The sequence below is a fragment of the Ruditapes philippinarum genome, unplaced genomic scaffold, assembly GCF_026571515.1.
Source record: "Ruditapes philippinarum isolate M1 unplaced genomic scaffold, ASM2657151v2 ctg893_1_1_1_1, whole genome shotgun sequence".
Taxonomy (NCBI): domain Eukaryota; kingdom Metazoa; phylum Mollusca; class Bivalvia; order Venerida; family Veneridae; genus Ruditapes; species Ruditapes philippinarum.
In genome coordinates, this window is record NW_026864801.1 from 262,588 (window position 1) to 334,676 (window position 72,089).

A 72,089-nucleotide genomic window follows, 5' to 3' on the forward strand; every position below is an offset into this window, starting at 1 on the left:
CTTTTGCACTGCACATTTACCCAATGAGATCTATCTAAATGTACCTACAAAGTGTCTTGTTCATATCTTTTATTATAACTTTCAGAGATATGTCCTGGACAATGTTCAAAGTGTAAAAAGATAAAAGGGGAATAACTCCAAAATAAGGGAAAACAGAGTTATGGTTCTTTTGCAATGCACTTCTACCCAATGAGATCTATCTACCCACAAAGTTTCATGTTGATAAAGATTTATGTCCCGGACAAAGTTTGAAGTGAAAAAAATGAACAAAGGGCAATTACTCTAAAATTAGGCAAGGCAGAGTTATGGTTCTTTGGCACTGCACTCTGCCTCAATGCACGCTACCACTGTGTGCAGTTTAAACAAATTATGTCCAAGGGTTTTTAAGATATGCTCCAGACAAAACAGACAGACGGACAAGGTGGCAGCTATATGCACTTCCTTTGCGGAGCAAAAAAAAAAACCCATAAGGTGCCCCTCACGTCTTAATAATGCACAGAGAGGCACCAGAGATCTTCCTCCAATAGTAAAGCTAGAAAGTTACAGTGTTGGTGCAACTTAAAACTGGACCAAAAAGGAAAAAGAAACCTATAACTGTGATTCACTCAAAAAAGATTCTTAGTAACTTTATTGCCTGACATCAAGACTCATCAAATATCAAATTATTGGGATAAAAACAAGACCAAGTATTTCATTAAATTATTTTTTATTATCAAAAAAATCTGAAGAAAATAAAATAAATAACAAAATATATACACTGTGTTAGTCATTATACAGTAACAATGCAATGCAAACGTTATAAATTATTGTTTAATCAACTGCACTTTGTCATGATAAGCAGGTACTTACAGTTTCATATATGATTGAATAATGGGCTACATTGTACATAAAGGCTTTACCACATGACGAGGAGACAGCAATCATAATACTAGTAGCTAATCTTAATCTTCAAAATAATGACCATACATGTATTGGTAGCTAGATTTAATCATGGTTTTGTTGTGGTTACCTTTTTTTTATAAGTGTTACCAAATCGAGTTCTTGGATTTTGAATAATGCACAGAGAAATCAGATTCTCATTTATAAAATCTTGAAAGTCTGTTGGCCCCGAGTGATACAATACAAACGCATTTGTATTTAAAGTACATGTACATCTTAATGATCAACATATTTTCACGCTGATAAAAATATTTTTTCAAAAATATCTTCTGTAGGCCCAAGTAATAGGTTACAATGCATTTTTTTTAAAAGTGCATGTTGATCTATATGACATTTATAATTTCATGCTGACTAACATATTTTGCAAAAAAAATCTTCTGTAAGTTCTGTAGGTTCAAGTGATGAGTACCTCTGTACTTTAAGTACAAGTTGATCTTGTACATGAGTTTTATAATGAATTCTATGGCAAGAAATTGCTAAAAACCAGTACAGAGCCTGGGAACCAGTACAGAGCCAGGGAACCAGTACAGCACCAGACTTATGCCCACATCCACAAGATCTGGTTTTACTTAAAACTGTCAGCTAATATATTACACAGTAATAATGTACTAACGTATCATAACTAATCATATTAACAAGATATCTTTATACTATGTTTGCATCTATTGAAATTATAAATTCAGCTTTTACAGTTAACTGTATTATTACAGACATTTGTCGTTATATCTATCTTAATTTACATTTCTGTTCACAAAATTAGCAAAACATGATTGTTTATAAAGATAAACATGTCATTCTAGTCAGTAAAAAGTTATATACTCTTTTTCTAATTCCTAAATCTAAACTAACTAAATACATGTCTTAGTAAACAACTAAATGAAGTAATGAATACAAAAACTTATGACATGAAATGAAATAAACCCTGTTAGTAAAATATCATTATAAAAAGAAAATCTGATTCACATAAAAACAAATATAAATGGCTGTTAAAGGATGTTCTAACCTTTGTCCATGAAACATAATGGCTTTTAGAATAAATTTTGATACAAGACACTTTATTAAGATATCAAGTTGAAGTACATTATTTTTGGCATATGACAACATATCAAAGCTAGGCCAGCCTTCATATCCATCAAGACTAATGTTGACAGCTGAATTTCAGTAAATGAATTTTTTCATTTTCAAAATCTGTAATATTGACAATTATCTGAATTTTAAACAAAACAATTTACATCAGTGGAGAATGGATAAATTCATAGTTGATACTGTGATGCTCCTTCCTTTTTAAAATTGTATAAAATTTATTATGGGCTATAAAAATGATTCCCTTAAACCATATATTCAAGGATAAAGGTTAGGTCAACCTTTACTTGGTCTGGCATGAATAGGCAAGAAGACCTAACTTGATTTAACACATAGGAAGGTCAGAACTAACTTGGTTCTACGCAAGAAAATGTCAGGAGGGCCTAATTCACCTGGTTCTTCACAAAGAAAAAGGTCTGGAGGTCCTAACTTACTTAGTTCAATACCTGAAAATGGCAGTGATATAACAAACTAACAGTACAAACCAAAAACAATACAATACATGCATGAGGTAAATCAAACAGACACAACATTTGCACCAATACAAGTTTTGATTGTTAAAATAATATCAATGGGTGAAATAATCATTAATGCTTAAAAGGCATGTCTATAAGAAAAAAACTAGTGAAGTATATTTGATCAGACAGTACAAACCCCTCCCCCCCCCACCCAACTCAGATCATTTTTCTCTCTCCAGAAATAGGATATTGAAAATAATTGTCTTGTATTCAAAGTAAAAGAACAAACTTATGAATGATATTTTATAATTACCCATTTTTTTAATCTTAAATTGTATGTGTCAAATGTTTAAGAAAGAAACATTTAAGAAATTTTTTGCAGTCATGAGTATGAAAATCTAATTACATTGCTCTGGTTGTAACAAACACAAAATGCTTGGAATTATGGACATAATCTGCACATAATCTGGGTTTAACCTTGGTATAATCTGAATTCAACCTAAACATAATATGGGTTTAACCTGGGCATTATCTAGATTCAACTTGGACACAATTTAGGTTTTCCCTGCACATAATCTGGGTTTAACCATGAAAACATGGCCATTATTGACATAATTATACAACTTTTTGCTATTTAGCTATCAGTTAACTCATAATCTAAGTAATTATAACAAGTTATTAGAAATGATGTTGATGACATTTTGATTGACAGAACACATTGCACATTACATTGTAAATGCTATGTAAACAAAAAATGCATAAATATTTCAGTAAAAAAATTAAGTTAACTGAAAGTATATAAACATCAAGACAATTTTAAAAATCTCTACAGGGAAGTGTGCATACATGTATATTCATATTGAAAAAATTTTGATATGTTCTTTTCAGTGTTTTTTCCCTTTTTTTTCCAAAAAAATTTTTGAAATTTTAGTTTTGGGGTTCAGAAACAAATTTTGTTTTTTTAAAAAAAAAAAAGGAATAACCCTTAAAAAAATTAACCTAAAGGGAAAAAGCTTTTTTTTTTTGGTTTAAAAAGGGGGCTTTTTTTTAGCTGTTCTTTGGGCCCCTTTCCCTTTCAACCCAAAAGGGGAAAAATCTTTGGGTTTCCCCCCCAAAAACGGGCCCTAGTGGGGTCAAAAACATGATTGCTCATATGACACCAGTACTGGTTGGCTCCAGGAAGCAAACTCGAAAATGATCAATATATGTTGCAAAACCTTGTTTTGCAATCAAGCTAAAATAAATATGTTTAAAGTTAAACCTTTAACCTGCTTGAAATGAAAGTGATCAACCTTTGCCACCAGTATAAAGCCAGGACAGTCTGTACCTCCCATACAGTCTGTCCAGGCTCTATATTGTTGGCTGGCTAATAACTACTTCATCTTGATATCCCCAAATTGGGAATGTACAGTTCCATAAATGGAAGCTGGACAAGTCCATTTAAGAAATTAAAGGTTAAGTAAAAAAAAATATGGTTATCACAACACGCAGGTACTTGTTTTATGATCATTATGTATTACTGAAGGTTTTATAATATGTTCAACTATCAAAAAAAAATCTTCAGCACAAAAAAAATGCTTAATAAACAAAAATTTACAATCCATGAAATAAAAAATAGCACAATTCAATAAAAGAAGAGACAAATCAAGGATTGATTGCAAAACTGTTGTAAGTCCTTATTTATTCCATATAAGTTACTACAGTTTTGCAGTCAACAGTTAAATTGCTGTATGAACAATTCATTGAAACGGTCTCCATTCCGATTGTCATTATACAGTATTTCTAGTTCCTAATTATCGTATATATCAAGCTCAAAATATTCTAAACATCATCGATCTCTTTATAAAACAGTTGTAACTTTTAACAGTAATAACTATTTGACCAAGAAAAACAATTAAATTTCATAAACATATGCGAAAGTTTATATCCAATAAAATTTTTTTTTGTTTTTTTTTGTGTCACCTATACGGAGTAGTGGCGACATATAGGGATCACGTTTCTGTCGTCTGTCTGTCCGTCCGTCACAAAACTTGTCCAGACTACTCCTCATAAACTACTTGTGCAATTTCATCCAAACTTTACAGGAATGATCAGTACCAAGTCTAGTTGTGCATATTGTCAGCATTTTCCGGTTCAATGATTTTTGTAAGAGTTATGGCCCTTTAATAATTTTTATTTTTAAAGTTTGTCCTGACTACTTCTCTTATACCACTAATGCAATTTCAATGAAACTTTACAGGATTGATCTGTAGCTCAAGTCCTTGCGCATATTGCACGGGTTTTCCGGTTAATTGATTTTTGGCTAAGTTATGGCCCTTTGATAAAAAGGTTGTTTTTTTCTGTGTGTTGCCAGATACACAAAAGCTTGTCCGGACTACTCCTCATGAACTACTGGTGCAATTTTATCCAAACTTTACAGGAATGATCAGTAACAAGTCTAGTTGTGCACTGTCTGTCTGTCCGTCTGTCACAAAACTTGTCCCCACTACTCCTCATAAACTACTGGGGCAATTTCATCCTAACTTTACAGGAATTCATGTCGCCACTACTCCGATCACTTCTCCGTCTGTCACAAAACTTGTCCCAACATGAAATTGGCCATCATGAGGCGACACATGTGATCACTGATCGCTCTTGTTTTCATTTAGGGTACTGAATCTGTTAAACTGACACAAAAGCTTGAAGTGACATGCTATATGAAAGAGACTAAAATATTTCCTTACATATTTATCTATCTTCTGATTTTATAAGGTTTAGATTTTATAAGGATATAACATAACCTGCCCGCTTTTAGTCGCTTTATCATAAGTTTACAATCATCACTCTTTCAGTTTAGGTAATTTGGTATAACTTTTATAAAAAATAAACATTTATTGTTCTGACAACCCCAGTAGCATTTAATCTTCTAAAACATAATACCTTTTTGTTTTTACAACAATGAGTAACTGAAAAAATACCAGTGTATAATATAAACTATCACAGAATTTGTTCACTCTATAAATAAAACTACAGTAACAATAATCATGCTATCGTTTGTGTTTTTTAATGGCTGTTTCGGAGTTAGATTTCAGAGATTCTATATGGCTATCTATAATACTCTCAAGCTGTCGCGTACGTTCCTGCTCCTGTACGAGAAATTTCTCCGACGCCGATTCCCCAATAGCTGGCATCTGAAACATAATTAAACATGTTTTAACTGATAATCTACTTGGATCAAAAGCAATTCCCACAAAATTATACGGTTAGGCCAGCCTGCACATCCGTGCAATGTGACCAGGCTTTCTACTGCTGGTAGCTCAATTTTTGTTTACTGGTATCAATATCTCTTTAAATCTTGAATGAAATGCTCCAAGTATGTAAAAACAGAGCAAATTCATTAAAAAAATTCAGTGGGTTACATTTCAACTTCTACACATTCCATTCAAACATAGGTAATGTAAAATGGTGAGTTTCAGCTTATGTGATAAAGAAAATTACAGGTGCTTTTCTGTGCAGTATTTCAGGCTTCCAGAGCAGGCTAAGTAATAACATTTGTACAACCATCAATCTTCCTTAACACTCATTTTTGGCTTCACAGTTATCCCTTTATTAACTAAGATCTTTTAGAATGTTTAAGTCATAGGTCCAAAACAGTGAATCACAATTAACATCTAGAAGATATACTCGGGGTTCAAGTAAATACCTTTTATGTTTAAAGAAATTTGAATATATACTTAAACCCTTCCGTAGATTTAACATTAAGGCGTATGCCAACACACAGGTGAATAGGATAGCCTATTAAATAACTATTAAATATTCTGAAAGGGTGAGCTAAAAATCATTCAAGACAAATTTCTTACTGTTAGATGGATAAAATCATTACCTCATACATAAGTTCATTTTCAGAATCAGCAAGAGACATGTCTTCATTTATATACATAACACCGTCGTCATCTTCTTCTATCACAATGTTATCTCGTCGAAATGAAGCTGTAATGAAAACAAACACTGCATGTCGTTGTTTCAAACAAAGTATTAATCATATCACTTTAAAGTCTTATTTAAAACAACATCCTCGAGAGCTATTTATATCATGTTAGAGACATTCTTTTCTAAAAATAGACGATCGACAACAATTCATCAGTTTTACTAATTTATATATAACTAGCAGACTGGTAGATTTGAGGTATGAAGGTGTTTCCTCATTGTTAATGTATTTTGATGTTGGCAAACTTCACTTTCCAACATAATTCTTTTGATTTAATTATATGAAACGATTTATCTAAAAACAACATATTAATTTTTTAGAAAATCTGAAGGCCACTCTAAAGTATAATGTTTTTACAGCTGTCACACCCGTTAGACTTCAACATAGGCAGAAAAATATGACAATCTAAATTTAAGGTGACGCAATCATCATTTCAACATGCAAAAAGGTTTTTGATAAGGATCTGAGGTTTCAGATCATAGTCAGCAATCTTTAACATTCAGCTATACAGGTTCTGAACCCATAAGTGTCTTGTAATATCAAACTGTTTTAAAAAAAAAAGAAAAAAAAACAATGTTTATTACGTACAGCCAGCTCTTCTTTCATTTTCAAGATCATCTTCTAGGCGTGTCTTCTGTCTCCGTAGCAACTGTAACTGCTCCTCGTAACGATTTATAGTTGAGTCCAGTCTATCCTGTAACATGCTTACCCGTCTATCTGAGTCTTCTTCTATCTCATGTATTCTCCTATAATGTTTATTTAATATTAAAATTACGGAAATCTGACACACAAGTAAATTTAAGAATGTATTAAAAAATTAACTTTATTCAAGCTTATATTCAACAACTAAATAGGGAGAGCATCAGATTAGTAATCAAGGGGTCGTTAGTTTGATCCTATGATTGTACATGTATCATAATATATTCCTAGGGTGATTTTACCATACAAATATTCACAATATTTTCATGTATAAAGCAAAGAAAGTTTTCAATCCATTATAAGAAATGCATCAAATCACTTTATAAACTTACCTTTGTTCTCGGGTCATCTCCTCAGCATGTGATAGTTCAGTTTCGTGTACTGTACGTTGTAACTGCTGGTCGTACTGGTCCTCCATGGTGGAGACATCTTGTTGTAATATGCTGACCTCGTCCTTCAGTGACCTATTCTCCTTCTGTCGAGACAAAATATCACAGTACGGTAATACTGTCATACTAAATAAAATTTTATTAACCTGTACAGTACTGAATTCATGTAATAGTCTTACCCTACTAAATTCATGTATCATAACCCAAGTTAATTTTTTCCCCTTTGGTTGGATTTTATGTCACACCAACAAAGTAAAGGTCATATGGCAACTTTCCAGCTTTATTGAAGGAAGACCTCAGGGGGCCGTTTTATCAACGTGTCGTAGTCTACGACAATTTTTTGTCGGTGCCGTACGTCTGCGACAACGTCGTACGACCGTTTTATGAAACGTGTCGCAGACGTTGTGTTTCTGCGACGTCGCAGCCTTTGTCGTAGACAATAATTCTTGCGAGACACAGTCTAGCCAGTGCGCGTTTTGACGTCACATATGAAATCAAAGTACTTAAAGTACTGATGGAATTTACATGACTATTATCAAACGGATAAATTTACATGATTATTAGAAAATGGATAAATATTTTTTAATGTCATTAAAAGAACAAATTTAGTGAGAAATACAGCATATATTTTCTGCACTCGATTCAACCCTTAAAATACTAAATCACGCTACGGTTCCACCATTAATGCCGGGTCTGTACTGAATGCTAAAGGCACATTATGTCTCAGTCTAATCAAGTTTCTGAACACGGGTTTTATAACCTTTAAAATAACTTTTTCAAAGCATGCAGCCGCTTATGACTTGAAGCGGTGAATGTAAAATTATTAACCAAAAATGTCAACAAAGTAGTATTTGACTTTTATACAAAATACTATATAACTATCACAACTAAATTGCCAAAAATTAACAGACGCAAAAGATGGAAACGACCGATCAGCCACTTTTGGAAATTAAAACAGAAAACTAAAAATCAAAAGCATTTTTAAGAAACGCCAAAAAGTATGTTAATAGTACTTAAATAGTAAATTAAAATTTAAATAGCACCGGGCTTTTCAAGTGTATCGTGTGGCGATCAATCGGAATGTCACGGCTATTATCTATAATAACATCGGAGTTAATACGGATTGAAAGTAGTTACACCACGTAAGGAATACGCACATTTCAACTGATTTTAACGAGATAAGGTGCAGAGTACCCGTGACTATATAAGCTACCCACAGTATATAAAAACTAAAAAAATAATAACCTGAAAGCATTCGAGTATAGCCATTTTAAATAGTATTTCCGAGAAATACGGTACAGACTCGAATATATGAACAAGCGAATAACTAGTCCCTTGTTTTTCTAGTTGTTTGAAACAAAAAATATAATATACATCATTACATGTATAGTATAGATATACCATTGCCAATGCATCGAAATAATAAATTGCTGTTTTGATTTTTTTGTTTATTTCGTTTTTAATTGAAACGGAACACGCTGTTTTGTATTCTGTTCCTATTTGCAATCTTAATGAAATATTTCTATTTAAGTATCATGTATATTTATTTGTTAGTGTTTTTTCAGAATTATATTAATTGTTTAAAGGTATTTATACATATATTTCATGTAGTATTCTAAAAAATCCCCTACTCCCGGCATTGTAAATACAGTTCGGGTACTATATTTTTTCAAGTCTTAAAAAGAATTGAAATACATAACTGGAGAGGTCACGAGACCTCTTCACAGTGTTCAGACCTATTGCTGGCGGCATCCATTTTTGCGTATCTGATTGTAGTGAATGAATCTCATTAGGAGCAGTCTACAAAAATGGTTTTGCGCATGCTCCGTTTCAAAATTCGACTTAACTTTAACGAAAAATAAACATCGAAGTAAACAAATCGGTACGTAGAAAAACGGAAAATTTCATTTACGTCACTTAAAGCTACGTGGATGTGTCATTCCGTTTTAATCTTTTTAATTGTATAAATCAATTACCGTATTGTTTTCTGAATAGCGTTTTACTATTTCATATTCCGATAAATAGTAACAGTGAACATAACAGGTACAATATCATCATTCAATATGACCAAGAGAATCGTGTACCGAAATTTTGCTGCTCCTTAAACTTTTGAATATGTACGACTTAATAACGCAACGGAGATTTTTTTTTGCGCAAATGGCACAAATTTTACTCAAGATTTTCCTCAAATATCAATTGTGGTTGGAGGCATGCAGCTTTATATACTGTTTATTCCAATCAAATGATATAAACATTTTTATGTAAATTATGGGACTTAAAATTGATTAACATACTTTATGCCCGTTTTGGAAAATGTAGAGGAAATGTTTCCGTATACTACGGAATGCCGTTAGGGCCATTGCCTATGGATGTGTTGATCTGAAACGCGATAGTCGATAGTACGATGGTGAAAACGCGAAATCACGAAACTACGATGGTGAAAATGCGAAAGCATGATGATGAAAACGCGAAAGAACGATGATGAAAACGCGACAGTACGATACTACGATGATGAAAGCGCGATAAACTATCGTGTTTTCACCATCGTACTGTCGCGTTTTCACCATCGTATTTTCGTGATTTCGCGTTTTCATCATCGTACTGTCGTGTTTTCATCATCGTACTATCGCGTTTTCACCATCGTACTATCGTGTTTTCACCATCGTACTATCGCGTTTTCATCATCGTACTGTCGTGTTTTCATCATCGTACTATCGCGTTTTCACCATCGTACTGTTGTGATTTCATCATCGTACTATCGCGTTTTCATCATCGTACTATCGCGTTTTCACCATCGTAGTTTCGGGATTTCGTGTTTTCACCATCGTACTATCGACTATCGCGTTTCAGATTAACACATTCATAGGCGATGGCCCTAACGGCATTCCGGAATACTCGACAGTACGATGATGAAAACGCGAAATCACGAAACTACGATGGTGAAAACGCGACAGTACGATGGTGAAAACACGATAGTTTATCGCGCTTTCATCATCGTAGTATCGTACTGTCGCGATTTCATCATCGTACTATCGCGTTTTCATCATCGTGCTTTCGCGTTTTCACCATCGTAGTTTCGTGATTTCGCGTTTTCACCATCGTACTATCGACTATCGCTTTTTAGATCAACACATTCATAGGCGTCGGCCCTAACGGCATTCCGTAGTATACTAACCAAAACATTAACCGAAAATGTGCTTATTGAATTTTACAAGACACTTTTATTTTTGATACTACTTTTAATATAAATATATACATGTGTTTATCATTTATTTTAAATTTTGTTTGATGGCATAACACAAATTATTTTCTTTGTAGAAAAAGTATCGCTTAAAGTATCTCCGGCATATAATCTTTCAAAACATTTTTAAACAAGAGCTGTCGGTAGGACAGCATGCTCGACTATTCTTAGTGCTTGATAGTAAAAAAAATGCCTGATACAGTTACCTCCTCCTGTTTACAGGTTGGGGACATGATGGTGAACAAGTGTGCAAAGTTTCAAAGCCATATGTCAATGGCTTTTGAAAATATTTGAACTATTACAAAAACTTTAACGTAAATTCTAAGTCGAAAAAGGGGCATAATTCTGTCAAAATGCTTGATAGAGTTACCTCCTCCTGTTTACAGGTTGGGGTCATGATGTTGAACAAGTGTGCAAAGTTTCAAAGCCATATGTCAATGGACTTTGAAAATATTTGAACTATTACAAAAACTTTAACGTAAATTCTAAGTCGAAAAAGGGGCATAATTCTGTCAAAATGCTTAATAGAGTTACCTCCTGCTGTCTACAGGGTGGGGTCATGATGTTGAACAAGTGTGCAAAGTTTCAAAGCCATATGTCTATGGACTTTGAAAATATTTGAACTATTACAAAAACTTTAACGTAAATTCTAAGTCGAAAAAAGGGGCATAATTCTGTCAAAATGCTTGATAGAGTTACCTCCTCCTGTCTACAGGTTGGGGTCATGATGGTGAACAAGTGTGCAAAGTTTCAAAGCCATATGTCAATGGACTTTGAAAATATTTGAACTATTACAAAAACTTTAACGTAAATTCTAAGTCGAAAAAGGGGCATAATTCTGTCAAAATACTTGATAGAGTTACCTCCTCCTGTCTACAGGTTGGGGTCATGATGGTGAACAAGTGTGCAAAGTTTCAAAGCCATATGTCAATGGACTTTGAAAATATTTGAACTATTACAAAAACTTTAACGTAAATTCTAAGTCGAAAAAGGGGCATAATTCTGTCAAAATGCTTGATAGAGTTACCTCCTCCTGTCTACAGGTTGGGGTCATGATGGTGAACAAGTGTGCAAAGTTTCAAAGCCATATGTCAATGGACTTTGAAAATATTTGAACTATTACAAAAACTTTAACATAAGTGGTTACGCCGACGCCGACGCCGACGCTCGGGTGACTGCAATAGCTCTACTTATTCTTATCGAATAGTCGAGCTAAAAATGAAGTGTAAAACAAACTTTCATTATGACACTATATAATAATAAAGTCTATTTTGTTAAATAATTGTAATTAATAACCATTCATTGTGTCTTTTATGCAAAAAATATCCCCAAATATTTTCGAATTACACAAATCTCTCACAGCAGCAAAAAGACCTCACGCATGCTTCTTTTTAAAGAAGCAAACTTGTCATGCAGTTTTTGCAGACTTACATTTTTGTTTTGCCTGTATTTCTAAAGAAAGTAGTTGTGAATGTGAAAGTATTAAAATTGTTACTGTAGCAAAATTTTGACTTTCATACAAATTACTAAATCATTAACACCGTTCTTGATTGGCAAAAATTAACAGAAGCAAACGTTAGTTCAGGTTAATGATAATGGAAATAAAAATAATAAAGAAAAATAAAAATAAAAAAATATAAATAAAAAGCTTTACAAAATAAAAGCATTTCTAGGGCTTTATGGGCCTTTATGAAAGGATTTTTGCGCGTTAGAAACAATTGTAGCTGCTTTTTTTAGAAACGCCAAAATTGTGTTTAAAGTACTAGCTATCATGATAAAACCAATGATTTGTACATATGATTTACTTAAATGGCACCCAATGTACTTTTTTGTAGTATGAAGTGTGGCGCACATTTTTACCCATTTTCCGAGGAATTCAGTACACACAAGATTTCAAACTAGTTCTGTTCCTTCTCGTTGTTTGAAATAAATATATATATTTAATCTTATAGATTTACCATTGCTAAAGTATTGAAATAATAAATTGATGTTTTGACATATTTTCGTAAAGTTATATTAAGCGCACTGCTTTTAAGTTGAAACGCCCCACGCTGTTTTTGTTGTAATTTATATGCAATAATTCACTTTTTTGTTGTTGTTTTAGTTATTGCGTTTTTTTTACGGAAAGCGGATTAATTTTTCTCATAGATTAGCCTGGGTTCCAATCTGTCGATTTTTTATGTGCTTCTTGTCGGCAAATTGACATAATTGAGCCGCGTCATGACAAAACCAACATAGTGAGATTGCGACCAGCATGGCTCCTGACCAGCCTGCACCTCCGCGCAGTCTGATCATGATCCATGCTGTTCGCTTACAAACCATATAACAAGTAGAGAAACTGAGAGCGAACAACATGGATCCTGATCAGACTACGCGATTGCGCAGGCTGGTTTGGATCCATGCTGGTCGCAAAACCCATTATGTTGGTTTTGTCATGACGCGGCTCATATATTGATACTATCAAAACAGTATTAAATAGCGCGTAAGTTATGAATAAGCAAAAAATATATCAACGCATGAATCACAGGCTACTCATACATATATATACGTATATATCATGTAGTTGTAGTATACTAAATAACTCCCCTTCCGGAATTGCAATTTACGTAGTTACAGTTCGGATTCTAGATTTTTTTTAAAGATTTAAAATGAATAATTAATACACCATGCAAATTGTGCAGACTGTGCAGACTGAATTATTATATGTACACTGTATATTGCAGTTTATCATAAAATTTGATAATTTAAACATTAGTGCTTTTCATCCACGGTAACTTTTAGTTAATGTCGCCTTGTCTTGTTGATCTTTTTTATATTCTATTGACTATTTTTTTTCTCTTTTTAAAATTGTTTTTCCGGAGTCATGACCACGGTAACTTTCCTGTGTCCTTTATTTTATACCATATGGGTTTCTTCAAAGAAATATCTAAATTTATGTAAAATCTAGTTAAAATATTATGATTTTTCCAATATTAATGTGAAATAAAAAAGAGTTAATTCATGTTTTATTCTATTTTCCGAAGACATCTTTGGAATATTATAAATAGAATAGAGTATGGCCGTAAAGGCATATTTGCTCCAAACGAACGATATTTTAGACATTTTTATAGGGTATAAGATTAGTATATTCTGTCTCTTTCTTATACTAAGAGCGCATGTATAAAGTCCCTTTATAAACGATTGACATTAAAAGAAAACAAATTGAAATATGTTGTTTGTTTTTTTTTTATTCTGAAAAAGTTATTTTATAAAAATTAATGTGCTGAGCATGTATACATGTAAACAGTGATCGCCAGTCTTGACGTTACAGTTACGTCGTACGACAGCCCTAACCCTGTCGTAGAGCTGCGACATTTTTTACGACGTCGTAGGCTACGACAAACGTTAATAAAACGGTCTTAACGTTCTGCGACATGTCTGCGACAAAAAACTAGCCTACGACGTGTCGTAGAGCGTTGATAAAACGGCCCCCAGGTGCCCTTCAATGCATCATTTCAGGCACCTGAATAGAACCACAACATTCCTCAAGCTTACATGGATAGCTTCCTCATATGAATTCAAAGTCTCTGTCAGGATTCAAACCCACAACTGTGAGGGGCAAATGGTTTGAAGTCAACAACCTTTACCACTCGACCACGGATGACTGGTTTTTTCACCAATTATAATACATTTTTTCATCATAACAACAGTCTGTTGAGACAGCAGAGATGTGAAAAATGGCTTGGGTCTATAGTGGTGACATAGGCAATTCAATATTTAAAATTGGTCTTCTAGTTGCAAATGAATTTATCAATGCCTTCTGTGCAGACCAGTTGGCACATTCATGTCATCTGATCCATGGTCTGCACTGTTTGCTTATTAGTCAGCATTTAATTTGAAATTTTCTATAAAAATGATGAATGGGTTTGTATAGACTGAAGAAATGGACGAATCCATTTAAGATTTTTAGTATTGTAAGAGTTAACATACCTCGAGAGCTTTCATTTTACTGTGATACTGGTCTTGTATTTCTCTAAGCTGAGTTTCAGTCTCGGTGTGGTCAAGGTTCACTTGTGTTTGCTGTATAATTGTCTGTCGAAGATGACGATTCTCTAATCTTAGTGCATCTATCTGTGCATTAGCTACCTAAATATACAATAGTTGATATATTGTTAACAGGGCATTAGAGAATAGGCCCTCCTTTCACTTAAATTTAGTGGAAAAAAACATATGATATTTACAAAATGGAATAAATCTTTTTTTTTGAAAATTTCATGATATGAGAGAAAGATGCCTGTAAACACACTAAACTGCCCCATCATTCACTAACGCTGTTTTTCATAATCATTTTAATTCTGCAAAAAAGGAAAGCATTTGAATGCTTTTGACTCAAATAAGGCTAAGCTCCACACAAAAATCAACTTTTTATTCTGGGTTTATTTCTTTATCATCTTCTGACTTTTTTATCTTTTTTTTTCATTTTAAGTGCAAAAGTTGATCTAAGCAGAATTTCGGTTTTCAAGTTTCTATGTTTTTGGACCTCAGTAAAACTGCAGTTGAGCTCCTTTAAGTGAAATGACAAACTTCCAGAATTAACAATAAAGGAAGCTCACAAAGTGTCCCTTTGTGTGATATTCCAGGCAAAAGCAGGCATTTAAGTAGAACCAATGACATTAAATAAGCTAGTTGGACAGTTTATTTACATAAAATAATTTTACAAAACTTCCCTTTAAAACAAACAGTCATGAGGACAATTAAGTGTCTGAATTTAGTTGTTGTTGTTGTGTTTTGCTTTTTTGTTGTTGTTTTTTATGGGTGGGTGGGGGGAATAAAGATCTATTTTAAAACATGGAGAATGTATTGTTATGTCATATACTGATAATACTAGAGTATACAAACCTTAAGTTCAGCATCTCTTTTTTTCACTTCCTCTTCCTCAGTCTTCAGTTTTCTTTCCAGATTACCTGATTTTTCTTTAAGACCCAAGAAGTTATTGGAGTTACCATGTAGCTCTTCTGTAACCTACGAAGATACAAAAATTATTTACAAATTGAAAGAATATCTTGAATATTTGACAATGTTTTTAAAAGGATATAATATTCTGGCAGTAGCAAATGCTGACAGATAGGCCCTAAGTCCCAAATCAGTGACAAGTATGTTTTATCTGATTGAAATGAGCATTTATAATGTCTTAACTCTGGCCTGCACTGATTTATTCAATACTTTTCAATTCCAGTAAAATACTTCTATTTGACAATAGTTGTTTTTGTTTTGTTTTTTTGCTTGATTTTGTTATATTATAAGCCACTTGAAACATTATTTCAGGTACAAGCTGGCACCTGTGTAGAACCACCAACCTTCTGTAAGCTAGCTGAACAGTTTTCTCACATTAAAAGAATTCAAAGTTCCTGGCAGGATTCAAACCTACAGCCTTGAAAAACAAGTGGCTTGAAGTTAACAGCCTTAACCACCCGACCATAGACATCCCTGTACAATAAAGTGATTCATCTGTTAAACTTCACATAAGTACCAGGAATTGAGTAATGCTCAGATAAATAAAGGTATATAAAGTTACCCTGGCAAGTTGATCCTTCATTCCATTCACTTCAGCCTCATGACTTGCACTTAATGAACTTAGCTTTGCCTGTGCCTGAGTCAACTGTGACTTTACTTGAGACAGTTCATCCTCCAACCTCAGGATGTCAGATTTCTGAAATTCAAGAAATACGTAATTACTAATTTAGGATAAACTGTCTTTTTCTTTTAATTTAATCTATTACAATTGATTTTAAACAGTTGGAAGTTAAAATTGAGTAAAACAGTGTGATGAACCTTAAATTTATGTTAAAAAGGTCATAATCTCAAATCAAGTGGTAGCTTGAAAAAGTGTGTGAAATTTAAACTGATTTGCTTCAGTAGTTTTGGAGATACCAACTTGCAGACAAAAAATAAACCTAAGCATGATGCTGATGCCAACTTTAGGGTGAGTACAACAGCTGTCCCTATTGTTTGAATAGTCAAGCTAAAAATGAGAAAATAAAGGCATTAAGTCTGGTATTTTTTAGTTAAGCTGGGTGACTTCCTCACACAACAAGTTAATTATATATGCCATCCCTCATAAACTTGGAACCAAATAAAAGAGACAGCATGTTTTTCAAGGTCAGAAACCATACCAACTAGGCCTTAGACTAGGCCTTAATTTAAAGCCTCTAGTCTAGGTTGTTTCCGTAAGGATAAACAAAATTATGCAAAAAGGGAAGCCAAAATCTCACTTATTTTTTTTTTAATTATTGATGAAAACGGATATCACAAACATAGCATTTTTGAAGACAATTAAATATTAACTTTTTTAACAATTCATATTTGTATGGGTTAATAAGGAAATCATTTTCAGAAATATATTGCATATAATTTGCATTGACAAGAAAAGAATGCATGCATATACCTGCCTTCATGCAAAAAATACTCCATAAATTATCATTAGTTCATCTTCATAAAAGTATGTTTAATTTATATTCACATTTACTTCAATCAATACTAAAACTCACTGCCATCTATATTCACACTTATTTCCATCTATACTATAACTTATTTCTATCTTTATTCACACTAAAGTGACTTATATTTCCATGACTATCTATACTTAAGTTTATTTCTAACTTTATTCACACGTTATTCCATCAATACTAAAACTTATTTCTATCTTTATTCACACTTATTTCCATCAATACTGAAACTGATTGCAATCTATATTCACACTTATTTCCATCTACACACACTAATACATATAAGTTTTCTTTTAACTTCTTACTCTGCAAGAAAAAAGTTATTTTTATAACATAATATTTCTATAAGATCACAAGCATGTTAGGCATGCTCAAAACTGAAAGCTTGTCCTGGTGAAGTCCTGGTAATATTGAAGCCTGCAATACTGGTTGCAATGATTTAACCATTCTGTAATACTAGGGGTTCCAGGGGGGGGGGGGGTGACATGACAAAGAGACCTGGCTTGTAACATTTCATATAGTAACAACACTGTACATGCATGTACTAACTTTCAGAGTTTTACAACTGGAGAAAAGATACAAGATGCTTTCGAATGTAGTAATATATGTCAGGCTAGAGCACGATCATTTCACAATAAAAGCTAGCATAACAGGTATATGTATGCCAAGGAATAATTCACATGGATTATCTGGCATTATATTCCTTATAAATGAATAAAGGATTTACATTTAGCTAACAGACACATGTTTATAAACATAGGTAAAAGCTTTTGAACATGAAGATATTAAGTTGAATAAAGCAACATGTATATCACTAAAATCCATACTTGCAAATTAAAATCGGCACAGAACAAAAATTTTAAATTCTGCAATTTACATTCTGACACATGTCAACAGTCATTACAAATGTTATGCTTATGTTAAGATAATACAAACTTTTTTCCAAGTCATTATATAATATATAGACTCTAAATTGATATAAAAATCTGTTATGAAAATTTTGCTGTCTGGTTGTTTTTACACTGATTTTAACATATTTCTGATCATAACTCGGATCTCATTCATGAGTCGTAAGAGACAAACAACCATTAGACTTAATGTCAAAGATTGTCACTAAAAAATTTCACCTTGCCCAAGCTGATAGCGAACAGCATGGATCCTGATCAGACTGTGCAGATGCGTAGACTGGTCTGGATCCATGCTGGTCGCAAACGCACTATGTTGGTTTTGTCGTGACGCGGCTCATTTAGTGTACTTACATATGAAAAAAAAAGAGAAATATTCATTGTACTTGAGAAAAATTACTATTGTCTAATATGTCGCATAAAATAAATAAGTAAAAAAAATCTTAAAATTGCATCTTTTAAAAAAAATAATCATACAATTATATTATGCCAAAGCCCATAAAAATAAATAGAAACTGTTATTAAAAAATATTATATATAAAAAAAACTGTCACCACAAATTTTTTCCATGTTTATAAATCTATACCTTCAATAAATATAGTTATTTTTGAAGTATAAAATATTTGATATTATCAATTAACACCAGTATAAGCATCAATCCATTCCTATAAATAACATACAATATGCTGCAAGGAGACGTTAACATTACATTTATACCAGCATGTAAAGAATGCTATTAAACTCAATCTCTCCCTCAATGATCATTCAAAACAGCAACAAAAGTGACCCTTACTGAATTCTGAAATTTGAAAATGTCTTCTCATGCACTGTATTTTGAACTGTTCATTGTTTTTGTGGGTTTTTTCTGTTGTTTTTGTTTTGTTTTAGTGGAATTCAGTATAAATGATAATAATAATCAACAGCCAACAGTAAAGAGCCTGATCAGGGTGCCCTGTTGTGAAATGACCTGACCCCTACAATACAGGTGGTAATGCAAAGCCATAATTGTTACTGCTAGTGAACTAAACGTTCAGATTTTGGTTTAAGTCTCAATATGAAAATTCTTTTTCTATTACAAATACTAAGAAGTGCAAATGGGCATTTTTGTTGACAACAAGTAAAGAGGATTCTGTGTCCTGTCTCCCTCTGTCCCAGACCAATGGTGTAGCTGCACTTTGTTTACATTAACTAAAGTTTTAAAGAAACTGTCAAGGGATGTAACTCTAGATATACTAGTTTAAACCTAGTTTAAACCTAAGTGACTGAGCAAAACAATGTTTCTAAATCTAGCTCTCAAATTTTTTTTAATGTTTTATGTATGAACACAAAGGAATACTAATAATCTAAGAAAGACTCAATCTTTTTCAGTATTGATTAGTTCTAGAAACAGAATTGAGAGTGTTATAAGCTTATAGCTTCCTACACAAACTAAAATAATTCTATATAAACTAGATATTTGTCTTCAAAAACCCAAAAAAAGAAAGCTTAATCATCAAGAAAACAAAACTATCAGTAAGAACTAGCTTTTGATCTCCTTCACTGAAGAGAAAGTATTCACTATCGTATGTATTTTGAATTGGCTAGCATCCCTTACATGCGGTTTTATATGAACAAATATTTCATACCATATTTCCTATCTCCACATAGATCGGCTAAAAATCATAGAAAATATGTGCAATCAGTTACTCTCAAATTGCAGTAAGTATTAAATTAAAGATACTTAAAAATGATATCGAGTTTAATGATATTTACTTCGATTATGAAAATCAATTACACATGACTAGACTGGTATATGCATGCATGAAAAACGGTACCAACAAAGTCCTAAAATTCACTTTCAACTTTGACTATACCAATATCATAGATAGTGAAGTTTTGCCAACAAAACAAACTTCTATATAAAGTTGAAAACAAGAATTTGTAACAAAGTTACCAATGTCCCCCACCTCTGGGAAGTTTTATACAAAGCATAAAATTGTGCTATTTCGAAAGATTGAGGTATGGATCTCAGGACTTTTAGTCCAAAATTATGATCAATGCTAGATCTGCAAATGCAACAATAAATTTATTAAAGAAATAAAGTGTAACACGGAATTTAAAAATCTATCATGTTAAGCTTTGACCGCTAAGTGTGACCTTGACCTTGGAGGTAGGGGTACAGGTGTTGTGCATGACATATTGTCTTATTATTGTTACTATTTGTGTCAAGTATTTTCAAAATTCCTTGAAAAGTTATGGACTGGACACAAAATATAACCTAAAACAGACTATGTTAATCTTTGACCTCTAAGTGTGACCTTGACCTTGAAGGTAGGGACACAGGTGTTACGCATGACATATCATCTTATTATAGTGACTATTTGTGCCAAGTATTTTCAAAATCCTTTGATCTATGAAAAAGTTATGGACCGGACACAAAATATACCCTATAACAGACTTTGTTAATCTTTGACCTCTAAGAGTGATGTTGACCTTGGAGGTAGGTGACCGGTTGTTGTGCATGACACATTGTCTAATTATTGTGAACAAATCCCTTCAAAGATAAGAAAGTTATGGACCAGACACGACGTATACCCTAAAATAAATAATGTTGACCTTGAATGAGCAAGTGCTACCTTGACCTTGGAGGTAGGGGTCTGGTTGTTGCGTATGAAACATCACCTTATTATAACAAACATTTGTGCCAAGTTATTTCAAATTCCTTTGATAAATGATAAAGTTATGGACTGGACATGAAAGTGTGACGGACAGACATCCACCAGAAATGGAATAAGGGGCCAATTCTGTTGTTATTTTCCTTTGTTTAATAGAGGGCGTATGGCCCCTTACTCTATTGTTTCGGAATGAACTCTATTGTTCTCTTTTGTTCTGTTTACAGTTAGATGGCCCCCTATCCAGACAGACGGAGCCTATTGCTATATCCCCTTTTTCTTCAAAAAGGCGGGGACAATAAGATAAGTAAAATAAAAAGAAAATTAAAATAATGAACAGTTAAAAAACAACTAAATACTTACAATGCACCTGGTATATTGTCTGGTGGATGCCTCATATGACAGAATTTCCTATGTTAATCACAAAATTTCTATTGTGTTATTATTTTAAAGGACCAAAAGATAATTCTCTGCATGTAAGATGTCAGTGTTATGTAACAACAAAGCAGTAACTATATGCCAATGAACACATTTTTTGTGAAGCATATTGGTACACCTGCTAAATTTGTATATAAATGGATTCGCCCCAGCTTTGAATTTGGAACAGTCCATTCAAAGTTTAAGGGATTGAAGTATAGATATAATACAAAACTTGAGCTGGCAACAGTATAGAGACTGGTCCGTCTACAGTTTGGTTCAGTAGGTAATATTTATCAAGATGTATGGTTACCTTCTGGTCAAGTTTTCTGTTGAGACCATCACAGTCGTCTCTCTTCATGGTCAACTCTTCACTTAACTGGTGATTCTCCTGTGATAACAACTCCTCGTTACGTTTACTTAACCTGTATAATATACATATATATGAGCCGCGCCATGACAAAACCAACATAATGGGTTTGCGACCAGCATGGATCCAGACCAGCCTGCGCATCCGTGCAGTCTGATCAGGATCCATGCTGTTCGCTATCAGTTTCTCTACTTGTAGTAGGGTTGGTAAGCGAACAGCATGGATCCTGATCAGACTGCGTGGATGCGCAGGCTGGTCTGGATCCATGCTGGTCGCAAACCCATTATGTTGGTTTTGTCATGACATGGCTCATATAAACATATATATTCAAGAATCAAATTTTCTCATTAACGTTAATAGCAATTATAAAGATTGTTGACAGGTAATATGGCCCTAATTAAACGGTAGTTTGGAAATATAACCCGAACCGCTAGGCAAGCATTAAATTGCAAACAACCATAAATATACCGTCATATAACCTGTCAGGAATATTTATAACAAATTATAATACAGCAATCGTCCTTTTTTTCTTTTCAGAAAAAAAGTGAGATTTGTTCATAAGTTGACAGCAGCCGTTGATATAAAACTATTATATAAACATCACGATTATGCTATAAAAAGTATACTAAATCTATAGAATAAGTTGAATAATATCATACTATGCAAGCATTTAATGGCACACATCAAAAATAAGAGACATTTATTCATTTTTGCAACCTATAGTGTAATGCTACCCTTAGTATACTTTTAGTCTTTGTTTGTATAATACAAATAATGTCTCGCTCAACTTGCAATATAATAACACCTGTGTAAATTTTAAATGACATTATTACACTTCTGCACCATTGCTTTACGTGATAAAGCTCACATAATTATTCCTAATGAAATTTACTTTAAACAATTGATCAAACAGTCTAAAAAAATGATATAATAAATATATATCAATATGTAACTTTATTCTACCTCGCCTGGTCTTCAGTATCAGTCAGGTTTTTTCGTAACATAGAAATCTGTTCATCTTCAGTGCGAGCTTTTGTATCACTTAAACTCCTGAAATACATGTAAATATAATATATTTCTCAGGACTCATGTAGAGGAAAATAAGGCTATTTAATCATTTAATTAATTATGTGCCAGGCTAAAGGACAAGGGAACATTTTTCAATATCAAACAGTGACACACAAGCAAGATTGACTACAACCAAAAAGAACTCAGATTTTACTCCTTTTTTCATACCAAAAATTTACTACTTTATATACATTTGTAATTAATGAAGACCTTTTCAATGTGTGTCTAAGCATTGTGTCAAGCCTAGGCATAATGTATTATATTACATAGGTATTATGAAAACTAATTGCTTAATATTGTTCTTGTAAAATGAAGTGCTATTCATAGCAAACTTAATACAACCTTGACCTTAAAGGTAGGGGACATGGGTCTTAGACATGCCACAACATCTTGATTTGGGAGAAATTTGTGCCAAGACAAGTTATTTTAAAATCCTTCAATGCATGACAAATTTACAGTCCGAACAAGAATGTTAAGACTGGGGATGAACTGACAGACGGTATGATTTCAATGTGCCGTCCTACTGGGGCATAAAAATATGATCATTATAAACTATGACATACCTAATGATGTCATCTTTCTCAGAGATCTGTTTGTTAAGTAAGGCAATATCTTTGGCATGTTGTTTACTGTCCTCCTCGGACATACGTAAGAAATCATCTCTTGCTCGCAGCTCTGCTTGAAACTCGGAATTCAACTCTTCAAGTTTCTGAAACAACAAGTAATTATTGAAGAAATAAAAACAAGCAAGAGCCATGTTAACATGGTCATCCCCCGCCGAATGTGTTTGCTCATTGGAAGAATATATATGTAGTAGAGCAGAATAATTCAATTTTAAGAGGTCTTTTGGTAAAGAAAACTGATGGCTGAAGTGATTACAGATTTGAAACCTATGTGAATACTGATGGCTGAAAATAACAAAGGGCAATAACTGAAAAATAATGCAGGGTAGGTTATCATTCTTGTGTGATGCACTTCTCCTCAATGAGATCTAAATGAGATCTATCTACCTTTGAAGTTTCATGTTGATACCTTTAACACTTTTTGAGATAAACACCGGACAAAAATGTTGGACGGACTGATGGAAGGACAGACCGACCGGGACTATTTCTATATCCCCCACGGCCTTTTCTTGCTGAACCGTGATATAGATTAAAGATTTTTTTTTTTTTTTTAATTTACTCAAAAATTTAGCATAGTCAGTCTCAAATTGTCATTTATGAATAACACTGGATGTGGGGAATATTATGAATTCTTTTTTAGTGGGTCAAATTCTGTTGACCTAATTATAAGATTATATACATGTACATTAAGTAAGAGATACATACCCGGACTTGATTGTTCGCCTTTTTCAGGTCGTTCAGCAGACGTTCATTATCATCCATAGCTTTCTTGTGTGATGTCATAGCTTCATCTAAAGATGCCTTCAACTTATCAACCTTTGAATTCTTTATGAAAAATAAATCTTTATATATAAATATCATGATCAATAAATGTACCTTCGAGTTTCCAAGTAAATTGTGAACTTTTATATTGTTATATTCATGTTATTCAAAACTACTTATCATGCAAATATAAACTATAACCAGTGCAATTGTGCTAATAGGCATACAATATGAAATGCGTAACAGTGCAATATGAAAACAATCTAAGTGCAACAAATTGTCTTAGGTGGTTTGACCCTTTGACTGCCGACTGCAATGAAATTTACCCATGCAACCATGCTGTCTGATCCTGCTCTGTTCATTTCTCAGTCAGTACATGTTTTGAATTTTTCATAAAACTGATGAATGACTTTATTCAGATTGTAAAGTCCATTTAGACATTTAGCTGTCAAAGGGTTTACCCTCTTTCTTTAATGTGACAAACTACGTGTACTTATTTAAACATGATATTAAAATTTGTACCCAAGGTAAAAACTTTTAATATCTAAAATGTCATAATTCATTGAAACAGCAGAAACTTTAATTGCTTAACGACTATAAAAGATTCAGTAGTAATAATAAACCCTTAAGATTCAGCATTATAACCATTTTACCCGTTATTACGTGATTCATCAGTTATGTTAACTCATTACCTGAATATCAATTCAGCAATAATATTATCTATTTACCAGATTCAGCAGTGATACAAGTATTAAAGCTGTACATGATCTTAAGTGATTCAGCAGAAATATAGTATAGATCCCATACTTGATATTGAGTGTTTCAGCAGTAATATTAAAGCTGTATCTAATATTTAGTTATTCATCTGTAACATGAAACCCTTTACCTGATATTGAGTTATTCAGAAGTTATATTGATCCTTTAATATCTGCATTAAGTGAATCAGCAGTAATATTGACCCTTTACCTGCATATTAAGTGATTCAGCAGTAGTATTTAGTTTTGCTTCTAGTTGTGCAATTTGTGAGTTGAGACTAAACTCTGTGCTATCCAAAATTTCCCGCCTCTTATCAAGCTGTGTTTGGTAAGTCTGTGCTTGTTGCTATAGTAACAAAATACAACAAATATGTAATAACAAAAACTAAACAAAACTTCCCAAAAATTGTAGTTACAGTTAACAAGAAGTAGAAATGGTGAGAGATAACCCATGCTAAGTTAGAAAGTTAGCATCTTTATAACAAAACTGATAAAATTCATGCTAAATATTTATGTGATTCATAAATATTTATGAAAAGAGATACAAAGTCTGAAACTTTTCCCTTTAATTATATCAAAATTATTGTTTGACTTCTGAGAAATACCTTACTTAATAAAAAGATATACTTGTAAAATACCTTAATAGTAATTTAAAGCATACACAAATCATTGCTAAATTATCAAAACCTTATTCGAATTAGCAGCATAACATTTTGTTTAGGTACGATATTTATATGTTATGTTAACATTCTATGTAACAACTCTTTCTGAGAGAAAACATAAGATCATGAAAACAGCATCAATTACTTGAAAAACAGCTTTATAGCCATTAAAATATTTACAAATGAATTGTTAATTTTTTACATCAGCAGATTAAAAGGTTTGCAATACAATTACAATTTGTAATAAAAATTTTTCAAAAAAGACAAGCCGAAAAAAAAAATTACTTCCTTGTTTCTACTGAGAGGGCATTTTCTAAAATTTGCATTTTTGAGAGAAGTTGTTACTTGTAAGGTGTAAAATGTTAGATTTTTAGAGGAATTTAAACCTGCTATAAGAAATTTCTAAAAACAAATTGCACACTAAAGGGTAAAATATATAGTTGGATGCTTTAAGTCTCAACATTTATCCACAGAAATAAAGCATTACTTTACAGTTATAACAAAATTTTATAGAAAATTGAAATATTAGCTAAGGGATATTGATAATACATACCAATATAAATTATTATAAAGAGTTATTTAGTTGGATTCCAGGCTGCGTTAACAGTTATATGGTACAAAATACTACAAATAATTGTTATATATTATGTTAATAAATGTTTTAAGATAAGTTAGAAAAATAAAGTTAGGGGTTGATAGCTAGGTGGCTTTACTTTTGCATCCACTGCCTACTATATTTTGTCATCCTGGTAACCCTAATTTGCACAATGAATAAGAAAGAATAGGAACCAGTTACTATTACTACAAGAATCTATAAATTCCTCTTATTCCAAAGACTCTTATCTTGCGTATTTCACCTATGAAGATCCGGTAAGCAATGGCCTAGTGTTTAAGGTGTCTGCCTCTCAACCCAGGAAATGTGGGTTTCAATTTTAGTCAGAGTCAGGACCATGCTCTCTCATGAGACACAAGTACTGGTTAGCTTCAGGAAGGGGACTTAAAAGTGGTTCATTATTCCTAAAACCTAAGCATGGCAATTTGACTATAACATTATTTCTTTAAGTATAGCAGGAATCAAAACAGGGCAAATTCTCTATGACATTATTCCCAAAATCAAAGCAAGCTAGTCTATTACATAATTCCTATAATCAAAGCAGGGCAAGGTGTCTATTGTCTAATACATTTTTTGCAAGCAGGGCAAGATGACATACATTACTATCAATGTAGGACAAATAATGTCTATTACATAATAATACAAATTTATTCAAAGAAAAACTAGGCAAGACAGTTTTGTTTGCTTTTTCATGAGTACAACACTCATATCTTATACATATGAATAGTAAATATATTTCCATTATCAAACAATGAAATTTCAGTCTTTACAGTAAGACTTAGTAAATAGCTAGCTTAAGAAAGCAATAATAGAATCAGGAGTGTGAAATGAGATGTTCAGACACTGATTGGATTTATTTTATTCATTTATCTTTTTTTTTTTTTTTTTTTTTTTTTTTTATCATTGTCATCTTGGAACCCATATAACAAAATATCAAAAATGTCTTGCCTAATTGTTTAAAAACTATACTAAACATATATATAGGAAGGTAGATATATTTGTTTAAATACTAAACATGCAGTAATAAGGGAAATGTAGATATATTGTTAATTAATATGCAATAACCAACCTTCACCCTTTCACATTTTTCCATCAAAGATTGACGCTGTTTTTCCAATTCATTAAACTCACCCTATGTAATACAAACAGCAAAACTATACATGTACATAGCCTAACCCTGTCACCTACTTTAATACTAAAAACAAGAACTGTCAGTTGGACAGTGTGCTCTCCTATTTCCAGTGCATAATAGTAAAACAAGAGCCTGGATAATGTGTTCAAAAAGGACCATTATTTTGTCAAAATTTATCTTCGAGTAGAGTTATAGGCCTTGGTCAGTGATCTCCTATTATGCTCTAAGATAAATGAGTGTGTGCAGTTTCAACTCATTCCCTTCACTAGTTTTGGAGTTACCAACTTGTATGCAAAAGCTAAACTAAAGTAAGATGCCAACCAGGTGAATACAATATGCTCTCCCTATTCTTTGAATAAACAAGCTAATAACTCCCTCTTATCACTCACATTGTTTCTTTGAAGGATAAACCATCCAATGTGACAATTGTTCTACTTTCCAATCTACTTTTCTAATTAAAATGTTACCCTTAAGGACTCCCTCTCATTGTGTCTTTATTTTTCTCACATTGTTTCTCCACAAAAATCAATGTTATGATTTGAAAATAAATATTATATCACACTTAATGCTTTATAATTAAAAAATTCTCAATAGATTTCAATATTAACACACTATGGCATAAAGTATACCTTGTACTTTGGGAAAAAAAGACTTTAATATGTAAATTTAATTTTAGGGGAAAACTTCACGATTTAAAAGAATATTTATAAAGGAAATTAAGATACTCTTTAACATCCCCTGCTATAAAAGAGAGAAAAATCCATTAGTAAAACTAGAACTCAAATATAATATTAACCTACTAATGTTAAATCATAATGCAGTGATGACTGACATTTAGATCAACAAATAACCTAAACTTCAAAACTTTGAGATATCACTAGAACTTCACTTTCAATAAGTTGTTGCTACATGTAACATTTTTAGCACACAAAACAACTGTACTATTCCTACTTTTCATTATCAAATATTTACAGACTACATGTCTTTCACCACAAACACTAGCACAGAAATTAAAGTAGTAAAATATGAAAATTTAATTAAAAAATCTAGTTCTACTAAACCTTTATTTTTTTATAAAAAAACTTACATTGAACGCCAAGGTAAAAATCTTGATTGATTAGAAATTAGAAATTTTTTTAACTCTTGATGGAATACAATCTAGGATAGCGGAGCATATACATATAGAACCAGTAACTAATTCAATAATCAACATTCTTTTATTTGAACCCTTAGTCTGCAGCAGATTTTACCCATGCTGCAAGAGCAGATCAAGATGGGCAGGCACATCTGTGCTGTGTAATAATCATGGTCTGCACTGTTCACTTTTCAGTCATTTGGTTTTCTGTAATTTTTTCCCCTAAAACTGACTGATCTGACCAGACTGACAGATTGCCAAGTCTATTTAAGAATTTTAGAGGTAAGGGTAAAAGCAGGAGCCGCACAATTGTCTATTTTGTCCATTTTGTCCCACAGCCTGAATGGGCAAGTGGAAATTTTCAAAAATTTAAATTATTAATCACAAACACACAAGTTAAGAAATTCTTTAGATAAAAGTAGGCAAGTAAAAAACAGATTTTGATGGCCCCGGTCCTTGAATGATAAAAAGATAATAACTTATTTAAGCTGTCAATATAGAAGGTGGCCCATTTTCAAATCTATTCTTTCTGACCAGACTTTATGCTGCTTGATTTTATCAAATTTAAATTGACATTGGTTAATTGATCATAGCAGTTTTGTCAGTTTAAATTTAAAAGCAGTCAAGTCTTTTGCATGAATTTAGTGGTACAAGGGCTCATACAAATTCATACAGTAAACTTCATACTTTTTATCATCCATGCTAAAGAAATAAACCTAAACTCCAAGGTATGGGAATACACATCATGGATCCTTTGCCTACCAGCACAATATATGTATACATGTATATTAACAACACATTAGTTCACACGTGTAGTACATAAACACTCAGCACAGCCAACATATCACACAGGTGCATATACACATATATAGAACACAGCAATCATGTAAACTTCACACAATTTATCAAAAAATCAAGTTATACAGGAGTGTTTAAAAATAAAACAATTTAAGAGTCTGTGCAAATTTTAAAGGCAAGACGCTAGTTCAAATAAAATCTTCAGAAATAGTAAAAATTATAAATATTCTGAGAGGCTGTAAAATAAATTATTCTTCATGAAGTAAAAATGTGATAATTAAGGGATATCTGGTCATATTCCTTATTGATAAAAAATACCTCCCAAAACCACCTTTATTGGTTGGGTTTTACGTTGCACCTACACAATATAGATTCATATGGCGACTTTCAAGCTTTACTGGTGAAGACCTCGGGTGCCCTTCTGTGCATTATTTCAGGCACAAACGCCCACCCAAAAGCTATTTACATATAACTTGTAATGAAGTGTATAAATAGTGTATCGACAGTACAGAAGTAATAATAAACTTACAGCCTCTCTTCAATATGATATAAAGAAAAATCTCCTATTTTCAAAACAAGCTGTTGAAATTTGGTGATAACAGAAAGAAGGGGTGAAATTAAGTCAACAAAAAGATTTACCATACCTGTACAAATTCACATTTATCTGCTATAGCTTTCCTCTGGGCCTCCAGTGACTCGACCTGTTTCTGAAGAGCTCTTCTGTCAATCTCCCAATCTCGAGACCTTTGTCTGTAATCCTGAAATAATTGACAGCAAGAAACATGTTACAATCAAGAGATTTGCTGGGACTATTTTGAAGTCCGGTTAACAAGTAATATCATGATGATTCATCTATAATATCAAATGGTGACTTTCAAACTTTTTTTCTAAATTAACTCAGCCAATGTTACCTTTGTATAGAAGTTTGTAGCTGCTGAGACAAAATTTCCTGATGCCCAATCCTTGCTTTATTTTAACCCTTAGCCCTGACATTGTCCATTTTTCAATCTCGACAAAACAATTCATCATTTTTTAGAGAAAATTCCAAAATATACACTGACTGAATAGCGAACAAATGAGACCATAACCACATGCCATGGATGTATCTTGGTCTGTACAAGTTGCATGGGTAAATTCAGTCACTGTCTGTAAGCTAAGGCTAAAACAATCAGTGTAAACTTGTTTGGTTGCTATTTAGGTCACATCAACAAGGTGAAAGTCATATAGCAACTAAATTAGAGAGAAAGACCCCATGGTGTCCTCCCTGCCCCCCTTTTGAATCTAGAGAGGTGCTGCTCTTAAAACACATATATAGAGTACATGTACATATATGAAAATAAATAGATATCTAAGGTTTTGTTTTAGTTTTTTTTGTGCTGCTTTTTTATTTCTTTTTTCACACCAACATTGTTCAGGTCATATGGGGGCTTTCCAGCTTTCCTGGTAGAGGAAGACCTAAGGCAAAAGCTGACACCTAAGTAAAACTACTGACATTCCATATTATAGCTGGATTGCTTCCTAACATGTAAAAATCCAAAGTCCCCTACAGGATTTAAACCTACTGTGGTGAGAGGCAAGTGGTTTGAAGTCAACAACCTTCACCACTTGGCCATGGATGCGCCCTAGATATAATCTGAGTTATTTAGATATTTTAAGTAATTAACAAAATACCTCCACTTTCTTAACAAGTCTGTGTACTTCCTTCATTCCATCTTGTATTTCTACCATTGATTTTTCTTTATCTTTCTCCGACTCTTTCTTCTGCTTTGTGTGTCGTTTATGGAGACGTTCATATTCTCGCTGCAAATTTTGTACCTGTTAAAGATGATAAAAACATGATGGTGTATTTTGTATATGATTGATTGAACTATAATAACATTAACAGAAAAACTCTATGTTATTTTGAATCATCCATCGTATATATGCTCAACTTTGAGTTATGAAGATACCTTTCTTTAAAGGCAAAGCAATTAAAATAATACATATTTACAAACACTGGTAATTTCTCAATACAGGACTTTGTTCACTGTCCAATCAAATACAAATATGCTACTTAAAATCTGTTTTTAACCTTTAATCTGCTAAAAAAGGGACACTAAGCCATCCTATGTTAAATCAGGGTCTTTCATATAAAAAGAAAAATTGGAAGACCCTGGTCAAATTTGGCTTTTTTACATCTTTTTTTCCTATAAATTTAAGGAATCATTATACATGAAAATAACAAAATGTAAGCAAAAAGAAGTATCTATGCTTAAACATATCATAATTTCTGGATTTATCACCTCATTTTTAGACAAATATTGTCAATTTGGATGGATTGTGTTTGGGGGTTAGGGGTCAATGACCAAAACACATTTCCAAGACTTTTATATTAATTTACGAGAGAACATATCAAATCCTTACATATGGTAGTTAGTACAATACCTCAGTTTTAAGCACTGATAGCTGTGACTCATACTGGCTAACTAACTCTCGTTGTTTATTCTCGGAACCTTCCAACTGCTGTCTCAACTGACCTATCTATAAATAAAACACATTTTCTGATCTTCTTCATTATATTAAATAACACATCATGACTTTGAACATAAATATAATATGCAACCATTCAAAACAATGAATTGAGTTTTTGTTGTTTTTGCCTTTTTTTTTATAGCTCTGTTCCATGCTATAAACAAACATTTGAAAATTAAAACATTCAGACAAGTTTCCAAATATATTTAGAATACTTGAATGTTTGTTTAAATTCATAGTTAGAATGTGAATATTTTTGTTTCTATTTTATAACCTAAGGTCTACTTCTAAAACGGCGATTAAATTGCTGTAATAACAATGTATGGCTACAATCTGACATAGTGACAGTTGAAAATTATTGGTTAGCAAATCTTTAACACATGGAAAATAATGGTAAGGCCTACCGGGTATTAAAGGAGGCAAGTTTAGTGACAGTTTAGTTTTCTTTAAAAGAAAAGAACGAAACAAAACTTACAAAGATGGTCACTGAACATTGATTTTTTCCATATATTCATAAATGAAAGAGAGTACATGACTTTGTGTAAATTCTCACCTCTTGATGTTTCTGTTCCAGAGTTGACTTTGACATCTGACATTCTTTTTCTCGTATTCCAAGTCTTGATTGAAGACCCTCCTTCTCTCTTTCCCATTCTTTCTTCTTTCCTGCCACAAGTTTATCAATCTGTTTCATAAGTTCTTGTAGCTCCTTCTCACAGTTCACAGTCAGAGCTCCTTTAGGGAACCTTTCAAACACCATAAAAACATGAGAAAAAGGTACATCATAACCTTTCTTGTCTGTCAAATTAACTACAAATGCAATCAAGAATTTACCTATTAATTTAATAACGTCAGCAAGTAAAATTAAAAAAACACTCTTACACAAGCATTTTGTACACAATAAACAAAATCATGTTTTCATTGTGCTAAACGTCCACAAAGTGGTATAATTCTGTCTTGGTCCATAGCAAGGTTATTCTATCCAAGAAAGAGACCAACAAATATTATGATCTGGAACACATGTGTAAAGTATTAAGTACCTTAAATTGTTTATGAGACATAAAAAATGTATGCATGTGTTATATTCCAACAATGACACAAGAATGGACAGAACTGACTCCAATAATCAATTACTCCTTTTTCTTTTTTTCAAATAGTCAATAATAATAAACATTTAAAACAACACATAATATAATGCTATAATAAATGATATCAATTATTCTGCCTACCTGTTTTCCCTTTGGAGCTCTGACCACATTCCTGTTATTGGCAAGTCCATTGTTTTCACTCTTCCATCAGCACCTATCTTGGACAAGACTGGCAAAATTCTCTTGTAGATTTCTCGACATTCTGGAGTATATCAAGATCATTCTAAAATTCTGTCATGTTGTTACATAACAATCAATCCTGTTTAAATCATTAGTAGAGGGACACGTCCTACATTACCTAGCTTGTTATGAATTTACTATTTAAAAAGACTTTTTTTCTGGTGGTAAAAATTGCAGGAAGAAGTGTTATTTAGGCCGATTTGGTAGACTCTAGACTAGTCACTTCAGAGACACCTATGACATACAAATGTACAAGGGAATCCAGGAACCAGTCCCTAGCTCTTATTGCATACATGTGAACATTTTGGATGATCAAGATTTTCTTCAAAAAGAGGGAGATTTTAGAATTTGTAATAACAAAGAAGGAAGTTCTGATATCAAAAATAGGGAGAATTCTTTAATTTGTGAAAATACCTCTTATTTTAAGAAAAATCTTTGAAAATAGGATTGCAGAAATTGGGAGTCTCCTGCTAAAAGTGGGAGAGTTCATTATGTATGTTATTGAAATAACCCCTTGGTTATTTTACATGCCCAGTGTATTAGCACTGGTACATGCGAGGATTACCTGGACTTCTTACCTTAGTAGACCTCTAGTTTAAACCCTTAACAGGAACTGTTGCACTACTTTCTAAACATGCACATGTATACATTTATATAGTCAGTTTCATATTTCACCTGTTACTGAGATATCATAAAAATCCTATGAATGGTGCTTTCTTTAACAAAAAATTGTCTGTCGGAAACAAAACATTTATAACGGAGACACAGATAATTATCTACGTACATAACAAAATGACTTTAAAAAATAGTTTACGATGAAAACAGTCTGCATGAAGGGTGACACTATTCACACCATACCTTGCGATGCATAGGAAACTTTTTAGTCCTCACTATCTGCCAAATAAATTAGGTAACATTATAGTTTAAAAACCCTACCTACAGATTCCATCCATTCCATTTTAAAAACATAAAATGCTTTTATTTTACACTTAAAATTGATAGAAATTGTAAGCAGAAAGCTATGTTAAACATTGACTAAATCTTGTTTACCCTAAAAGTGAGATCTTGCAGGAACTTGTCACTTGAACAATATTTATTTTGTAAATAAATCATCTTTTGTAAAGAAATTGGCAAGCTCAAACAAGTTCCATGTTTGGGAATTTTATACTGCCTCCATTCATCAAAACAACAAACTGGGTTCAGACAGACGTATTTCATGAATTTATTACGTTTTCATATAACAAAACATGCATTTCATGATTGCCCCAAAATAAAATCACAAATTTGTGTAATGTTTACCATTTTGACAGTGTTGCCGCTAACTTGAAATTTACATAGGCTGGTTCTATGTATTGTATCGGCAGTGCGTTACTTTAGACGAGTTTATTCATTTTTTTCAGCTTTAAACCCGTCTGCTGATTATCGTCGTAAACTTCCGGGGTGTGATAAAATGAGAAAATAGATAAATAAACAGATATTATTGTATTTCAAAAGTTGTATTGTCATCAAAAATAGAAAATGTTGTTAATGTTTGATGAAAAACATAAGACACATCTGTCTTTTCTTCTTGACATTGACATTTCAGGCAAGTTTCTTAAAATAAAGTCGATTGTAACTATTTTTCGCGACACTAATTTTCTGTTTGAGAAAATATTTCAGCTCCATCAGCTGTTCCTCTTAAGTTTTGCTAGTCTTTGCTTGATGTATTGGAATTTAAGTTTTGAAAGAAGCCCCTACCGCTATTTTTGGCAAACATAGAAAATCCCGTTATTAGTTTGTTTGTTTTTTTTGTTTGTTTTTTTGGTAAAAATATTATGTTTTGTGATTCAGAATGTTGAGTAGGTTAAGACAGTTACACTAACAAAGTTTGCACTCTTACCCTATGCTACGACCGGATGTAAACAAAACGTTCGCACAGGGCATGCGCGGTGGTTAAATCCCACCCATTTTATTCGATTAAATTCTAGAACAACCACTACTTTCGGTTTCAATTTTGCTGACAAGGAACAGTTTGAATCAACGTAAGCGTTAATTTTAATTGCAATGTCCAAAACTTTGCACTACACGGCGTAATTTTCATTACATATCCGGTATTATCACCGTCATAGTAGTTTTTGTTCCAGTCGGTCAAAATGACGGTACACATTACATGTAAACAAACAGATTAACTTCTTTAGACAATTTAAATAAGGAATGGACACACGGTAAAACTCTGTTGCAACGTAAAGAATATTCATAAACCTGTTTGAGAAAAATTGTCTCCGTGTTCAAATAAATTTCAAAAACGGGAAAAAAAAGCAGTCTTTTACCAATACCCTGCAACAGAATCTTATTATTCTGACGAATTAAATTGACTTTATAACGCTCGTATACAATTATTGATTGATCGATTTTCATTATATTTATTTTGTAATACCTATCATTCAGTATGCAATCAAACAAAACCAAGTTTTCCTACATTCACGGAAACTGTAAGTTAGGACGAGCTTTCAAAACGAACAGGTAGCAATTTCCAACACGCTTACCGAAACTCCAACATGGCGGCTCAACGTGGCTCATTTGCATAATTTATTCATAAACGCAGGAGCATAGAACTTTGTTAGTGAGTTAATTCATGCACTAGTTATTTGTAATCCAGGCTACAACATTTGTGGAGTAGTCTCCCCAATCCCTCATTAGATCTAGCTTCTAATGTATTCTGAAATAAAATTAGAAGGACCCAAAAAGGAATTTATTATTATATCATGTCATCTACAGTATGTGTTTATTAGCATTTAACTTATCAATGCAAATGATATTAAAAACATAATTTTTAGACTTTTGGGATGTATTTTTTTTTATTTATTGTAATGAGTTTTCAATTTACATTATAATGCCATCTATGAGCACTTGCAGCCCTCTGAGTTTCTGTTTGTTAAGATTCTTTCAATCCTTTGTTAACAAAAATAGCCTTATTATAAAATTGAGGCATTTTCTGTCTTTTAATGACAATAATATTTTTTAAATAAATTACATTAAGCCATACTTGATCTAGACTGTACCATTGCACCTATGGCCCTCTGAATTACAAACGGGCACAATTTATAAACAATGCTGGACCCATTGGTCACAATCAACAAGTAAAGAAAGAATGTAAAAAACTGGAAGTTGTTTTGGAGATTCCATTCATTAATCTCTCTGTCGCACAGATTCAAGTTATAAAACGCAGGTCATATGTTATTATTACCTAAGGAAAAAGGGAAACCAAGCCAACATATTGGGTTTTTGTACAAAACAGGCATTATATTAATTGTTGATGGGAGCATAAATAGAATAATCCTTCAGCAGTTTATATAGTGAATATTTTACACATGCCCAAAATATCCTAGGTTTCCGGTGTTTTTTTCATGAAATGTCAATATATTTATCATGTACATGTATGTCAGTGGTCATCTGCTCCGTTGATATTCAACTCGCCAATAAGACAAGAAGGCTTCATTTTTCTACTTGTCCGACTGCATATTCTACTTCAGGTAGTTTGTAAATAAAAGCCAGCCAGTGGAATTATTGATTTCTAGTCAGGAAATGGTGCATTTCTAGTAAATTCTATGGGGAAATTCAATCAACTATTCAAATGAATATACAATACACATTTATGATAATACACAAACATATTTTGCTTCAGTTTGTATACCTGGCCCAAAATTTTTAAGATGGACCTCCTTCTCAAGGCATGGCACAAGCCCACTGGGCCCCCTTTCAAATAAAGCTAGATTGAACACTGAGATAACTGTATTAAAAAGGATAAAAATAATTTTAAGAGTGTTATCACATTCATGTATAATGTCACTTTGCCCTTTATTGGGTTTTAAAATATTGCAAACCCAGCTGATCTAATGCAATTACAACCAGTTAAAGGGAGTCTGGTAGTTGTCTTTTTTTTTTGGCATACAAAATGTATGATATTTCAATATTAATTTTATTTTCAGTGCTGGAAGAGTTTTGTAAAATCAGTTTAGAGTTCATCAAGAAAGGAGCAAATGTTAAAGTTTATCAAAGTGCTGCACGTAAGTAAAAGAGGTTAAATAATTATTGTTTAGAAAATTAGATACATTGTACAGTATGTAAAATTGTAGAGCAATATTTCTACAAAAGAAATAGAAAAATTATAGTTTGAAGTATATAATGATCATTCATTATAAAATAAAATATATGGAAATAAATATGAACTAAGAATTCAAAGTATGCTATAGTTAATGAGTATCCAGTATCTTAAATGTGTGTAATTTTGAGCATGACTTGTAGAAAGATAGCAGGACTGTCCTACCAATCTTTTTGCAGACATAACACTTGTATTACATATTGTTCATCTCTTTAATTGATGGAGGTATACTTCTCGAAATTTCACACATGTATGTCTTTTTCATCTAAGAGATTTTTATTCAATTAAGAAAATTTTTATCAAGTTACAGAATGTTTTCACTTTAATTTGCTGGTAGTAATGTTGACTAAGCAAAACAGTTACTTTAATTACAAATATTGAAATTTTGATTGATGAATTTGAATTTATAAATATGAATCAATGATAAACATAATTATCCAGTACATTCATTAAACCAGGTATATGGCTTATTGTTTCCTGGACATGTATTTCAAATTGTAAGAAAAAAATTGTTTTACATAGTAACTACCCTTTTCTTTTTTATACTAGAAAAGTTGAATGTACCAGCAGATACAGTGCAGCATGGGGTAGAAGGTCTCATGTTCTTGCTCACAGAGAGTTCTAAATTAATGGTAAGTTTGAATAAATATTGTGTTTACTTTCAATGCATATTGGCTATTAACTTTGACTCTAGTGGAACCAAAATGGACTAGTCTTTGCCTCTATACTTTTGGCTGACTTACTTCAAACAGAGACTTATATTACAGAGAGATAAGAAGCTCTTAAAACAGAAAATTTTCCCATCTAGACCAGACCCACATTCCCTTGCACAAGATTCATTGGCCCTTCAAGTTGATCAATTTCCACTATCTTGTTTTACATAAACAAATGTTTAGATTTTCATACATTTCCAAAAATAATTTACATCTTCTTAATCTGTATTGCTGTATGGTTAACATTTCTGCTACTTCTTTTAAGTTATTTCTTTTGATTACTGTAATGAATTTTTGAACACGGTAAATTATCTAATGTCAAACATTGTCTCTGAAAATCTTGTAAAAATGTCAACATGTGGGATAATTAATCTTTGATGCAGATTTTAAGTGTATGACGTAATAGCTGCCTTTCAGCAGGTGAGGGTAAATTATTCAAAGTTTAATAGTTACCTTTCACAATCTCTTTGGAAAAGAAAACTTTAGAATTGTGAAGGACTTAATTTATGATATTAATAAATTACTTTATTTATTTGATTGCAGATAAGCGAGATAGATTTTCAAGACTCAATAATGACCCTCGGTTTCTCAGAACAGATCCAGCAGGCCCTATTACAACTATATTTACAACACAGGAAGGAAGTTCGAGCTATTCTCAATGAAATGTCAATGGACTTGCCACATTACCACAATTTAGAATGGAGATTTGATGTTGAAGTAAGGGGCTTGTTATTGCTTTAAAACTTTTGTGATTTCAATAATTATATCAGATGTTTGTACAAGTAAGCGCATATTGAAGTTAGGACTATGTCATCACAAGAGAGTCATGACTACATTCTTATATATGTAATTTAGTTAGATTTAAACTGTTGCCTGCAATAATTTTTCGGAATTTTAATATTACATGGTCATTAAAGTGTAAAAATCTATATATTTGCTCCAAAAATTGTAGAATGGTAATAAATTACCTTAAAAGTGAATGGCCCATGCACAAAGATATTGCTAAACAGATAAAATCCTACTTAAAACAGTAGAATAATATTTTGTTCGGAACATTTTATTCTGTTAACATACAATATTCATGAGACAGCTTATGGAGAATCGACCATAAGATTATGGGAACAATATTGAAACTTGTTCTACACCCTTTTACATAACACCTTCTATAAGAGCAGGGATTTCTACTGAAGTAAGGGGCTTCATAGTCAAGTGGTAAAGGTCATTGACTTCAATTAACTTGCTCTCACCACTTTGGGTTTGAATCCTGTCATTGACTTTGAATCCTTTGTTTAAGGAAGCTATCCAGTTCAGTTTTACTCAGTTACCCACATGTGCCTGAATTTATGCTATAATTTGTACCTTGAGCCTCCTCCACCAAAAAGTCATCCTATGACCATTACAGAGTTGATGTGACTCCCCATATAATGGGTTCAGTTGTAAGAAGTATATACTTGCAATATGTAATATTTTAAATGATTATGGAAATGTTCTACAGAATTTTTTTATATAAGGATATTTTTTACCTTGATGGTGAGCATGCTGGAAGAACGTTTCTAGATAGGTGTCTACAATACTCAACAATGAGTTACTGTCACTGTAGACAGGGCTTTTTTCACAGGTTTGGAAAGCAGCCCTGCCCTTAATTTTTGGGTTGAAATTATACAGTATATTTGTAAAAAGGGAAGAAAAAACTTGATGTAAATGCAATTTTTGTAAGGGAAAATTGCATGATTTTAAAGAATTTTGCTTTGGGGAAGCCATCTATAAACAGCCCTTGCTATAGAAGATAAAGCTCTGGTACAAGCTGGAAAATTTCTCTATAACATTAGCATTGTCATTTTAATTAAAAATGTAATCCAATAATATCATATTTCAGCTTGCAAGTAGATCCCTACGTCACCAGGTCACTCCAACCATTACGATGAAACTTCATACACAAGACTGCGGTAAGACATCGGCACAAGTTCTACAAACAGATCCCGTAAATCTACTACACCTGACAAAAGTGCTTGAAGAAGCTTTACAAGAAATGAAGTCACCATACTGTAGGAGAATTGTTAGAAATATCAAATAACAAATATTTATTACTTATTTTGTTAATGATCAATGAAATGCTTTGTGATATCTTTTAGTTTGATATAATCTGTATCATTAAGTGAATATAACTCATTATGATTTGTTTTTTGGGTTTTTTTGTTTTTTTGCATAAATTAGCTTATATTTAATAACAAAAAAGGGCACAACTTTGAATTTTAGTATTTGAAATACATTTTGTACCTTGATTTTAAATGTGAATAAATATTTCAGTATTTCACTTTTGTTATAAAACTCTGATAAGAAAGTTTGAAAATGTTCATTTTTCATATTTCAGAAGTAATAGATATAACACATTACACAATTGTAAATCTTACTTATATTACTGTGTACATGTTTTTCATGAGACAATGCATATACAAAATATTTCAAGAATATCGAAATGTTTAAGATTTTAACTAAAGTAAAAAGATTCAAGATTGGAGTAGTAATGTACATTTTATTCGCAAATTTATCACCATATTTCTACTGCATGATTAGAGATGTAAGGACTTTTTTGCATATTTTGACCTTTTTAGCTCGACTTTTCTATGAAAAGGGGAGCTATCCTACTCGCCCCGGCGTCGGCGTCGGCGTCGGCGTCACACCTTGGTTAAGTTTTTCGTACCACCCCACTTTATTTCAGAAGTATTACAAGTATGGCTTTGAAACTTACCATACTTGTTCACCATCATAACCTCCATCTACAGACAAGAGTACATAACTCTGTCAAGGTTTTTGACAGAATTATGGCCCTTTTTTGACTTAGAAAGTGTATTGAGCTTGGTTAAGTTTTTTGTACCACCTCACTTTTTTTCAAAACCATTGGAGGTATTGCTTTGAAACTGACCATACTTGTTTACCATCACGACCTTCATCAACAGACAAGAGGACATAACTCTGTCAAGGTTTTTGACAGAATTATGCCCCTTTTTGACTTAGAAAATACATTGAATATGGGTAAAATCCACTTATTGCCTTAACCCTTTGAGATATTGCTTTGAAACTTTTAATGCTATTTCACATCATTACCCCCATCTGTACGCAAGAGAAGGTAACTCTGTCAGGGATTTGTTTTAAAAATTAAGGCCTTTTATCGACTTAGAATCTTGGTTAAGTTTTTTGTACCAGTCAACTTTTTGACTGAACTGGTTGAGATATTAAATTGAAAGTTGGAATACTTGTTTACCATCATGGTCCCAAACATGGGCAGGAGAAGGTAATTCTGTTAAGGATTTTATTTGAATTATGGCCCTTTTTGACTTAGAAACTCAGTTAAAATTTTCATTCTTGTCCACTTGTTGACCTAACCATTTGAGATATTACTTTGGAAGTTGGAGTTCTTATGTGCCATCATGAGACCTATCTGTAAGCAAGAGAAGATAACTCTGTGAAAATGTTTCTTGATTTGTACTTAGAAATTCCTAGTTAAAGTCTTGTGTGCCCTTAACTGTCAAAGTTTTGTTTTATAGGCAAGCACTAAAAAAGTCGAGCGCGCTGTCCTTCTGACAGCTCTTTTTTGTAATTTATATGGATTGTAAGTTCATTTGCAGTGAGTAAAATACTATGTAATATTTTCATTGTTAACTTGACAATATTTTACTTTTTAATACATTTTAATTTTTTTTATGAAAATTTTGTCCAAATTAGTTCTTACTGAATAGTGAACAGTGCAGACTGGTTTGAACTGACTGCATGTGTTGAATCTGACACAGGCTTAATTAAATGTTGATTATTTAAAAATGTTTACATGTAGAAGTGATGTATATATATACATGTATTTTACAAGACAAACCTTGACCATCAATTCTACTTCTAAGTTTGAAATGTGGAAATGTAAGAGATATGTGACACAGTGTTTGTGAAAAGTTTGCCAGTTGTAATCTTTAATTCATGTGCAATAATGATTTTGAATATTATATTAGATAAATTTGAAAATAAAAGAGAAATATTACAAGATTTTCTTTTTGTTTTAGGATATGTAGGATTACTTGCACGGCTCTGCCTATGACCCATAACTCTAGCATGGTTTTTATTTTGAGTTATTCCCCTTTGTGAACTTTAAGTTTCCACAATTGTCATATTTATTCTCTTGAAAATTCACAAGTAGATTATGTCTGGAATCACAATCGTTATAAATAATAGTACAAGACCAATAACTCAATTGTAGTTAACCATATTCAGCCTATTTCGCACATAAAAAGTCCATGTTTGAAGGTTTTGCATGCAAGATCAAAGTCTACAACCGTTGAAGCTATTTACGTGCATGTCTTTGAATGGTAGGCCAATTTTTAAAATTCATAAAACCAGTATAAATTTTGACCGAATCATTTCCTTTTGTAAAATCAACATTGTCCTTATTTTTCGAGACAGGGTTTCTTTAATGAGTCAAGTTTTTTCAGATTACAGTTATGGCCCTTGATCATGAATTGCTCATATTGATGAAATAACGTCTGGAAACAGGGAGATCTCTCAAAAACAATGAAAACAAAAATATATGAAAACTGTATCAAGTCTGTTCACGAGAGATAATTTAAAAATGCAACATCTCTCACGACCTCAGCGGGTTTCAGTCGTCAACACTGATCCTGATCTTTTTTTTAAAAAAACGGGGCCTGAATAAAAAAAACAATTTGAAAGTGGCTAGCCAAAGTTCTAGCCGTACATGAGTCACGTAGGCTAGCCAGGAGACACTGTATTGTTTAGCCGCACACTAATGCATACTATTATGTTATTTTATGTCTTTTAACAAGTATTTTAACCAAGAACCCGCATTTGTCCTCGTATTTATATTTATTTAAGCACGGGGCTATATTATTATATCGGTCTCTGATGTCATGTTACGCAAATACGCATTCTTTTAATGTTCTTCAAAGACGTATTCCATAAACATGTTGACGTCATTGTTTCAGTGACGTAAAAACGTTTTTGCGTCGACGTTACCAATAACAACTCGTTGCGTCGCCATTTCAATGGTGGTGAACGGAAAAACAGCAAAAACAAACATGGTAACGTTAAACAATATATTTTTTATATTATTTTTAAAGGTAGATCGGTAAATGTTTTATCAATTAGCTCCATGATTGGCATGAAAATTCGTTATTATTTTGTTAACTGGGATCTAGATTCTGGCACGGATTTATATTATATTTGTAATATAAATCCGTGATTCTGGTTATACTGGATCTAAATCGTTTATGAATTTACGTTTTGATCAGTATCGGCAACTTTCTACGTTTACACTCTGTATTTCATATTGAACTTACCAAAAATACTGAAATAAGACCTCAGATTAATTCTCAAACTGATAAAACCATTTTCTCAGTTAATATTTTAGCTCCTGCAGCTCATGGCTTGAAAAAAAAACGCATTCAGCTCTAAAATACAGAGTCCCCGCCTCCACAATGTTTCTTTTTTTTAATGATTTTAACTATTTAAATCAGAAGAGCCAAAAACCAAAATTTTAACGGGAATAGCTCTCGACAGCGGGGTTCAAATACAGTTGCACCTTGTCCAATGCTGTCTCCTGTATGACTCCTCCTTCCCATTCTCTTTCTTCTTCTCCTTGTTCTTCTCCTTCTTCTTCTTCTTCTTCTTCTTCTTCTAACAAAAAACTACAATTCCTTGTTTGAAAAGAAGTTTATACGCTGATCTTCAAAGAAGTTAAAATGCGAGATGTTCTATCTTGACAAAACATGATCTAAAATTTAAACAGTAATATCTTTTTGATTTCTTTTACTTGTCTAAATAGTCATGCTAGATCTAGAAGAGGACAAGAATTAACAACAAGATATATATTACACATTTCATCGTCTTCACCAAGTCGAGCCATTTCCCCATTTTAGGTGTTTGCTCTTAATATACGTATAACAGAGCAACAGATATAACAAAAGGCAAAAGGGTCGAACATCAAGTTCTGATAACAAAAATCTTGAAATTCTGAAGTTCAAAAGTTGATCACGAATTTGTGGTGAAGTTAAAATCGTGAATTTGTCGAGTTGAAATCGTGAATTTGAAGTTAAAATTTTGAATTAATGAAGATATAGAAGTTGAAATGTCACCGTCGGACTTTCGTACCTAAGGGACACTATTGATGCAAAAGTTCTGATGGATAGATGTCCATGAGTTGTCTGTACTGTAGTGACTTGATTATTTAAAAAATGACGTACATCTATGACATAAAAAAATGTGATGACAATTTCTATTTTACGGAATGTAATTTTAATAAACCTATTTCTGCCAGTATTAATTTTGAATGCTAATAAAACTTATCTTTAAGTCTTCAAAGTAGCAATTTTCCCAAATATATACAGTAGTATAAGCACCGTTCCCTTAATCCGTTAATACGTTAAAAAAGCAAAAACAGACGACCAAGAAACAGTACAATGACTAGCGCTTTTTCGGCTGTACGCATGAGAGAGAATTCCTAGGAAACGCTAATTCGAAATTATGAATAATAAAATATCTACATGTAATTCCTGGCATTAAATATGGATTATCAGATTACATTATTCTCCAGGTAAACAGTCATGACTTATTCATAATGCCCAGATCTTTCCGTATATAATCAGCGGAAAATCTACAAAGAAAAAACGAGAGAAATTCCCGTTCCAAAATCGATTCAAATATCAATTTAGTAATCAGAAAATGTTGCATACGAACCTGGCTTGGGAACAATGGGCTTATTTTTCCTCTACACCAAGGTAAATATATATGTATAAATTACGATTTTGTTTTTAACAAGATGTTGTGCTCTCTTGAGATGAAACTTCTTATTGACTGTACAAATTATGTCTCAAAAACACTGAATTATTTCATGAAATTGATTAATTAAAACATCAAATATTTGAAATGTTACATTGCTGAACTGTTTTATCACACACCCGTGCCGATTTTGCGACTCCTTAAAAATGGTATTGCACGGCCGTGCATATATTTTGACGTGACGTCATTTACGCTATACAAACATAGTGTAAAGACGCGCTAAATGTTAGCGTTTCACTATAGGCGTGTCAATGAAAAAATATTCTTTTGCACTTTGTGCAGTCTTTATTTCGGATATGAGATAAATAGAATATTATATACGTGTAGGTTCATTACTGAATTTATTGAACTCGTTAAATAAAATCATATTTTGCTCGCCAGAGGCTCGCATAATATAATTTTATTCAACTCGTTCAATAAATTCAGTATTGAACCTACACTCATTCAATATCCTCTATATATTCATAAAACTATTACAGCATTAGGGTATTGCAATTACAATATATTAAACTTAAAAACATTATTCTTTAATAATAAGAAATTGCATATTTAAGCCATAATAATCGTAAGAATTGCAGTTTTAGACACTGAAAACGTAAGACTTTTAAATTATAACATATGTTATAGTGATAAGACATTACATAAATCAGACATTACATTACATTAATTAGACATTACAATTATTAGACATTACACTTATTAGGTATTTCACTGTTTAGACATTAAACTAAAAACTTTTAACAATTATTAGACATAACACTTATAAGACATTCATAACGCTCACAATTCATTATGCAAATTACGCCTGTATGGGTATCCATATAAAAACAATGCTACAGGAGTACTATGGACGATTTTCAATGAAATTTGAAATAAAGTCGTATCATTTTAACTCATTAATATTTATATAATTACAATATAACTATTGTAAACTCGATCTTGCGTTTTGATATGTATTTCCGGAGCTTAATTATCATTTTTGTAGCTTTTATTGGAAATGAAAGGATATTTTCACTGTAATTATCACTGCATTGACAAATCAACATCTGTGTCATAAATTCAGCCTGTGAAACTATTTAAACAATTGAGGTAATCTGTCGCCGAAGCAAACAAAATCACTATGACTCCATAATGATTTTTGTCACAAAAGCTATCTGTCATTGCTATATCTATTTGGCAGAGTCTACGGAATCCAGTAAGTGCCATTTAATGTCATATGTGAATTTGGAGGTCAACGCACGAGTGTTGAAGCGGCACGGCTTATGAAATAAACAAACAAAAATGGAAAAAAAATGACTGCATACGATTTTTGATAAAAGGATTTCCGTTGTTTTCCTAAAAAAAATGCGTCAGTTGTTTCCCTGCAATTTCGTCAGTTATCTTCCATGAATAGAGTCAGTTGTTTTCATGAAATTGCGTCAGTTGCTTCCCTGCAATGGAGTCAGTCATTTACCTGGAATAGAAGCAGGTTTTTCCCCAAAATACGTCGGTTGATTTCTTAGAATTACGTCAGTTGTTTCCCAGGAATGGAATTTGTTTTGTTTTCCTTGAATTACGTCAGTGGTTTCCCTAGAATTGCGTCAGTTATCTCCCTTGAATAAAGTAAGTTGTTTCCCTGGAATTACAACAGTTGTTGTCTGAAATGGAGTCCGTTTTCTTCCTGAAATTGGTCAGTTGTTTCCTTGGAATTGCGTCAGCTATATCAATTTTTTCCCCAAAATCGCGTCAGTTGTAGCCTTTGAATGGAGTCAGTTGTTTTCCTGGAATTGCGTTAGTTGTTTCCTTGGTATTGCGTCAGTTGTTTCCCTGGAATTACCTCAATTCTTTTCCCAATATTGCGTCACTTGTTGCCCTGGAATGGAGTCAGTAAAAAAAATGTTGTTGCCGTGGAAAAGAGTCATATGTTGCCCTGGAATGGAGTCAGTTGTTTCCGGAAATTGCGTCAATCGTTTTCGTGGACTTGCGTCAGTTGTGTTCCTGGAATTACCCCAATTTTTCCCTGGAAGTTGTTTCCCGGGAATGGAGTCGTTTAATTCTGAATCATGTAGCTTATTGTGTATGCCGCTCGTATGGGTTTCCTACGACATTTGAGCCTTGTCACGACAACACCAACATAATGGGTTTGCGACCAGCATGAATGCAGACCAGCCTGCGCATCCGCGCAGTCTGATCAGGATCCATGCTGTTCGCTATCAGTTTCTCTACTTGTAATAGGGTTTGTAAGCGAACAGCATGGATCCTGATCAGACTGCGCGGATGCGCAGGCTGGTCTGGATCCATGCTGGTCGCAAACGCATTATGTTGGTTTTGTCGTGACAGAGCTCATTTATCAGAGACAATGTCATTTCCTATATTCCTCTCCATATACGCCCCTGATTGACTGTCTCGTTGATTGTGAAGTCAATATGATATAATCAGGAAACATCCGGAATGATAACGGCCATTAGCAAGTGTTACTTGAAACGATTTGTAACGTCGGGTAGAGAACAGAAAATTGATTACTGTATACAAAAGTGGGACAAAAAATTGATAATCGAAGACTCGGATATAACATTAAATGCTTTTGAAGCACACAAAAACAGAAACAAATGGACTTAGCGTAGTATGTTTGTTTTTAATTATTTTCTTCTGATAATCAATTATTAGATTTTAAAACAAATACTAAAAAATGTTTTGTTTGGGTTTAATAGAAATAGTTATTGCATGCACATCAAAAGCTTCCTGAAAAGGAAAATGTTTATTTGTTGTTTTTTTTTTAATTATTCGTCTTGATTTTATATGTAATTTGAATACACACAAAAAAGCTCGTGAACGACGTGCATTACTTTAAACCATTTGGAAAAAATCTAATTAAATGATAAGTATTTATTTAAATTTCCCTTTTCCATTTAGGTATACCGGTATCTGATATTCAAGTACTTAATATTGTCTGTCTTTACTTTGGCAATCACACTTAACGTTAACATGCGTTTTTTTATGATATTTGTATAAATACACTTTGTAAGCGTTCGTATTTGAGAATAAACACTTAAAAAGTTCAATAGTATACCATGAATAACGCCGTCTAACATATAAAATGTAAAGCTTTGTATGCCCATATTATGAGTTCGCCATTCGATATTAAATTCAATAAAAATTCAATCCATTTCTTTATCTAGGTCTGTAGCACACAATAAATTTAAGTCTCGAGATAAAGTTTGGTGTCAAAGAATGCTTTACCGTATTTAGTATAATAAATATGCCAAAAATAAACATCATATTCAAACGTTCAAATCTTAAACCAAAACAAAGCATAATATTTTGATACTGTCAAAGTTTACGATTTTATAAAAATATAAGTGTAACAGATTTAATTTTCGTTGCATTGTTTTTCTTTTTGTAATATTTAAAAAACAGATTTAATTTTCGTTGCATTTTTTTTCTTTTTGTTATATTTAAATGTTTTTTTTCTCTCGCATATTTTTACCATAATGGATTGTAAGGTTGTTTCGGGAATAGATAGATGAAATGAAATTCTTAAAATATGTTATAAATTGTGGAGAGTTAGGACCAGCGCATAAGCAAGAATATGTAGATTCAAGATAATAAAAAAAATCCTTAATTTTAATAAGCATAAATATTATATTTTTTTTATCTGTAAAATGCTTGTAGCCATTAAAACCTCTATTTGACCGTAATATTACACTTTTATGAAATAGTTACAATGGTAAACAAAATGATTAATTTTCATATCATTTTATTCAGGAATAAGACTTTTACTTAGCCTTTTAACATGTCACTATAAATTACGGTAATAATTGTATATACGGTAATATACAACTCAAAAAGTTCTTCACTTATCTGCAGTTGCTGTCATGGCGCCAGTCAACAAACGCCATCATGTCACGTGATATTAAATGGCGAAGCGCCCGGATGACGCAGACGAATTTTAAATTTAGTTTTTGACTTTTTGTTACACTTCAATATACATTTATTTTGCATGTCAGAATTGCCACACAAATCAAACGATAATTTGTACTGTTCGAACTTGAAGTAATTTACAGTGAATGTATAAAGATAACAACGGTGTAGTTGGATTTTGGACTTACGTTGACAGGAAAAACATACTTTTTCCATTGCTTGATTTAACTATTTCTTGGTGAGTAAAATATAGAGGTTGAGTTTTGAAATGAAAGTAATGTAAAAAAAAACACTTTTGGCTAAAGAAAAGACACAGCATTCATAATGTTTTGTAATGTAGGCATTGTAGCAGAGCGCTGAGCAACAAATCAATCAATCAATCAATCAACGAACGAACGAATAGAATAAAATAATAAACTTGCTATGATATCGGTTCTTTGTTTTTGATATTAATATATTAACCTAATCAGTATTTTAAAATGAAAATCCTTTATATATGGGATTTAAAAAACATTCCTTATAGATTTAAAGCACAACTGTTATCTAATCTGGGTTTTTTAAACAAGTTGTCAATGATGTAATATTAATGTTTGATCGATCTATTGTATATGTTTCGTATGATCTTTTATACATGTCATTGTGATCTTAGTATACATGTATGTTCAGGAACAAGCGAGTAGATGAATGACTTTTAGATTAATAACCGTGATTGCAAAATCTTTGGCTAAGTACTTGAAAAATCATAATCAGTTTTAACAAAGAGTCGGATCTATTGCAGACAATGTAAGACTTAAAATATTTATCTTGTTTAGATTTTATGTAGTCCCCCCCGACTCTGTTTAATCATTTAACTTTATGCACACACAATAACTTTCTGTATTTCTCTTAACTTTGATCGAGTTTATATTAGGCGTTATTGCATTAAATTTCTATACTTTCAATTAATTTGTGGTCATATTTCACCATATTGTATGCTCAGCGTTTTGTATTGAATGTAAATAAAAGTTTTAGGGAAATTGATTTGTTGAATTGAACAATTGTATTTGGTATGTATAGATTTATTAACGGAAAGTTTACACCTGCAGGGAAACAACATCATGTATAGGCTTGTAAATTAACCATCATGAGTAATGACAAATTAGAACATTTGGTATATTTGAGAGAACGAAACTGCATTTAAATTTCTGCCCTACTTTGCCTCTGTAAGTTATGGTAATTTAAATCATTTAAATATGCGAGACATAGACCATTCGAATTAACTTTTGCAATTGATATCAACTTTATTTAGACACTGCATGCCGTTACTAATTTTGGTCTAGTTTTAAATTATTCAAAGACCTGCTCATTTGATAATTGTGTCTCTCTGGTCTGGCGCAACAAGGCCTAAAACCTTGTTTGTTTCTGCATATCGTCTTGAAACTTAGATCGACTCACTGACCAGTTAGAACACTTTATATCTATAATTTGGTATCGAATTATTTCACTATAATTTCATATTAATACAGGAGATCGTGTGCATATACATTATGTCTTGTAAATAAGTGACTCGTTTTCAAAATTACAAGTTATAATAGACCATTTAATGGGGGAAAACAGGCGCAATAACTCTCGCCTGCTATGTGTACCTTTCAGAGCTCTCTGTTTTAATGCCAACGATTTTAAAGCTGTGTACTTTTTTGTCCTGAATTCCATTGGACCGAATGGCTAAGATTTATTTTTTAAGATTTTTTTAAAGGTGGTCAGTGTTATGTAGAAGTTGTAATTAGCAGAATCTTAACCAATATTTACCATATTTTCCCATTGATTTTGTGAAATTAACTTTTTTCATTTATTCATTTTTTTAATTATTTTTTTAATTATTTTTCCCCATATTATTAACATAAAGGATTTCATCAAGGAAAATACAATGGTTAAATGAAATGCTAATGAGGAATCGTCAACCTTTCAAGTCTAGCAAAACATTATGGTCATCCTGTCCAACACTTATTAATGAATACCATGTAAGACTATTCATTTTGTGCAATTTGAATAAAACCAGTTTGTCAAATCATTTTAAACAATGTTACTATGATATTGAATTTTACGTTTCTTAGATTTCACGAGAAATCAATTCTAACTTTACCGGAATCGTCTTTATGTTTATAAATAATTTAGAAAGTGAAAATCAAAGTTCTCGAGTTACTAAGTTATTAGGCAAATGTAAATTAGATCGATTTTTGAACTGAAATAACAGTCCATTGAAATATTTCGTTGACATCAAAAATAATAATAAAATCGTATCGATTGACACATGTTAATAACAATAGGTATGATAAATAAATTTGAATAATTCTCGATAAATTTATGACATGTATATCAAACCGTATGAAACTGTTTAAATTGTCCATATATGTTAAATGCCCATTTCAAAAGAAATAAATTCACCAGATTTTTGTCTATCACCACTTTCATATAAGAGTGGGATTAAAAATTGTTTTTAATCTTACGCTATAATACAAATGTAGATCACAATAATAAACAATCAAACAAATATTTTGATATAGATTACATGTTTTTTGACGTTTGTAATAGCTTTTCTTTTTTTTTTACTGATATATTACAAATCATCGCTTATTTAGCAAATATACATGCCTTTCTAACTAGTTTTTACCCCTCCCGAATCAATACTAATGCCTATAAGGTTTAACCACCTTTAATTATTCGTTTTCGGCTCGACTTTTATCCCAGCCCGATAGGGATTTATTAAGTTAATTCAGTGTGGGAATTTAGATCACGGTATTAATGTATAAATCTATCTCTATTTGGTCCTGTATAATATATACATATACCTATCAGAAACGTGTTATCGATCTGGCTTCGAGTATTGTTGGTGTAGTCAAGGTATATTGTTGACTTTTGCCTCGTGCAAACTTTACTTTTCAATAACCTTACTGGTATTTAATGGAAAATAGAGTTGCTGGTCTGACCTAAAATTGATATTTAATCAAATTTGAAATTTAAAATACATGATTTAGGGACGTATTTTAAACTGAGGTAAGACTTTTTCATTCACTTTCTTTGTTATAAATCTTGACTGAATTTGTTTTCTTTTGGATAAAAATAAGTTGAATAATTCGCGTTTGAGTTTTATCTTTTAAGAAATCTTATCCCTTATTGATCAGCGAAAAAAAGTTTTGATTTAAATGTAATGTATCTTTTGAATAAATATTGTTTAAATACTGTTAAATCTCCATATAACGATTTTATGAAACTAACAATAAAAATCAAAATATATTTCATTCCTTTTTTGTTTTTAAATATTAAACATCAGTTTTGTCAGTGTCGTATTATATTGGCTTAATATTATAACATTTGTACATCATCATCAGCAACAACGTCATCGTCATTATCATCATTATTTCATCATCATCATCATCGTCATCGTCATCGTCGTCATCATCATCATCATCATCATCATCATCATCATCATCATCATCATTATTATTATTATTATTATTATTATTATTATTATTATTATTATCATCATCATCATCACCATCATTATAATCATCATTATCATTATCATTATTATTATTATTATTATTATCACTTTCATAATCATCATTATTATTATTATCATCATCATCATCATCATTATTATCATCATCATCATCAACATCTTCTTCATCTTCATCAGCTTCATTTAACTCTACACATAGAATGATAATGGCCAGTATTATATATAGAATGATAATGGCTGGGATGAAAGTGCATTAATAATTAATGTATTACTGATCGAGTGACTTGATAAAATATCTATGCATCTTTTATGTATAAAGTTGCCTTCACCACCAGTGACACGGCCAGACCACCGTGCACATCCTGGCCAGACCACCTTGCACATCCTGAACAGTTTGACCAAACATTATACTGTTATTTAATTAACCCTGACCACACGAAATATCTTAAATAGACTTATCCATCTTTCATTCTGGACCAAACCTTTCTAAATTCTAAGATATCTATTGGCTAAATAGCGAACAGTGCGCGCCAGGAACAGACGTCCCGAACGTGCCAGCTGATCTTGGTCTGTACTGGTCACATGAGTAGAATCTGTTGCCGTGAGCAGACTTCGGGTAAATTTATGATATAATGGCCTGGATTTAAATATCGAAATTAATTATAGTGCCAAAGCAAAGTGAGGCTATTTCACAAATTTGGCAGGGTGAACTATTTAAAATTACAGTGACATTATAATCATCCTAGTTTAGATATTTAAATTTGTGAACTTTATTTACGTTGCACGTGTATTCTCAGCATGTGGTGATGTGTGAACATAAACGCACCGAATTGAAATGTCAATCTCTTTTCACGCACTTACAAGTTCTGCATATTATATATTACATGCACCTTGGCGCGTCTAAAGTCTGTACCTCAATTTATATGACGAATTTCAAGCGGTATAAAAATTGATATCGATTGAAGAATCGATATAATATAAACTGCAAACAATCTTCCGTTTGTAGAGAGATATTGAATATACCCTAAATATTGAAGTAATAATTCATAATTTTAATCCGCTATGGAACGAGTAAACACAAATTGCTGAATTAATTTGAATGTATATAATACAAGTTCATGAATAGATAGCCCCCTTCTATACTTCTATGAAAAATATAAATATATTTGCATGATTATTTATGAATATTTTTTGTAAGTTTATCAACTGAGTTCACCGATCAGTACATATCCTTAAATAAATACAAACTGACTGTTATTGTGATGTATTTATTGTTAAAGGTTGTTGTATTTAAATTTATATTTAGTTTGACGTCATCACTTTTAATCCTTTTAATATTGGTGTTTCAATGTTCAAATTTACTTTTGAGAAAATAAATAAAACCCAAATATAGGTAGAACCTAGTTGTCCGGTACCATTTTTCTATTTTGATAAAAAGAATTTAAAGCCACTCAAAATTTAGCGAATATCAAGTTATAATAATTATTAATGTTTTATAAATAAGTATATCGATGAATTTCCTGTAATTGTCTTTAGAAATGGCGATATCTTGTTATCAGATATCAGTTACCGGACGATAAACCGGCAATGTTCTTGCAATTATCCAGAGGCTGGATGTTATCTATAGCCTTTGCAATATATTGTCGATATTAACATTCTTACTAGAAGCCAGACGATATATCGCCAATAGTACTCTTGTTTTCCAAAGGCTGGACGATAGATCGTCAATGTTCTTGTTTTGGCGATAATATTATAGCGTCACTATTTTTGTTTTGATGCATAGGTTTGACCATATATCGTAAAAATCGTTGTTTCTATCTAGAGGCTTTACGATATATCGGCAATATTCTTGTTGTTATCTAAAGGTTGGGCGATATATCATCGATAAAGTTGTTGCTATCTAGAGGCTGAACGATATATCGTCAATACTGTTGTCATTAGTTGCATGACGATGTATCGTGTATCTATATACCCATTGTTATCTAGACATTGGGCTGAATAAGTTGTTGTTGTATTCATGCCAATATTTTAACTTTAAAAATGAGATGAGTTTAGTTACGGAATACAGTATAAGCTAGCTTGTTAGTTTTGCTTTTTGCTTGTAATAGCTATTACAAGATTACAAGAATAGATTTCATCCCTGCCTTAATGTATAAACTACACATATCAAATATATCTATTTTCAGATAATGAAAACTATGTAAAGACAACCGGTTCCTGAAGACCTTGTGAACGGCAACCACTTACTGTAACAATGAGTGCCAAAAAGAAGAAGAAGGATGATAAGCCGCCGCCGGCGACGGGGCCGGGAAGTAAGATCATTTCCCTTAATGAAGCCCTGAAAAAGCATATCAAACGTATAGAAGGAAATAAAGTGCATCTGAAATTTGGTACGTGCAACATAAAGTCATTGCCGCTAGAAGTGTGGACAAACGAAGAGTTGGCTGAACTTACAATAAAACTTAACTGTGAAAACAATAGAATAAAGCGGCTACCAAAATCAGTTGCAGTGTTAGAGAATTTGGAATATATAAATTGTAGAAATAATGCGCTTGGGACGTTTCCAGGTTCTGTGTCTAGGTTGAAAAAACTGATATATCTAGACATGACAAACAACAATATCAAGAAGCTCCCACCTGCAATACACAAAGCGACGGGCCTAGCCACTTTGTATGCCTCCAACAACAAGATCCGGGCTTTGCCAAAGAATATTGGGAAAGCCCCCTCTCTCATGTACGTCGACCTGTCCCGAAATCAGATTAAAGCATTTAAGAAAGGTGTGTATGAGTTGTCCGCGACAGTTATTTTGTCACACAACAAGATCACAGACATGCCCGCAGCTACGGTAAAAAAGCCAAATATCCAAAGAATGGATCTTTCCTATAATGGTATCAGTCATATACCGGAGTCAATCGAGAAGCTACAACGGTTGACGTGGCTTGATCTTTCCCACAATTCACTAGACGACTTACCACCACAAATAGGCAAAGTTCGTTTCCTTCATTATTTCAACTTGTCTCATAACAACATCAAAACGCTACCGGAAGAGCTATGGCATCTTGGACCAGCACTCAACACGCTTCTTCTCGGACATAACGAGATGGGGGTATTGCCCGATGAAATCCAAAGTCTGAAAAAGTTAAAAGAGCTTGATATTTCCGGAAACCAGTTGCAGTACTTACCAGAGGGATTGAAGGAATGCTGTTGTCTGCAACTGTTGAATTCATCGGAGAACAAACTGAACTCTATGAAGTTTGCAGTGTTTCTCAAATCATTGGAAGTGCTTAATGTCGCAAAAAATGAAATAGATGTTATTCCAGTAGAAATAGCAACCATGAAAAATCTGGTCACACTTGATGTGTCCGATAATAAAATCAAAGTGCTCCCTGATTGTATAGGTAACATACAGACATTAAAAAAATTGCTTGTAGCTAAAAATAAACTGACTGTTCTACCGGATACTATTGGTGTTGGACAAGTTCTTACGCATTTGGATATATCAGACAACAAACTAACGTCACTTCCAACAGATTTAAGGAAATTGAGAAATCTTGAAGAATTCCTTATGGCCAACAACGACATAGCTGGCATGCCAAAGTCTATTGACTTCTTGTATCAAATTCGTCTGCTCGACATCTCAGGAAACGGCTTTACCGAACTCAATGTTCCGAAAACGCTGACAGATTTAAGACTTTCAAACAACCCGCTCACAGTCAACTACACGGACCTTCGCTCCGCCCTCGTTGTCATTGGAGATAAAGATCATCTGCGCAATCTTACGTCACTCGAACTGTGCAATCTAGGCCTCGACGAGATTCCACCCAGCGTTCACAACCTCCGCATGCTCAAACATTTAAACATCTCAAACAACAGCATTAAAACGCTCGGAGACAACATCTGCAAACTGAGAGGATTAGAATCGCTCGTCGCCGACCAGAATTTCTTGACAACGCTCCCAACCAATATAAGCGTTTTACAGAAGCTTAGCACGCTGTCCCTTTGTGACAACAACGTGGAAGCAATGTCCCCAGGCCTCCTGAATTGCATGGCTCTTGAGACACTTAAACTGTCGCATAACAAACTTAAACTGCTTCCGGAAAATTTTGGACGTTTGAACAAACTGATTACAATGGATTTGTCCAACAATGAGATACTGACCTTTCCAGCAGACAGGATTGATGTGTTAGCATCTTTAATGACATTGGACTTGAATCAGAATCACATTGATCAAATGCCTATAGATTTCCCCTATTTGTACAGATTACGAGAACTGCGCGCAGCCGGAAATGACTTAGCAGGACTTCCGGGGGAACTAGATAAATTGAAGTCCTTGGAGGTTCTAGATCTATCGGACAATATAATTGAAGTATTACCTGAGAGTATATGCAAAATTCCAAACTTAAGAGAACTAGATGTTTCAAATAACAAAATTACTCGCGGTTTTCCAAAGGCATGGGAAAATTTGCGCGCTAAAGCATCTGTAAGCATGGCGGAGCAGTCATCCGTGAAGAACCGAGAAGAACGCGATCGGCCAAAGCCTGTGGTGGCTGAAACGCAAGTAAGTCCAAAAGCAGGTAGGAAGGGCAAAGGAGGGAAGAAGGGAAAGGTCAAATCTGCGCCTCCAAACCCAATCACAAGCACGGCATAAACATTTTTCATTGCTACCGAATTAAAAAAGAAAGATTGTTATTTGCATTTATTGTTGAATTATTGTAAGAATTGTGATAGTGTATTTCTCCCAAAATATAGTAAACATTTATATACTAGAAATAACACTTATTGTTATTTGTTTCTATATTATGATTAAGTTTTTATTATTCTGCTGTATAGGTCAGTGTATCATATTTTGCATTTATCCGTCCATACCTTGGTTTAAACTTGAAACCAAAGTTCCGTCCATAATTTATTTAATAATGAAAAAAAAATCTAGCAATGAACATTTGAAACATTTGATACAAATTGAAAACAGAAAGATTGAAAATGATTAGGCTACATTTGACAGCATATACATATTAGAAATATCGAAAAAAGATGTGTTTTGTTTGCAATCCTTTATTCAATGTGATTATTTATCTACCTTGTTGTCTGTGTTTGGATATTGGAATGTTTTAAGACAAATTTTTGTTAGTCTTTAAACGCAGAAAGGTATTTATAAAAATCTAATTGCTGCAACGTATGACTATAGTGTTTTAAAGATGTATTATTCATACTTTACACTAATATCTCTTCATTTAGGTACTTTTTTATTATTTATGTTATTATATTATTGGAAAATGAGTTGTTAGGGTTATATTTGTTGAATAAACATTGATTAGATTATTATAGACATGTTTTGAATTTTATTTTGATAATACTGTCTAATATGCAAATAATTTATGTGGCGAAATTGCCGCGTGACCCGGAACTCCACATGACAACATTGATAGCATATCAGTCTCTTGCTGTTGTTTATATACAGTACTTAATATTAAATTGCTGAATTGCATAGTTTTGCCTGTAACTCCTACACTTTAGGACTATTTAATAGTTTCTTTTTAAAGTATAACCCTCCAGAGTATATCTATCCATTTGAATATTGTGACCCCTATACTTTCGATCCAGAATTTATAGTTTTACGTATGTACCCGTATATGCAAAACACAAGAAGTAGAAAGTCATTTATATTCTTAGTTACTGTCTGTCAGAAAGGCGTGCGTATATGTTCTGACAATGAGATGAATGAATAGTAATTATTTCAATCCCCCTCATGATTTTTTTTAATTATGATGGAATACAATATTGTGTACCACGATCTTTACCCATATATTGTTCGTCTGTCAGTCTACATCTCATCTATATCATAACTGAAAGGCGAAGATTTTTATTCTTTAATTTTACAAATCTTTCACATTTTACCCTTTCAGAGATGCAACCGAAATAAAATCAGAATCTCAGAAAAGAATGAAACACTTATAATAACTTGTACAAATATAATGGCCAATATGTTTGAATGTCTAAAACGCTTCTTTTTGTAATATTTGAACTATGGAGAAAAATAACAAGCCTTTACAAGCATAGTTTTGCAACCCCTGTATAGCATATCTCCTATTGTCATATCTCCATATTTTGTCAGAAAATTATGAAAAGTAAACTACATTTGTATACAAATAATTCTATAAAATTTATCCTGTGCGTCACACATATGATTGGAAACATGGCCGCAGTAATGCTGAACAGAACTTGTTCCAGCGTTTTCATACTTTGAGTATCTGAAAATCATCTGGCTAGAACCAGATTATCAATCATTTAGAGTCATCCGAATCCAGGACAACTTAACATGAAATGCAAGAACATTTCCTTTTGTCCGACCATCTGTTTCAATTATTAGCTGCCGAAAGTCATGTCCATGTGGTACCCCGATTTATTGCAATTCTTCTATACTGAGTTACTCGACCAAATTGTAAAAAGTTGCTATAATTTATCCTTGACGAATAGTAAAACTAGGACATGTGGAAATATTGGTGCTGATACTTGAAAAAGAAGCGGCAAAGAGGGGCTGAAGATATGGCGGCTAAAAAATTCCATACAATGTTAATGTTACATAAATAGCTCAGCCCAAAAATCTGTTTATATGGAATGGCAGACAAAGAAGGTGGGATATTGAAAAGAAAATTAAGATAATTGTATGGATTTAAGCAACACGTACGTGCAGTTTAAATGTCAAGGTTGTCGACTTAAACAACCAGATATAGTTTATGATTTCGACTTAAAGATTGTAGCTATTTTTTTAACTTTGTTATTATTTTCTTAATTTCTGTTTTGTTTTGTTTTTACCTTCATTTAAAATGAGTGCACCATATTCCAATAATAACAAGATAAAATAAAAAGAATCCCTAAAGAACGCCCAAAACGACAAAATTGAAAATGTTGAAAGCTCGGTTTGATTGAGTCTGTTCATGAATGGAACTCGAAAATGCAACTTACCGTCCACGCCCACTAGTACCAACATAAGCAAAATTCAACATTTGAACGTGAAAATGGTGAAAATTTGAATTTAGAAACATCAGCAGGTGTGTTCATACGGCAGTTATCATGAAACCTTCAATGTGACACTTCCTTGCTATTCCATGATAAGTGGCGTATGGTCATCAAGTAAAAAAATGCGCTAGATGAGGAAAACATATTTAGGCCACATCAATGCAACCTACAGAGAGACGAATCAGCTATACAGTTCGTATAATACAGAGAAACCCTAGACAGGATAATACAATTTTAAAAAAGTGCCTTCAAGATATTATTAAATAAGTAAACCAGATGATAATTGGTACATTAAACATTGTTAAAAACAATAACTCTGTCATAACCTTCAGATGATATTTTTCCCATTCTATCATTTCATGTTTTTGAAATTTTGACCTTATGTTTTTTTTTTTGGAACGTTCCAATATTGTTCTAATAATACCTGATTTTTCAAATGTGCTAAAAACATTATCAAGATTCCATTATCAAACATTTTACCAACCATAACATCCTTTACCACCATCAACATGGTTTCAGAGAAAAGTGGTCATATGTTACACAACTTGTTGACCTGTTGATTAAAGACACACATATACACGCAGAGACAAATACACATGCATACACACACACGCACGCACCAACACGCGTACGCACACACACGCGCACGCACGCACACACACACATAAGTTCAAACACGCATGCACACGCGCATACACACAAAACACATACTTGCACGCATGTATGCATGGATGCTGGGGGCTTTTGTTTTTGATGGGGGCTTTTGTCCTACATGTAAATTTCATGGGGGGGGGGGCTTTTGTCCACCTTGTCATTTTTAGGTGGGGGGACTTTCATCCGTGGGGGGGGGAGGCTTTTGTCCTACAATCGCATGTGATATCCCAATAATTGATCAATTATCACCTGCATATATTGTCTAACTCGACGCGGTTATTAATAATATCATAAAAAATCTAAATTGATTAACCGCATTAATATATGTCTAGGTTTATAATGATATTAAAGTGACATTATGCTCATTTTTTCATTGTCAAATTGAATTTAATTAACTTTATATTTCAATAAACTGGTCGTTGTAATGGTGAATGACCAACCCATGATATTTGAAAATGTGTAGGATAAAAAATAAATCTACCTAAATATATAAAGACTGTCCCACTCTTTTTATAAATTGAAAGTTACAGATACATTCAGACGGATAATTACACACACAAAAGCAAAGAGACATCAATATTTAAATATTATTATTTCATTAAAGCGCGGTCCGCCTCGTCTCGAGTCACGGTCCGCCCTGTCCCAAAATACGGTCCGCCCCATCCAAACACACGATCCGCCTTGGTACGGTCCGCCCTGTCTCACGGTCCACCCTGTCCGTAATTCTGATCACCACAGTCTATAATAAAAAGCAAGTATCCTCTTAGAATTCAACTGTTGAGGCTTTCGATAAGGTCAATCATAAGAAAGTACCGCTGAAAATACAATACCTTGGAATCAGAGGTCATGAAAACTTTAAAATAGTTCAATAGTTTTCTAGATAACAGATTGCTGTTAGTTGTGCTTAATAGCAGCAGCCCAAACCCGAGTCCCCAAGACCCTGTTCTAGGACCCTCGTGTCTCGCTTATATAAATGACCTCCAACAAAACACACATTCCCAGGCCCGCATACATTCCCACGCCGCTTGTTTGCAGACGATAAGTACACACAGGGTTTTTCAAATACAAAGATTTATCTATTTGATAGACCCTGGTCTGTTGCTTACCAGACGTAAGTCAGAACCCAGCTTGAATATGGTTCCGAAGCATGGTCCCCAAGATACAAGATACAAGAAAAGTTATTTTACGTCGGATACATATAAACAGAAAACATTAGCTCATGAGCTATTTTCCGACAAACAATAGTATATTAACTAAACAAAAGTAAAGCAGCTATAAAAGAAAATATAAGCATAAGCACTTTAAGTACATAGAAAGCAACTAAAAATTATAAGCATAAGCACATCTAAATACATGGATTGAAGTTATTATAGCACCATGCATGCTTAAAAATTACAATAATTACAAGCAAGATAAAACAAATAACAGATATAATTATATAAATAATGTACATTCCTGTAAAAGAGTTATATATAAGTTAAAGACAGACATGTATAACAATAAGCATAAGCACATCTAAGAATATGAATTAAGAAAATAAAATTTAAAATAAGTTAAAAACTACAAAAGTTACAAGAAAAAGAATACAAAAATAAGATATACATATACACCTATGTACATACCTGTAAAAGAAATATAATAGATATATTAAAAAGACATATATAAAAAAAACAAGGAAATTACAAGGACTATCACATAATGCACATAAAAGCACATATAAAACATGTTAATCACATACAAACACATGTTAGACACACATGTGTTTAACAAAAGGCTACAAGCGACACATTGAGCACTTACATTTTGGGCCTGTCCAGGTGCCAACCAGCCTCCCAAATTCTTTGAAGTTTTCTACTCTTCTGATGTCACTAGGGAGGCTGTTCCACACAAAACCCTCAAAACGGAAGGAGTTCTGACCATACCTGGTGGTTCGAACTGTAGGCACTTCTAGAATATGATCATACCTGCAATTGTAAACAGAGGTCTTAAATTTGGCCAAGTTTTGAATATATTTAGGTGATATATTGTGTAAGCACTTGAAAGTCTCGATTGCAATTGTTTTTAACCTGCTTAAATGGAGTGTGGGTAATTTAACCTTATTAAGGAGACCTTCATATGATGATGTAAAATCATTGAAAACAATGCGTAAGGCCCTGTACTGGAGTTTTTCAAGTTTGTTTGTGTTGGCTTTACTACAGAAGTGCCACACTATGGGACAGTAATTGAAATTGGACCTGATAAAAGATTTGAATATGATAAGCCTGGTAGGTACAGAGAGGAATTTACTTAATCTTTGCAGGACATTTAACTGTTTTGCAGCTTTTTGGCAAATGGCTGATACCTGGGCATCAAAATTTAATTGATAGTCAATATCTACTCCTAGTAATTTGACCTGTTCATCACATGGGATAGTGCTGCCGCTTATATCAAATGACTTAATTTCAGTATGTGACTTGACCCCCACTGAGATAGCTTGAAACTTTTCAGGGTTTGCCTGCATTTGATTAGATTTAAACCAATCTATGAGGATATTACTTTCATCCTCAAGGGTAGATTTGACAACTGTAGCATTTTTATGCCAGAAGGACAAAGTGTTATCATCAGCATAATTATAAAGGGTGGATTTTTCTATGAAGTAAAATATATCATTAATGAAAATGTTGAAGACCAGGGGCCCTAATATTGATCCTTGAGGGACACCCTTAATAATATTATCCCACTGGCTGGTATAATCCCCTAGTTTAACCCTTTGTTTCCGCTTTTGGAGATAACTGAGCGTTATCAGACAGACCATATGCCTTAAGTTTAAGGATAATTAAATCATGTGGAAGACAGTCGAAGGCCTTTGATAAATCCATTAGTATTGCTCCGATGAACATGTTTTCATCAAGGGCCTTTTTCCAGTCTTCCTCTAGTCTTAGTAGCGTAGTCTGACAGCCATATGATTTACGGAAGGCTGCCAGATAAGGGTGAATAATTTCCTCAAAGTAACCCGAGAGTTGGTCGTGGATAACCCTTTCATATAATTTGGACATGGTGGGTAAAATACTTACTGGCCTTTAATTCCCTTTTAACCTTTGTTTTCATATTTCTCATTCTCTTGTATTTTAACCAGTTTTCATTACTTTTGTGTTTGAGAAAGGTGTTTTTTGCCTGACGTGTATTATAGATGACCTTTCTATAATTTGAGTTCATATAAGGAGGAGGGTTACGTCTGGGTTTTTTTTTACTTTCACAGGGGCATGATCATTAACGACCTGTTTAAGGAGCATCTCATGGGCCCAGTACACGTCATCAATGTCTTCAAAAACATGAGCAACATGAAATGGTACCTGTTCCAGGTCGTTATTAAAATCTTCATGGTTAAAACTTTTATATGATCTAAAATTTATTGGTTTGGTTTTGAAAGGATCACAATGTTCTCTTATGCTAGTACAGATCATGTTGTGACAGTCACTTAGTCCAGAATTGAAGTTTATTGTATTACATAGAAATTTTTTGGAATTTGTAAGTATTACATCAATTAAAGTAGGTGAATGTTTTTTTGTAAAGCATGTTGGTTCTTTTACTATATTGGCTAAATTAAAGTTATCACAAATATTACTGATACATTTGGACTTATCTTTTTTTAACATGTCATAATTAAGATCTCCTATACATTGATTATATACAGGTTGTCTAGACATTTGGTGATATTGTGTTCAAAAATATTGTCCTTCATAGAAGGTTGTCTATATGGACAGAAGATTCCCCATTTCCGCTCAGATAAACTTAGTTCATAGCAAATACCTTCTAGATAATCTGATTCTAAGTCCTTTCTACGTTTAAAGGGGAGATCGGCTCGAACAAAAGTCATAATCCCTCCACCATGGGAATTTCGATCTCTTCTTTCCATCTTGTATCCGTCTACCGTGAAGAGATTGTTGTTGAACGATATATCTAGTTTGAATCTTGTTATCATCCATACAACATAACATGGTGTCAGAAGTAAACTAAAGGAACAATATTGCAATAAAAGGAACTTAATTCAAAATTTATTTGGAATTGGATTTAACAAGCATTCTGGAAAGAAAGTAAATTGTGCGCATCACAAACATTTAACTTTCTTTAGAGGAATCAATTAATTCTACAGCTCTACAATGGATTTAAATGGTGTACCCATACCAACAATGAACTGGGACAGTCAGAACCCTATGGAGGAGTTCAAAAAGTTTAGGCAGCATGCATAACTTATATTCAGTGGCGCATTAAGAGAAAAAGATAAGAAGTGCAAGTTACTTACTTATTACTTTTGATTGGTGACAGAGGCCGACAAATATATAATACTCTGACATTAACTGAGCTCCAAAGAAAATCAATAAAGGCAATTTCGGATGCAATTCAAAAACATCTACAACCAAAATCAAATCCTGTATTTAGCAGATACAAATTCCACAATGAAAAACAGGGAAACAGTACGATTGAACAATTCATCACACGTCTAAAAACATTAGCAAATGATTGCGCTTTTGATGCAGGGTACAGAGATGATGTCATACGAGATCAAATAGTTATTGGAATTACGTCGGAAAAAGTTCGTGAAAAACTAATCACGGAAGGCGAAGCATTGACTCTTGAAAAAGCAGTCAGGATTTCACAGTCATATGAATACGCACAGGCTCAACTATGTGATATGACTAATTCCAAAAACATCGATGAAATTAATCACAAACGACATTCCACGTCAAAACACCAAAACGAGGCTGGAAAGAAACACAATCACCATGCAAGAGTTAGACAAAACCAACAGATAACAAAATGTGGAAATTGTGGACAGTCACATCACAGCAAAGATCGATGTCCGGCTAGAGGAAAACAGTGCAAGAACTGCCATAAATGGAATCACTATGCAGTTGTGTGTAGGTCAAACAAAAAAGTGCATGAAATCGAATCTGGAAACAGTAATAGTGACAGTAACAGTGACAGTGAATTTTGTATTGGTGCAGTTGATTCACATTCAAAGGGACAGGTATTTGTTGATTTACAGGTGGGCTCTAAAGGTCATTTTAAACAGTTTAAACGTGACACTGGGGCATGCTGTAACATCCTTTCTGAGGCAGATTTCAAATCCCTCAAGGTCAATACCCCCTTAAAGAAGCCAACTGACTGTCAAACTCACTGCTTACTCAGGCACTGAAATTAAGGTTCTAGGAGTAGTAGATCTCTCATGCAGCTACAAGAAGAAATGCACAAAACTTGTAGAATTTTATGTTGTGAGAACAAACAAACCCTCAATCCTAGGTTTACAATCATGCATTGACTTCAATTTAATTCAGATTGTAATGTCCGTAGACTAGAATGAGCAAATGAATAAAAATTCTGTCTTGCGTGACTTTCCTGAAGTTTTTCATGGCTTTGGAAAATTACCTGGTGCTTGTTCGATCAAAGTAGATCCCAAGTATTCCCCAGTAATTCATCCTCCCCGACGCGTTCCTGTAGCTCTTAAGAGCAAGGTTAAAATGGAACTTGATGCTATGGAAAAGGCTGGAATCATAGCCAAGGTCACCACACCAACACATTGGGTGAATAGTATGGTCGTAGTCAATAAGCCACATTCTGATAAAGTTAGAATTGTAATTGATCCTAAAGACCTTAATAAGGCAATCCATAGGCCACATTATCCTACAAAAATCTTAGATGATATTTAAAGTCTGCAAAATATTTCACAAAACTTGACTGCAAATCAGGTTACTGGTCCGTTGTTTTAGATGACGAATCATCATATCTAACCACATTCAACACCCCTCAAGGTCGTTATAGGTATCTAAGATGTCCCATGGGACTGAAATGCAGCCAAGATCTTTTCCAGCAAAAGATGGATGAGTGCTTAGAAGGCTTACTTGGTTGTAGTGTCATTGTAGATGACATTCTTGTTTATGGTTCAACTCGAGAAGAGCATGACATAAACCTAAGAAACTTACTTGATAGGTGCCGCCAAAAGGTCATTAGGTTAAACGAAGACAAACTTGTTGTTTGTGTCTCGGAGGTTAAGTATTTTGGTCACATCCTCTCAGCTGATGGATTGAAACCAGACCCCGAAAAATGTAGGGCTATCCAAGAAATGGAAGCGCCTAAAGACAAGTCTGAGCTTAAGACAATACTTGGCATGATAACTTATCTATCTAGATATGCCCCAAACTTGTCCGAGATCATTCATCCACTCTCAGAAATATTAAAGAAAGATGTAATTTTTCACTGGGGATGCTCCTCAAGTTCGAGCATTTCAGAAAGTCCCAAAGGCATACTTACTGAGGCTGTGTCCAGGCCCAGTGTTATCTTATTTTGATCCAAATAAGGCACTAGTACTTCAGTCTGACAGTTCTCAGTATGGCTGTGCTTCTACTTTAATGCAAGATGGAAAACCTATAGCCTTTGCAAGCAAATCTTTGAACCAACTCAGAAAGGTCATGGGCCATGATTGAAAAAGAACTCATTGCCATAGTATTTGGCATGACAAAGTTCAGACAATATATCTACGGTAGGCACATAACTGTAGAAACAGATCACTTACCCTTGATCAGTGTTGTTAAGAAATCCCTATACAGTTGCAAGGCAAAGTATTACAAAGGCTCTTATTAGCGTTACATGGTTATGATTTTGAGTTGGCAGCACCCAAAGCAGGCACTCAAAATACCCGTTTGCTGACACATTGTCTCGGAAATATTTACCAGATACTTACCCAGAAATTTCCGAAAATACCAATATGCATGTTCACTTCATAACAAAAAACTTGCCATACACAGATCAAAAACTTAGTGAAGTAAGGTCAAAAACTGAGTCAGATCCAACACTCATGACCTTGAAACAAATCATTCTTCAAGGCTGGCCTGAAAAACGCAAAGATTGCAATTCTCAAGTTCTAGAATACTGGAATTAAAGAGATGAACTCACTGTTGTAGATAATATCATCTACAAAGGTCAAAGATTGATTATTCCTAAGTGTCTAAGATCTGAAATGTTAAATTTGCTACATAAAGGTCACCCAGGTCAGGAACGTAGCTTCCTCAGGGCACAAATTTCTATGTTTTTGGCCTAACATTAGCAAAGACATAGTGCAGAAAGTGCAACTAGTGTTCTGTATGTGCAGAGCATCAAAGGTCAAATTCAAAGGAACTGCCTTGGTTTCACATGAAACCCTAAGTACCCATGGCAGGTACTAGGTACTGATGTATTTACATTAGATAACCAAAGACTACTTGTAAGTATGCGACTACATGAGCAACTATTTTGAAGTTGACATGATTTAAAATACAAACAGTAGCACTATTATTAAGTTAATGAGAACTTGGTTTTCAAGACATGGTATTCCCCAGAAAATAGTTTCAGATGGTGCTAGTTATTACACATCACAAGAATTTAAAGAATTCACAACTAAATGGGACATAAAGCATGTAAGGTCATCACCTCAATAGACCCCTTTCAAAATTACTAGAAATAGAACGCTGCATATCATTACTGACCACAGGTTATCTCTGGAGGCAGAAAGCTGTCTGCTAATAGCCTAAATTCATGGAAAAGAGTCTACACATGCTAAAAAATGACCATGTCTTTGGGTTTTACTCTTAATATTTCATATCTGTAAATTTAGTTTTTTACTTTGATAAACTCATAATCCTTTTCTGCAGACAAAACACTTCTGATTCATTATTATTGGACAAAAATATATTGGCTAGTAAGCTACAGATACTGGCATTCAATGGGCCCACTGTTTTTCGTTTGAGAAATGTTGTTCAAAAAAGTGACCACTTTTTCGGCGCCGTCCCCCATCCAAATATTACATCAGCGGGTTGCCAGAAGGGGGGGTTGTGCCCCCTTCTGTTTGGGGGGTTTGAAGGGCGGCGGAGTCCCCCTCATCTCCAAGAAAATTTTGGACATATGACAGGCTAAAAATGGCCTCAGGTCGATCTTAGGGTAACTAGTAACCGGCTGAAAAGCCTTTTAACTCTATCTCAATTCATTGAAGGGCGGCAAAATATGATTTTTTGGGAGTCCCCCCTTGCCATGGTAACCCCTACAGAGGCTATGGTGTATCTCCAAAGAAAATTGGAAAATCTAGGTTTTTGTGTAAATTCCAAGGTTTTTCATCATTTTTTGTTTGGGGGGTTTGAAGGGCGGCGGAGTCACCCTCATCTCCAAGAAAATTTTGGACATGTGACAGGCTAAAAATGGCCTCAGGTCGATCTTAGGGTAACTAGTAACCGACGCTGAAAAGCCTTTTACTCTATCTCAATTCATTGAGAAGTTGCAGCACTTTGAAATCAGTTTTGATGGAAAAAAACAATGCAAAATAGTGATTTTTGGCAATTTTGAGACGTCCCCCCGTTGCCATGGTAACAGGAAATTTACCATTGAGCTATGGTTACAGAGGCTATGGTGTAGTCAACATTTGTGCCAAGTTTCATTAGTATTGAAGCATTTTTCACAGTTTCATATCAGTTTGAACTTGTTACAGGAGGCTTTTCAATGAAAACGGCCATTTTTCGCAATATGCTCATGGGGTAAAAGGTTAATGCTTTCTCAGAATAAATTGACATTTATAGCGGACAAATGTTTGAGCTTCTCAATTTCAAACAAAGGGAGATATTATGATATCAAGATTAGATAACTCTTTACATGTTTATTTATTTATTTTATTTTAGCAACAACATAGATCACAGTTACATAATAAGATATATATATATATATATATATATATTCACACATATCTTCACTTACGGGGCCCATATATAAGACCGAGTTGAGTGGCATTATTTCATGCAGTCAATTTTTATATACGCCACTATATAGGCCTATAATGAACATTTCCATACAACAGAACTAAGGGGTACTAAGTTATATATATAAACTATATATTTGATTTTACCATAGGTGAAAACATATTGACCAATAACATAAAACCCCATTAAAAATATATACATTTGTGGGACATATATCATTTACTACTAAAACCGGCCTACGGGCACTATGTTAGAAGGGTAGCCTACGCCCCCATACATCGTTTTAAACATGCCAGAGTTGCGAGGCCTTATGTATGCCCCACATTAAATATACACCCCACAAGTATGGTCTCAAATAGACCGATGCCCCGTAAATGGAGGAATGTGTTTGTATATATATATATAAAATAACAGTTTATCCAAATTAAAATATCATTTCATATTAATAATAAATAAAACAAATTTAGTTAATGACTGTGATCAGATGAGGCATTGGATAAATGTATTTAACAAAAAAAGAAGTAAATAAATAAATTAATAAAATCACATTTCAGATTAAGACTACAACAGTCAGAATTATAATTATCACAGAATATTGTTTAAAGTTACTGATAAACATGATATAAAAGAAATAAAAGAATTTCAATAAAATTTCAATACAAAGGTTTTGTTTAAAAGTGATCTATGGTTACAAGGATAGCCCATTAAGCTGGTGTGCTTATTTCCAATGGGGCCCTGTTAACCAAATAGATGGAAACAAGATGAAACCAGAGAGACATTCATTCCTCAAATAAAAATAGACAATGAGATAACCTTCAAATTATTCAATCACAGAAGGTTTGCATTATCACAGTAAGAAAGGCACAGGAAAAAATAAGATAATTAAAAAATAATAAAGTAATATAAAAAATCACTTTGATGTTGCGCAGCCAATATTGAGGCAAGATGGCTTTTAACAGAAGTTTTATATAAAGTTGGATTTGATATACATTTTACATCATCTGGCAAACTATTCCAATCTTTAATACCATTATAGAAAAAGGTGCTATTACTTGTCTTATTACAAAGAGGAATTGAAAAATTAAACTTATTTGATCTAGTGTTGTAGTTGTGTGTATCAGACATCCGAACAAAATTTGTTTTCATATAAGTTGGACACTTATTATAAAAAATCTTATGCATATGATTAAGTCTTAGTTGTTTAACTCTGTTTTCAATATTTAACATGTTAACATCTGTAAAATCAGAAGGAGTTAAACTAGTTCTTGGATGGTAATCTTTTATAAACCTTATGACTTTGTTTTGAGCTACTTGCAGTTTCTTTTTCAGATTTTTATTTAAACTTTCGTACCAGGACGAACAAGAATAGTCAAAATGACATTAGATTAAAGCAGAACAAAGCAATTTTCTACAGTTAAATGATAAACATTTACTGTTTCTGTACAAAAATGTAAGTTTAGTGTTTACTTTAGATATGACTGTATTAACAATTTCTTCTCCAGACAGAAGATTTTCAATTTTCAATCCAAGATGTTCAGTTGTATAGTTAATGGGATTACTTCCCTGTACTTGATATTCATTGATGCTATGTTATATTATATATGATCATGCCTCTCTGATACCTGAGTCATTCTCACTTGAGCTCTGGTCTTAACAACATGTATTAAATGGTTATAATAAATTGTAGAATAGTTTGAATCTTGTTATCATCCATACAACATAACAGTTTCTGAAATTATAAGCATGTCACATAGTTTATCATGAAGTATTTGTTGAAGGTCATCAAATTTATAACGTATACTGTTTATATTTAAATAACTTCTGATTGGTCTTTTTCTATTTTCTTTTCGCATATTGCGGAGTTCGTCAAATATGTCGTATCTAGAGTCACAATCTTCCTGGTCTGTTGATAGTTCAGTGTGTGTTGAAATATTACTGTTGTTAATTGTTGGATCTGGCTCCGGACAGAAACTGTCATTAATATTCACATGGTTATCACAATCAGTCGCTGATATGTTTCTATTTATTGACACCGAGTTTACTGATGTTGGTGATTGTACATCTTCGAACAAAGAGTTTGAGAAATTGAAAATGTCATGGATATTATTATTGCTATTACAAGGTTGGCAGAAGCAGGATTCCCCCGAGTTTCCCAGTTCAGTATATCTGGCCGGTGCGATACCAGCACACTTTATATGTATCCATTTATCACACCAAAATCATTAAATGATCAAATTGAAGAGGTCAAAAGAAGAGAAGCCCGATGGATCAATCTAGATTATGGTCAGACCTTTAAATTCACGGACATACTTCGCTTCCTTAAAACTTCGAAAACTAGAACTCAGACGTATAGATGCTAGGAAAAGAGTCAACTCGGCCCTATACCAACTCGGCACGGGTCAACTCGACACGGGTCAACTCGGCCCACTTTAAAAAAATATATTTAACGTAGTAATATTAAAAAAAAATATCAAACAAAAACATGTTCCGAGCTGACCCGGAATCAGATGCTAGGTTTTATCCCTTTTTTAAAAGATTCAACATAACATGGTCTGGTTGCTGTCCCCATTCAAGAATATATATATGAGACCCCTTTCCCGAACATCACGCCGTGGCCATCATCTGTGCTATTCCTAGGACAGAAGATAACTTCTGCCCCAGGCTATTCACAGCAACCTCAAACTATTATCAAGTCCCCTTCTTTATCACTTTATCCAAGTGCAGTTCAGTGCAGCCATAGCTGGCATTGAACATGTGCCTAATTTTCCGACCCCTTGTATTTAACATTTTCAAATTTCCTTTTTTATCATCTTTTAAACAAATCTTTTTAACTTTTTTGCGATTTTGGAGTACATACATGTCTTCGTTTTACATTAGATTGGAAGATATACTAGATAGTTCTAAGATACATGTACGTGAAAATACCAGAGTTTAGCGCTGTATACCGGATAGCCAACACGGCCATTATCGAATCTTGAACAAAACGAAGTTTCTATTTGTCTACATTATTTAACGATTTACAGGAACTATGGAGGCTATTTTAAACGATATTGTAAATCCAAATGATCTTAAGGTAAAGAAAAACTGATTTCAATATGAGCTTCGTTTAAATGACTTCATTTAACGAGTAAAAATTTGACTTAACTAACATAATTTCGGATAACGAACAATTCGGATATCACGGTTAAACTTTTGCAGGATTGTTCTTTACTTCTTAGAAAAATGAATCATTTTCAGACTGTCAATCGAGATCTCTCTGTATGGAACTGATAGAAAATAGATTGAGATTTTTTCAATGATTTTATGCATGTAATGTTCTGGCTTCCAAAATTTTTTTTAAGCCGATTTTTAACATTTTTTTTGTTTTTCATCTGATGTGGCATTAAGTTTTGGATTAGACCCGTTTCGAAACTTAACCACAATAACTTACGTTGATTTAACCTTATTTTTCATTTGCAAATACACATTTTGCGATAGAAAAATTATTTTAATATCGTTCAGTCGTAATATACCATTTATATTATCAAAATGTTATTAATACCGTCATTAAAAATTGCCTATTTAACTCTGAAACATCAATAATC

The 72,089-nt window shown here is 33.0% G+C and overlaps 4 protein-coding genes across 13 annotated transcripts in view; 3 read left to right on the forward strand and 1 right to left on the reverse strand.

Moving 5' to 3' along the window:
- Nucleotides 1-3,607: 3,607 nt before the first annotated feature.
- Nucleotides 3,608-34,416, reverse strand: LOC132726862 (centrosomal protein of 63 kDa-like). 7 transcript variants are annotated; one of them, XM_060712261.1, is made up of 21 exons: nucleotides 34,288-34,416; nucleotides 32,890-33,010; nucleotides 32,217-32,406; nucleotides 31,577-31,672; nucleotides 30,824-30,967; nucleotides 29,797-29,910; nucleotides 27,157-27,219; nucleotides 25,024-25,158; nucleotides 24,001-24,120; nucleotides 23,236-23,381; nucleotides 22,568-22,654; nucleotides 21,548-21,659; nucleotides 21,181-21,228; nucleotides 19,792-19,818; nucleotides 16,331-16,465; nucleotides 15,655-15,777; nucleotides 14,746-14,901; nucleotides 7,479-7,621; nucleotides 7,036-7,193; nucleotides 6,343-6,449; nucleotides 3,608-5,650 (listed from the first exon to the last, which is right to left on the reverse strand). In XM_060712261.1, the coding sequence occupies exons 2-21, from the start codon at nucleotides 32,937-32,939 to the stop codon at nucleotides 5,507-5,509; spliced, it is 2,298 nt and encodes a 765-aa protein (XP_060568244.1). In that variant the 5' UTR covers nucleotides 32,940-33,010; nucleotides 34,288-34,416; the 3' UTR covers nucleotides 3,608-5,506. The 7 variants fall into 7 exon arrangements, with proteins under 7 accessions (XP_060568244.1, XP_060568239.1, XP_060568242.1 ...); XM_060712256.1 differs by lacking the exon at nucleotides 34,288-34,416 and adding an exon at nucleotides 33,925-34,056; XM_060712259.1 differs by lacking the exons at nucleotides 27,157-27,219; nucleotides 34,288-34,416 and adding an exon at nucleotides 33,925-34,056.
- Nucleotides 34,417-34,428: 12 nt separating this feature from the next.
- On the forward strand, nucleotides 34,429-41,872 carry LOC132726863 (COMM domain-containing protein 2-like). The gene is made up of 5 exons (XM_060712263.1): nucleotides 34,429-34,573; nucleotides 36,957-37,034; nucleotides 37,679-37,761; nucleotides 38,386-38,559; nucleotides 39,719-41,872. Exons 1-5 carry the CDS (start codon nucleotides 34,507-34,509, stop codon nucleotides 39,914-39,916), a joined length of 600 nt encoding a protein of 199 aa, XP_060568246.1. The 5' UTR covers nucleotides 34,429-34,506; the 3' UTR covers nucleotides 39,917-41,872.
- A 938-nt stretch (nucleotides 41,873-42,810) lies between these two features.
- LOC132726864 (leucine-rich repeat protein SHOC-2-like) lies at nucleotides 42,811-57,402 on the forward strand. Of its 4 annotated transcripts, none has more exons than XM_060712264.1 (2): nucleotides 42,811-42,923; nucleotides 54,265-57,402. In XM_060712264.1, exon 2 carries the CDS (start codon nucleotides 54,333-54,335, stop codon nucleotides 56,724-56,726), a length of 2,394 nt encoding a protein of 797 aa, XP_060568247.1. In that variant the 5' UTR covers nucleotides 42,811-42,923; nucleotides 54,265-54,332; the 3' UTR covers nucleotides 56,727-57,402. The 4 variants fall into 4 exon arrangements, with proteins under 4 accessions (XP_060568247.1, XP_060568250.1, XP_060568249.1 ...); XM_060712267.1 differs by lacking the exon at nucleotides 42,811-42,923 and adding an exon at nucleotides 47,076-47,281; XM_060712266.1 differs by lacking the exon at nucleotides 42,811-42,923 and adding an exon at nucleotides 48,565-48,817.
- Nucleotides 57,403-71,420: 14,018 nt separating this feature from the next.
- The window catches only part of LOC132726855 (mitochondrial fission 1 protein-like), a 9,407-nt gene continuing 8,738 nt past the window's right edge, over nucleotides 71,421-72,089 (forward strand). The window contains exon 1 of the mRNA XM_060712246.1: nucleotides 71,421-71,578. Coding sequence (XP_060568229.1) covers nucleotides 71,534-71,578 — 45 coding nt within the window. The 5' untranslated portion in view covers nucleotides 71,421-71,533. The remainder of the gene's footprint in view (nucleotides 71,579-72,089) is intronic.

Excerpts from the sequence above, each read along its gene's own strand:
- LOC132726862 (XM_060712256.1), bottom strand. The coding sequence starts at position 33,946 with ATGGAATGGATGGAATCTGTAG. Across the intron at positions 32,407-32,889 it reads GAGCTCCAAAGGGAAAACAG|GTTCCCTAAAGGAGCTCTGA; the intron begins GTAGGCAGAATA and ends GGTGTTTGAAAG. Across the intron at positions 7,622-14,745 it reads GTAAAATGAAAGCTCTCGAG|AAGGAGAATAGGTCACTGAA; the intron begins GTATGTTAACTC and ends TTGTCTCGACAG.
- LOC132726863 (XM_060712263.1), top strand. The coding sequence starts at position 34,507 with ATGTTGTTAATGTTTGATGAAAAACATAAGACACATCTGTCTTTTCTT. Across the intron at positions 34,574-36,956 it reads TCTTGACATTGACATTTCAG|TGCTGGAAGAGTTTTGTAAA; the intron begins GCAAGTTTCTTA and ends TTTTATTTTCAG. Across the intron at positions 38,560-39,718 it reads AATGGAGATTTGATGTTGAA|CTTGCAAGTAGATCCCTACG; the intron begins GTAAGGGGCTTG and ends ATCATATTTCAG.
- LOC132726864 (XM_060712264.1), top strand. The coding sequence starts at position 54,333 with ATGAGTGCCAAAAAGAAGAAGAAGGATGATAAGCCGCCGCCGGCGACG.